Below are 72,089 nucleotides of genomic sequence, written 5' to 3' on the forward strand. Positions count from 1 at the left end.
CCCCAGGGGCTCGCCTGGAACTGGGGTTCACTGCAGTCAGAACTGGGGCTCAGTGCATTCAGGAGCCTCTGACTCCCTTCCACTAGGGAAAGCCTGTGGCAACCTCTACAGCCTTTGTGCGCACTGGCGCGTGCGCGCTTTCAGTCCTCCGCCTTCCCCGGCTCCCGAGTCTCCGCCCGAGAGTCCAGACTCCCCCCGTAAGAGCGTGGGTCCCCAGGGGCTCGCCTGGAACTGGGGTTCAGTGCAGTCAGAACTGGGGTTCAGTGCGGTCGGGGGCTTCCTTCCCCCTTCCGCCAGAGAAAGTCAGCCAGGCTCTCAGCCGCCCTTCCTCTCTGCGCCACAAAGACCCTTTGCCGTACCTCCAATTCTCTGTGAGCTTTTCTCTTTCCTTCTAGTTGTAGAATTTTCACTCAGCCAGCTTTCCTGTGGTTCTGGATGGTGTCCGTTCTGTCTTTTAGTTGTAGTTTTGAAATTGTTGTGCGAGGCAGCAGTTTAGGTGCTTACCTATGCCGCCATCTTGGTTTCTCCGAATATGCACTATCTTTTTTTTTTTTAATATGCACTATCTTTAAAGCTACCACTAATGTTGGGTTTTTCATAATTTCAGATTTTTTATTTTATCTATTCTTTATGTTTTTTGGGAGAATTTGCAAAGGTATTTTTTTCCAACGCTTAACAATGAAAAATCAATAAAATAAATTTAACTAACTGCTCTATTATCCCACACCAATTGTGGGCACCATAGTTACTTAAAGCTGGTGAAAACAGTTCCTGGGCCAGAGAAACACTCTATTTCAAATATTTCTTCCTGCCCTCACGATTTCAAAATACCATGTTGCAGGTCTATAATGTCTACCATTCTGTTAAGTAATCTGTTGCCATGTTTTCATATCTGTTGGAGGCAAGGTGGAAGGATGGGGAAGTCTTCCAAACTTCTAAACAAGAGCTCAGAACGGATAAAATGTTAGCCTCCATACTTTGTTTCAGCTCCAGCCAACATTAAAATGGTCTGAAAAGGATCATTTGATCCAAGCACCTTTCACATAAGCTGTATCATTGTCAAGGGTTTAAGAGTTGCCTAGGTCATTAAAGACAGACTTCTTAGGCATGGTTTTTCCACATCACAGTGACATGCCATGATTTCATGACAGAATTGTTTAATAACATTTCTGCTAACAGACGAAATTAAGGCTCTGGTGGGAAGCAGACTTATATTCTCTTCCTTCTAACCTCCCCTTCTGACCTTCTCCCCCAGTTAAAACATATTTTCTCTCTCCATTCAGATAGTGGTGGTGCCTCCGACCCCTATTCCTATAATTTCAAGCCCATTCACCCATCCAAATAAAGAAAATTTGCAGAAAGCATAGTTATTTTTATTGTTCTGTAGCCACAGTGTTTACTGGGTGCACCCAGCTTCAAGTCAAAGTGTTCCCTTCCATCAGATGGCTGCTGGAGAAATTAAGAATGAAGGGGTGGGTGGATGAGAAAATCATGAAAGAGGGAGGATCAGGGTTCCTTACCAGCCTCCCTGAAGCCTTATTTCAGGTGACAAGGAGGAAGACAGTTGCTTCAAATTCCTGCATTGTGCCCACACCCACAGATTCAACCCATGTCGCAGAGCTGATACTGAAGAGATTGGAGGAATTTCAATGACCTTTTTGGAGGTGGTGACCTTAGCTGATTGCTTCATCTATTCATTGGAAAACAGACCTGTTGGTCTTGGAGCTTTTAAGCATAGTAGTCTATTAGACAGCTCATTATGGGCAAGAGAAGTTAGAAGATTTTAGACCCTGTGGCCCACTTAGTGGTTCTTTTTAAGCCCTGATTCGTTTCAATAAAATGAAATAATAACGGTTACAATAAGCTTTGATGTAACCATTTTAATATATTTTTAATGTGATCCTTCATTGTAAATTGAATCTCAGGGCCCACATCAGCACTTATTCCCTGCTAAAAGAGTTCTTAACAAAACTCCTCTTTACATTTTAACACGGCCCTCTGTGCTCCAGTTATCCCCCACTGTTCAGGAATATTAATGTCACACGCATATGTTGCCTCATGATTGCTGGAGGGCTCTGAATCACAGCTTGGAGATAATGAAGCACCAATGTAATGAATTAATCTATCTTAGAGCATCTCTTGTTTGAAGGTCATGTGGGTTCTTTAGCGTTTGCTTGAGTAATAGATTGTGTTATTTTTTTATTGCTTATAGGAAGAGACAAGTATGCAGTGTCAAGTAAAAACCTTTCATGGCTGGAAGCTTTTCTGAAAGAAAGGGATTATTGAGCCAAATGCTAGCCAGTAAAGGACCAGGTCCTGGGACATGCAATCAGAATCACCAAAGCAGAGGGCTAGAGGGAAGAGACAAACAGGTCCGCTGTCCTGGAGCTGACAGGTTCTTTTAGATGTGAAGTTTGGGGAAGAAAGATGTAAGCTGTTTTGAAAGAATTTACATGGATTGGCTGCCTCCTGCACACCCACAACCCATGCATGTACCCTGACTGGGAATCAAACCATTGACCTTTTAACCTTTCGGTGAATGGGACAATGCCCAACCAACTGAGCCATACCCACCAAGGCCTCTGTGGACCCATTTAATTTAATTTAATTTTAATTTAATTTAATTTAATTTCTTTAAAAAAGTATTTTTATTGATTTCAGCGAGGAAGGAAGAGAGAGACAGAGAGAGAGAGAGAGAGAGAGAGAGAGAGAGAGAGAGAGAGATATCAATGATGAGAAAGAATCATCCATAGGCTGCTTCCTACAAGCCTCCTATTTTGGACCGAGCCTGTAACCCAGGCATATGCCCTGACCAGGTATCACACCATGGCCTCCTGGTTCATAGGTTGACACTCAACCACTGAGCCACACTGGCCAGGCGTGTAGGCTAATTTTAGAATTCTGACCTCTAAAACTCAAAGACAACAAGTTCATGTTGTTTTAAGCAAGTAAATCTGTGGTACAGCAGCAATAGAAAAATAAAATAGGGAAAATATAAGCTATAAATAAAGATGCTTTGGTGAGCAAGAGCCTGCCTTGCTGGGAAAACTCTGACAGAGGTATTTGCTTGGAGCTAGTAGTAACAAGGACAAGGAGAGGGGAGGAATGGAAATAGATAGAAAGGGTCAAAGAACACAGAAATTGGCAGATCCCCAGGATTTGAAGAGAATGGGTATATTAGTCAGCTAGGCTGCCAGAACAAGATTCCATAGACTAGGTCAGTTAAAAAACACAAGTTATTTTCTCACAGTTCTGGAGGCTAGAAGTCCAATGTCCAGGTCTCAGCTGGGTTGGTTTCTTCTGAGGCCTTTCTCCCTGGCTTGCAGACTTCCTTCTTCTCACTGTGTCCTCACATGATCTTTCCTCTGTGTGTGCTCTGCCTGGGTGTCTCTGTGTGTCCAAATTTCCTTTTATAAAGAGATTAGTCAGAGTGGATTAGGGCCCAGCCTAAGGGTCTCATTTTTATTTTTAAATATATTTTATTGATTTTTTTACAGAGAGGAAAGGAGAGGGATAGAGAGTCAGAAACATCAATGAGAGAGAAATATCGATCAGCTGCCTCCTGCACACTTCCCACTGGGTATGTGCCTGCAACCAAGGTACATGCCCTTGACCGGAATCGAACCTGGGTCCCTTGAGTCTGCAGGCTGATGCTCTATCCACTGAGCCAAACTGGTCAGGGCAAGGGTCTCATATTTAACACAATCGCCTCTTTAAAGGCCCCATCCCCAAAGAGTCACCTGGGGGCTAAGACTGTAACATATGGATTTTTTTGGGGGGAGGGACACACAATTCAGCTCATAACAATGGGATTGGCAAATGGAGGAACAGTCTACAAAATAACTGGTGAGTGCCTAGATTGGAGAGTAAGGCAATATATGGCTATTCAGTGCAATGAAAAGTGATTCAGGATTGGATGCCAGATGGGCAAAAGGATATTAGTGGAACAATTGGCAACACTTTGAATAAGGAACATAGTTTAGGTAATAGTATTAGGTCAGTGCTTATTTCCTTGTTTGATAATTGTGCTATGGTTATGTAAGATATCAGTATTGGGAAAGACTGAGTGAAGAGTATATGGGAACTCTGTACTGTGGGGGGTTCAGAAAGAGTTACCCCAAGATGTGCCCCTGTGGTATGGGGATTGTTTTGAGCTAAAGACAACTTTTTCTTCTCTCTTGACTACCTAGAAGAACTTGAATTAGGGGCATTGCCTACAGTAAGAGATTATGAGCTAACCTTTTTGACCTACCTGTTTGGCAGGACAAACCACTCCTTACTGAATATCTGTTCTCCCTGTAATGTCCTTCTAAAGCCCCAAGGTGCATTACCTCATCTCTAGTTCATGATGTCTTATATACCTCAATCCCCCTTTCTATCACTGAACCTCTCCTGCATGTGGGGTCTCTGACTCTCTCATGTATGAGGGGTACCCACACATAGTACGTAGTAAATTTGGTTTTCTCTTGCCAATCTGTCTCATGTCTATTTGACTATTAGACCAGAGTACGAAAATGGTGCCCTGCCCCCACAATGGTTATGTAAGATGGGAACTCTGTACTATGGCAACTCTGTACTATTTTTGCAACTTTTTTTCTGTCTATAATTCCTTATTTCAAAATGAAAAGTTAAAAATTTAAAAAGTAAGTAATATAGGGTTAACAAAGAGGAGAGACAGAGAGGGAGGGAGGGAGGGAGGGGGGGAGAGGATGGGATTGGAAGTTACAGTAAAGGAAGAAATACCGGGGCCGGGGGGGGGGGGGGGGGAGAGAACCAAGGAGAAACTGAGTTCCATGAGATCAGAGATTATATCTGCTGTTTGGGTCCCCCATGACCCCTGCTTCTGGGACAGTGCCTTGGGAGGCAATATTCATTGAATCACAAACTCTGAAGAGGAAAAGGCAGTAGGCCCATTGAACTCTACTTCACATTCATGAAAAAGCCTCAAAGTTTAAAATGTGAATTTGTATCCAAATTTAGATCGTGCATTGTGTGTGTTGAAACTGAATTCCTTGCATGTAAACATTTAAGATACACTGCCCTCTTGGTAACTGAGTTTTGGTATCCATTCTTGTCCACCCCCCCTTCCTTTTAAACTTTTTTGGGAGCGGGGATATAATTCACATACGATAAAATTCACCTTTTAAAAGTGTATTTAATGCTTTTCTGTGCAACCAACCCCATCCCCAATTAGCAGTCACCTAGCACCCTCCCACTTCAACCCCCACCCTATCGCCCAGTCCCTGGCAACCTCTAGTCTACTTTCTGCCTCCATGGCTTTTTCTCTTCCGGACATTTCTTGTAAATAAATCTTGCATTCCGGAGACCAGCCGCTTTTCGAATGTTCAGCCCGCACAATGAATGGCTAGTGGCCGCGGGATTGGACAGCACAGATTGCGCGGGGCACCCAATCGCTTTGGAGCATCTGGAGGAGGCAGGTGCAGGTGGCGGGAGGAGGCGCCGCGAACGCACGGTGGCCAAAGGCGGGCGCTGCCCCGGGAGCCCGTGGCCGGCGCCAGCGAGTGCAGGTGGGAGCCCTGCGCGGGGAATGGCGGGCTGGTGGCGGGCGCTGCGGAGCGCGGCCCGGCGCTACCCGTGGCCCACGAACGTGCTGCTCTACGGCGCTCTCTGCTCTGCGGGTGACGCGCTGCAGCAGCGACTGAGCGGCGGCCCGGCCGACTGGCGGCAGACGCGGTGCGTGGCCACCGTGGCCGTGACCTTCCACGCCAACTTCAATTACGTGTGGCAGCGCCTGCTGGAGCGCGCGCTGCCGGGCCGCACGCCGCGCGCCATCCTGGCCAAGGTGCTGTGCGACCAGGCTATCGCCGCGCCCGTGGCCGTCACGGCCTTCTACACTGGTGAGATGCCTGGGCGGGGTTCAGGGGGCTGGAGCTGGGGGTGGGGGTGGGGGTGGGCAGGGGCCAGGATTGGGGGTGTGGGGGCAGGGGCCCGGACCGAGGGGTGTAATCCTTGGTGGGAGGGTCGGAGTTCAGGGTCGGGGAGGGGGCTGGAGGTGAAGGTGCAAGGACCCAGAAATTTGGGGACCCGGGATTAAGGGGGCCGAGGAGAAGTTGGGCAATGGCTAGAGAGGCCAGGGATTAGGGAACCAACGTCCAGTGTGGGTCAGGGATCAAGGGGGCCAGGAGCGCAGTTGGGATTCGGGGACTGTGCATAGTCCGAGGCTGGAGATTTCAGGAGGCACGGGGCGTAGGTTGGAATGGGGAGGCAGGGCTGGGGGCCATTTCCCCCTGAAAAAGGTCCACGGAGTGTCGAGGAGACCCTAGCTGGTGGTCATAAAAGCTGCAACCCCGCTGACCTAGTTGTGGGTCAGCCAGCCTGCTCCTGGGAAAATCCATGGGGCCTCCTTTCCACTAACGGACATTTCTTTCCAATACACCAACTAAACGTGAGGGTACTCAGCACCATGGTGGGTGGAACCTGAAATTGGGCCAGGTTTCCCAGAAAATTCAGGCTCGGGCACTAGCCTTGCTTTGGTAAGATTTTCCTGTGGAAAAAGGTGTGTGTGTGTGTGTGTGTGTGTGTGTGTGTGTGTGTATGTGTGTCCCATCCCAACATCAAAAGCTACTGAAAATGTGAGGGGACCCCTGCCAAAGAGGACTCTATACCTGTGAGGGTGCTGGGAGCTCCCTCCTCAGAAAACCTGTTGTCTGAGGGCCGGGCTTTGGGAACCTTGCTCAGGTCCCCAAATACCAAAAACAATGGAAGGCTCTGTGGCTTCCATCGTCTTCAGTTTCCACAGCCTGGAAAGGAGTGGGCAGGGGAGAGTCCTGGGCCTGGCCTTGCATTAGGGATCACACATCACTCCAAGAGGGTCTTCTTGTCAGTGCTATGGATGCCTTTTAAACTGGGATGAGCCTGGCCAGCGTGGCTCAGTGGTTGAGCGTGGACCTATGAACCAGGAGGTCACTGTTCCATTTCTGGTCAGAGCACATGCCTGGGGTTGCAGGCTCGATCCCCAGTAGGGGGCAATTGATGATTTTCTGTCATCATTGATGTTTCTATCTCCCTCTCCCTTTTCTCTGAAATATATTCTATATAATAAAAGCCTAATATGCTATGTGTCCGGTTGTCTGGTCAGTTGTTCGACCAATCAAAGCATAATATGCAAGGCCGCTCAACTGCTTGCTCTGACGTGCGCTGACCACCGGGGGCAGACGCTCTGACCAGTAGGTTAGCTTGCTGCTGGGGTCTGGCCAATCAGGACTGAGTGAGACAGGATGGACATGCCCTGGAGTCCTCCCGCAGTCTCACCCTGGCTGGCCAACCTCCTGCGTCCCTCCCTGATCCCAATCGTGCACTGGTGGGGTCCCTCGGCCTGGCCTGCACTCTCTTGCAATCTGGGACTCCTTGGGGATGTCAGAGAGCCAGTTTCGGTGCCATCCCGCAGGCCAGGCCAAGGGACCCCACTGGTGCATGAATTCATGCACTGGGCCTCTAGTATATATATAACAGTTTAAACTGGCTTGGGGTGGTCAAGTCACCATCTTGAAGAAACCTATACTGCCCCATAGATCTTATTTGGGGGGAGGGCAGATTCTGTTCCTTTCCTCACAAGCCCTACAGAAAACTCAAAGGACAGGGCTGCTTGATGCAGTCTCAGCTAACCACATGGCTCAGGGGGTCAGTGAGGTCAGGGAAGTCACAGTAATGGAGAACCGGAGAGCAGGGACCTCCTGGATTATCAGATATGTGTCTTCTCCCAGGGCATGACTTCCTGGCCGGATTTGCAAACTGGTTCATCATACCAGTTACTAGTGACTTTGTATAGGGGTGAAGGGGTTGGGAACCAGGGGCTGTGAGTTTGGGAATCAGATTCCCATTTAATGCTCAAACAACCCTGTGAGGCAGGTAGTCTTATTATAATGTAGTCCCATGTTACAGATTAGGAAATCAAGGCCCAAAAGGTTTAAGTGACTTGCCCCAAGACAACACAATTCCTGCTGTTCTCAGTCTCGGTGACTGTTGTCAGTATGCCTGACAATTAAATAACAGTGCTTGGGGAAGCCTATGGTTCAGGCCTGAGGCCCCTGAAACAGAACCCTGCCCAGGTGCTTATTTTGCTTTCAGATTTCTGGCCCACTGTTCCTCACTTCCTGTTAAAATGCAGATGGAAGGTGGGACCCCTTGGGTTGGATGTTTGCTCCAGGCACTTCCGACTTAGAAATTGCTTGTATCAAATGATCCTTTGTGCCTTGGGGAGCTTGAGTAGTGATTAAGAGTTCTGGCTTGGACCAAACCGGTTTGGCTCAGTGGATAGAGCGTCGGCCTGCAGACTGAAAGGTCCCAGGTTCGATTCCGGTCAAGGGCACGTAACTTGGTTGCGGGCACATCCCCAGTAGGAGGTGTGCATGAGGCAGCTGATTGATGTTTCTCTCTCATTGATGTTTCTAACTCTCTATCCCTCTTCCTTCCTTTCTGTAAAAAATCAATAAAATATATATATTTTTTAAAAAAAGAGTTCTGGCTTGGAATCTACACCTGGGTTGGTCTTGGACCACCTTTTTTTTTTTTTAATAAATCTTTATTCAGATTATTACAATTATTTCTCCTTTTTCCCCCATAGCTCCCCTCCACCCAGTTCCCACCCCACCTTCTGCCCTTACCTCCCGCCCACTGTCATCCATAGGTGTATGATTTTTGTCCAGTCTCTTCATGAACCCCCCCATACCCCTTTCCCCCTGAGAATTATCAGTCCACTCCCTTTCTATGCCCCTGATTCTATTATATTCACCAGATTATTCTGTTCCTCAGGTTTTTAATTCACTTGATTTTTAGGTTCACTTCTTGAGAGATATGTATTTGTTGTTCATAATTTTTCTCTTTACTTTTTTCTTCTTCCTCTTCTTTAAGAATACCTTTCAGCATTTCATATAATACTGGTTTGGTGGTGATGAACTCCTTCAGCTTTTTCTTATCTGTGAAGCTCTTTATCTGCCCTTCAATTCTGAATGATAGCTTTGCTGGGTAGAGTAATCTTGGTTGTAGGTTCTTGCTATTCATCACATTGAAAATTTCTTGCCACTCCCGTCTGGCCTGCATAGTTTCTGTTGAGAAGTCAGCTGACAGTCGTATGGGTGCTCCCTTGTAGGTAACTAACTGTTTTTCTCTTGCTGCTTTTAAGATTCTCTCTTTGTCTTTTGCTCTTGGCATTTTAATTATGATGTGTCTTGGTGTGGTCCTCTTTGGATTCCTTTTGTTTGGGGTTCTGTGCGCTTCCTGGACTTGTAAGTCTATTTCTTTCACCAGGTGGGGGAAGTTTTCTGTCATTATTTCTTCAAATAGGTTTTCAGTATTTTGCTCTCTCTCTTCTTCTGGCACCCCCATAATTCTGATGTTGGTACGCTTGAAGTTGTCCCAGAGACTTCTTACATTATCTTCAACTTTTTGGATTTTTTTTTTTGCTTTTTGCTTTTTTGGTTGAGTTTTTTTTGCTTCTTTGTATTTCAATTCTTTGACTTGATTTTTGTGTTCCTCTTGTCTGTTTTGGGTCTCTGTATAATATTTTTTATTTCAGTCAGTGTATGTTTAATTTCTAGTTGGTCCTTTTTCATATCTTCGAGGGTCTCGTTATATTTATCGGCCTTTTCTAGGATATTCTTAAAAAGCCTTATAACCGTAGTTTTGAATTCTATATCCAGTCGTTTGTTTTCCTCCATTTCTTTCGTTTGTGATCTGATTCTTTGACGCCGCATTTTCACTGATTCCCTGAGTTGGTAAGGTAGATTTGTGTGCTAGGTTTCCAATATGGCCCAGTGGGTCTGCCTCCCCAGTTAACCTTAGGTGGACACTCTTGGTGCACCCCTTTGTGGACTGTGTGTACAGCCTTGTTGTAATTAAGTCTTGATTGTTGTTGGTATCACTGGGAAGAATTGACCTCCAGGCCAGTTGGCTGTAAGGATCAGCTGTGTCTATGCTGGGAGAAGTTCGGTGCTGGAGACAGCCTTATTGGATTAGACTTGCCAAATTGCAATAGCCTCTGTGCTCAGCTTGGATGGGGTGGAATCTCAGTCTTGGCTTCCCGTCAGCCTTGCCCTTGCGCGCACATGCGCGCCTTCAGACTTCTGCCTTCCCGGCTCCCGAGTCTCCGCCTGAGAGTCCAGACTCCCCCCACAAGAGCGTGGGTCCCCAGGGGCTCTCCTGGAACTGAGGTTCACTGCAGTCAGAACTGGGGCTCAGTGTAGTCAGGAGCCTCTGACTCCCATCCACTAGGGAAAGCCTGTGGCAACCTCCGCAGCCTTTGTGTGCACTGGCACGCGCGCGCTTTCAGTCCTCCGCCTTCCCTGGCTCCCGAGTCTCCGCCCGAGAGTCCAGACTCCCCCCGTAAGAGCGTGGGTCCCCAGGGGCTCGCCCGGAACTGGGGTTCAGTGCAGTCAGAACTGGGGTTCAGTGCGGTCGGGGGCTTCCTTCCCCCTTCCGCCAGAGAAAGTCAGCCAGGCTCTCAGCCGCCCTTCCTCTCTGCGCCACAAAGACCCTTTGCCGTACCTCCAATTCTCTGTGAGCTTTTCTCTTTCCTTCTAGTTGTAGAATTTTCACTCAGCCAGCTTTCCTGTGGTTCTGGATGGTGTCCGTTCTGTCTTTTAGTTGTAGTTTTGAAATTGTTGCGCGAGGCAGCAGTTTAGGTGTTTACCTATGCCGCCATCTTGGTTTCTCCTGGACCACCTTTTTTTTAAAATCCTCACCCAAAGGTATTTTTTCCACTGATATTTAGAGAGAGTGGAAGGAAGGGAGATGGAGGGCTGGGGAGAGAAGAGAGAAAGAGAGAGACATCATGTGAGAGAGACACATCATTAGGGGCCAGGGATTGAACCTGCAACCCAGATACGTGTCCTTGATAAGGAATTGAACCCGTGACCCTTTGGTGCATAGGCCAACGCTTTAACCACTGAGCCTACAGGCCAGGGTAGTCTTGGCCCCCTATTAACCTTCCTGAAGCTCTTTTCCTTCTCTGAAACTGTGATACTCCCCTGGTAGTTAGGACAGTGGTCGGCAAACTCATTAGTCAACAGAGCGGCAAACTGTGGCTCGCGAGCCGCAGTTTGCTGACCACTGGCGTTAGGAGGATCAAATGAAATAGTGTACACAAAGTGTTTAGCACTTAATTAGTGCTGGTTAAGTGGAATGAGGTTTACCAATATACCACTGGGTTTTCTGATGAGTTCTGTTCTAAGAATCCCCTGTAAAGTGACTACAAATATTTTATTTCCCCTTCCTCCTTATGCAATTTGGGGGAGAATTTTTAAAGCACTCATTTTTACACCCTTCCTAAAGTAGGAGGGTTTCATCCTTGTTCCCAGAATTTCTTTTCAGAGTTGTCAACATCAAAGTTTTCAAAATAGCCGAAACCGGTTTGGCTCAGTGGATAGAGCGTCGGCCTGCGGACTGAAGGGTCCTGGGTTCGATTCCGGTCAAGGGCATGTACCTTGGTTGCGGGCACATCCCCAGTGGGTGGTGTGCAGGAGGCAGCTGATCGATGTTTCTCTCTCATCGATGTTTCTAGCTCTCTATCCCTCTCCCTTCCTCTCTGTAAAATATCAATAAAATATATTTAAAAAAACAAAACAAAACAAAAAACAACAACAAAGTTTTCAAAATGTTTTTAGGAAAGCTGAATTGGAGTTCTGCTTTTCAATTCTGATTTAAAAGCCTCTTTCTTTGGTTGGAAACTTGTAGTTGCCAGAATACACAGGATCCATTAGCCTTTTTTTTTTTTTTTTTTAAAGGTAATTAAGTTTTAAAAATTTTAAGCATTTTACAAAAACTTTGAAAGGGAGAGAAAAAAGTCACCAATGGTCTCACTATCCTAACACTGCTGTTTTTATAAATTTTCTTAGTTTTTTTAAAAAAATCATTCCTCTATTCCTGGCTGGCATGGCTCAGCAGTTGAGCATCAACCTATAGACCAGGAAGTCACAATTAGATTTCCGGTCAGGGCATATGCCTGAGTTTCGGGGCTTGATCCCCAGTGCGGGGTATGCAGGAGGTAGTCGATCAATGATTCTTTCTCATCATTAATGTTTCTATCTCTTTCTCCCTCTCCCTTCCTCTCTGAAATCAATTTTTTAAACATTAAAAAATAATAAAAAATAATTCCCCTATAACTTTTATACCCTACTAATCTCACTTCATATTTATCATTCCTTTAAAAATTTATCTAGTTTCAGAGTGGAGATTATATTCTCTTTTCTATGTTGAGTCAGAAAGGACATATTGAGTGAGTGGTAGTGGTGGTTACTTTACATATTGAAATAGGAAACTTGAACTCTTTTACAGTATTCTTCCTACTTAATCTTTTAAAATTCTTTTTTAAAAAATTTCTTTATTGATTAAGGTGTTACATATGTGTCCTTCTTCCCCCATTATCCGCCCATCCCCCCCCATCATGCCCTCACCCCCCTGTTGTCTGTATCCATTGGTTAGGCGGCATATGTATGCATTCCATTCCTTTGGTTGATCTCTCCCCCTTACCCCCACCCTCCCCTACCTTCTCTCTGAGGTTTGATGGTCTGATTGATGTTTCTCTGTCTCTGGAACTGTTTTTGTTCATCAGTTTATGTTGTTCATTATATTCCACAAATGAGTGAGATCATGTGATACTTATCTTTCTCTGACTGGCTTATTTCACTTAGCATATTTTTTTTAAAATATATTTTATTGATTTTTTACAGAGAGGAAGGAAGAGGGATAGATAGTCAGAAACATCGATGAGAGAGAAACATCGATCAGTTGCCTCTTGCACACCTCCTACTGGGGATGTGCCCGCAACCAAGTTACATGCCCCTGACCGGAATCGAACCTGGGACCTTTCAGTCCGCAGGCTGACGCTCTATCCACTGAGCCAAACCGGTTTTGGCTTCACTTAGCATATTGCTCTCCAGTTCCATCCATGCTGTTGCAAATGGTAAGAACTCCTTTTTTAGCACAGTGTAGTATTCCATTGTGTAGATGTACCACAGTTTTTTAATCCACTCATCTGCTGATGGGCACTTAGGCTGTTTCCAAATCTTAGCTATGGTGAATTGTGCTGCTAGAACATAGGGCTGCATATATCTTTTCTGATTGATGTTTCTAGCTTCTTGGGATATTAAAATTATTTTGATTTGTGTTTTTGCAAATAGGCATGAGTATTCTCCAGGGAAAGGATGACATATTTTTGGACCTGAAACAGAAATTCTGGAATACATATAAGGTAAGACAGACTTTTGAAAATGCAACCAAAATGTTTTTGTACATTTTTAACATTAAATACATTTTAATAAAAATATTATTAAATTAGGGCTACAGTTGGTTAGCACAAGGATACAATATTTTAACAGATGAATCGAATGAAAAGAAGCTTTAAGAGTGCCCATATGAGTGTCTCTGAATTGTATTCAGTGTTCATAATAATTCCTGATGTTCTTATATTTACTCTTACTATTGATTATAATTTAGTGAATCTCAGAATCAAAGAGTTTATTGCAAAAAGGATAGAATGTGAATGGAATCATTCCCACATTCAGAGTTGAGGTTTCCAAATGTGCATTCTGCTGAGTCTCTGTGAAGGGAACCTTCTTAACATTACAAAGTATTTACAGAGAAAGATGGTACTCCCCAGGGTCATGTCTAGGCTTGAAGCAAGTCACTTGTACTGTTTGCTCAATACAATATACACAATCCAGTCTGACAAATATTTATTAATTAATTCAGTGAAGATCTGTGGTTTTCTTCTGTTTTATTTTGGAAAAAGGAACAAGTTTTCCCATGATGCCATAGATCCTATGGAAATACGTACATCAAAGCTTTATAAAAAGAGTGAGCAAGCAGAATTGTGAAAGAAAGGGGCTTTAGGCAGGGATTTGTAGGTGTTTCAGATTGTCCTCCCTTAATGAAGACATACAGGTTATCTTTTTTGCATGTTGAATGCCATGCTAAGGATCCTGAACTCCAGTAGTAGTAGTGGCAAGAGAAACTAAACACGGGGGCTGTTGTAACCAAGTTCACATGAGAAATAATGAAGGAGTAGGAATAGGAGTGATTTGAGAAATATTTAGGAGGCAAAATTGGTAAGTCTGGGTGATTGGAAATTGGGGTTATGGGCAAGGACCCATCTAGGATGACTCACAGGTTGTGACTTAAGTAACTTGAGATAGGACATAGAGGACAAGTGATCCAATTTGAGAAACAAGATAGTTGAGTTCAGTGTGGGAAATATTGAATTCCAGATGCTTTTAGGATATTCAGAGGGAGATGTCCAGATGCACAGAGGAGAACTCAGAGCTAGAGATAATAGATATGGAAGAAATTGGGATAAAAATAGACTTTTGATAGAAGCTTGACCAATGAAAGTAAGAGCACAGAAGAAAATAAGCACCCAAAAGGAATCTGTCACAAAAGACTCTAATAGCCCAAGGGATGTGTGAGAGCAGAACTGGTTCTTTGTTGCTAAGGAATTATCCCCCTGTCCAATCCATGTTCTTCTGATGAAGGTGGGAAGGACATTTCTAGTTTATTTGTTGTTTACATGTAAGTAGTACTTGAGCTTTTTTTTTGTGTGTGTGTTTTCTTTTCTTTTTTTTTTGCACAGATGGCATGCAATTTCTGTCTCCTTTCACCACCTGCAACATGGCAGTTCAGATATATTATCTCTTAAGAAATATATTGGATAACACATTCTTCTCTCTTATATAGTTTTAAAAAGCTTTAATATGGAAATAATTTTAAGCTTACAGAAAAGTAATAAGAACAGTTCAAATAACACCCATATGGGTGGCCTAAATGGTGGGCCAAGTCACATCTGGGGGACTCAGTCTCCTTGAAGAGGGAGGTGCCCAGTTCCAGTCACTGGAGTCTCTGGTCCTCCTTTGACAGCTTATCCCAGAAGTTCTACCAATGGCACCAACAGACATGTGGAGTCTACAGTGCACCTTGTCCAGACCTGGACTCCTTGGGCTTTGGCTGGCCCTTTTCCTGGCTCCTCTCTGGAATCTCGTATGAGTCTGAAAGCAGCTACTGTGTGCTGACACCAACACCATGCCAAAGCTGAGGATTTGGAAATGAACTTGAACTCCTGCCTAGCAGAAGTTCACCATCTGGAGGAAGAGACCTGCCTATAAAAAGAGAACTTGCCCCTCAAATATTTGGTGGGAAGTTAACACCACCTTTGTTTGCTCTGACACTGTGCCAAACACTCAAAACTGGCGTGAGAGGCCAACCCAGGGGTCCAGGAACTTGCCCTCTGAGAGGTGGTTCTGTCCAGCCACGGGCTCCTGGCCCAGCCTCATCTCATGCCTCCCTCTCTCCACTCTGTACCTCAACCATTGAATTTTTTCAGTTCCTGGAACATGGAAGCCTCTTCCCACCCCAGCCTTTCCCAGACTCACATCTCCCCTTCCTTTGGACCTCAGCTTACACATCGTTTCCTAAGGAAGCCTTTTCTGACTACTTATGCCCATTATAAAGTCTCCTAACCCTTGGAATTATCTTGTTGAACTTCTCACAGTTGTAATAAATCACTTATTAATGTGGAAAAAATATCCATATGCCCTTTACCCAAATTCGCCTATTAACGTTTTGCCCCATTTATTATTTGCTTGCTCTATCTATCCATCTGTCTATCTTTCTATCTAATATGTTTTTCTGAATCATTTGAGTTCGTTACACACAGAATTACCATTTACCCCTAAATACTCAAGTATCTATTTTCTAAGAATAAAGATATTCTCATATAACCATAGCATAGTTATCAACTTCAATAAATTTAACAATGACAATAATCTTTTTCTATCTTCTACCATCCATATTCCATTTTTGTCCATTGATCATCTAATGGCCTGTATAGCATTTCTTTTCCTTCCAATACAGGATCTAGTCTAGGATCAGGTAATGCAGTTAGTTCCTATGTCTTTTCAGTCCCCATTAATTTGGAACATTTTCTTAGTCCTTTTAAAATCTATTGCAACACTGATATCTTTGAAGAATATAGTCCTCTTTTTAAAATACACACACAGCGCATTTGCTTTTGTGGGCGGGGGGTTGTCTGTTGTTTCCTCATGATTAGATGAAGGTGATACATTCCTGGCTAGAGCACTCCACCTGTGGTGATGTGTCCTCCTCAAGGTTATCACACCAGAAGGTGCACGATGTCCTTCTGTCTCTGGTTAGAGATGTCAAGGTGTCTGATTTTTCCACTGTCTACTCACTATTTTTCCCCTTGAAGTTAATAAGCAATCTGTAGGGAGGCACTTTAAGACCATTCAAATAAATAACCTGCTCCCCATCAGAATATTCCACCCCACCCCCAGATTTGGCACCCCAATTCTGCCTGAACTAGTTTTTGCCATTGTGATGGTTGCCAAATGATGAGTTTCCAACTCCAGCACTGGTTCCACATTTACCAGGTGGTGCTCAGTGATCTGTAAACAAATGCCTGCTCTTGTATTCCAGTTATTTATTCTTTTCTCTATTATCAGCATGGACTCAGGGATTCTCATTTTTTCAATGGCTTACAATACATTACTGTGTGTAGTTATCTTTGGTGCTTGAGTGTCCGGGATTTGGCCAGTGAGAGTCCCTTCAAGCTGGCTTCTATGTTCTAGGGACATCCATTGTTTGCTTTTTTAATCCTCACCTGAGGATATGTTTGTTTTTTAAAATTAATGTTTGTTTTTGAAAATTAATTTTAGAGCGAGGAAGCGGGGGGAAGAGAGAGAGAGAGAGAGAGAAATATCGATGTGAGAGAAACATTGCTTGGTTATCTCCTGGACATGTCCCGACTGGGGATCAAACCGAAAACCTAGGTATGTGCCCTGATTGGGAATCAAATCCTCAACCTTTTGATGTTTGGGACTATGCTCCAACCAACTGAGCCACCTGGCCAGGGTCTCCCATCCTATCTTATAAAAGAGTAATATGCAAACTGACCATCACTCCAACACACAAGATGGCTGCCCCCATGTGGTCAAAGATGGCTGCCCCCGTGTGGACACAAGATGGCCACCACAAGATGGCCAGCAGGGGAGGGCAGTTGGGAGGGACCAGGCCTGCAGGGGAGGGCAGTTAGGGGTGACCAGGCCTGTAGGGGAGGGCAGTTAGGGGTGACACGGCCGGCAAAGGAGGGAAGTTGGGGACAACCGGGCCTGCAGGGAAGGGCAGTTGGGGGGGACCAGGCCTGCAGGGGAGGGCAGTTAGGGGTGACCAGGCCTGCAGGGGAGGGCAATTAGGGGCAAACAGGCTGGCAGGGGAGCAGTTAGGCATCAATCAGGCTGGCAGGGGAGTGGTTAGGGGGTGATCAGGCTGGCAGGCAGAAGCGGTTAGGGGCAATCAGGAAGGCAGGCAGGCGAGCAGTTGGGAGCCAGCAGTCCTGGATTGTGAGAGGGATTTCCAACTGCCCATTTAGGCCCGATCCTACTGGGATCGGCCCTAAGCAGGCAGTCGGACATCCCTTGAGGGGTCCCAGATTGGAGAGGGTGCAGACTGGGCTGAGGGACACCCCCCCCCCCCCCCGTGCACAAATTTTGGGCACTGGGCCTCTAGTTTTTTAAATAAAAAAAATCACTTCCTTAGTTTCATAAAAAGATATCCCTGGCTTATCTTATATCTGTACTTGCCCTCCCCCAGCCCTGGAACCAGCCATTTCTTTGCCGAGTCCTTTACCCTTTTAGTGGGGAATGGGAGACCAGGATCTGTGCAATGCAATATACTAGGTGATGTTATGTTCTGAAAGACAAATATTGCCATAAGAAGTAAAGCCATGTTTGTATGAGTTTACTCTTCTTATCCTTTTTGCTAAAATAGTAAATTCTTAAGTGAGTATATCTTTTAGACAGCTTTTATTGAAATGGTTTATTGTAGAAACTTTAGGAAATACTAGTAAAAGTTAGTAAAATAAAAAAAAGTAATACCACCTTTATATTACTAGTATAATACTACTTTTAAGAACTGTTTTTTAAAACCTCTTTTTATTTAGATATAATTTACATACCAAGACTTGTAGCTTTGAAAAAAATTCATAATGATGACCATTTTTGTCAGAATGTACAGGTTAAAATAAACCTATCTTAAAATATTTTGTAAAAAACAATGTCAGCTAAACTTATTCTATAGCATGAAATAGTAAAATATGTTATTAGCAAATCATTCTATAAAGAATGGATTTGGTATACTTTCAAAAATTTATTGATGATCCTTTTATAAATATGTTTCTTTATCATTTGCTTGGGCTAACAGGGAAATTGCAATATATAAATATGTGCTGTTATTTTTTTTTTTAAATATATTTTATTGATTTTTTACAGAGAGGAAGGAAGAGGGATAGAGAGTTAGAAACATCGATGAGAGAGAAACATCGATCAGCTGCCTCCTGCACACCTCCCACTGGGGATGTGCCCGCAACCAAGTTACGTGCCCTTGACCGGAATCGAACCTGGGACCCTTCAGTCCGCAGGCCGACGCTCTATCCACTGAGCCAAACCGGTTTTGGCTATGTGCTGTTATTTTGAAAGCAGTTGTCTAACAGAATTGATAGTGATTCTGGTAGACTTTTCATTCTGGATCTGTGAATATAACTAGTATAAATGTCTTGTACCCAACAGTTTTTTCCACAACTTCCCACCCTCTTATATGCAAGGGACCTTAAGTAGCCCAATTTAATCGGCTTAGTCTGAAATAAAATACCACCTCCGAATACTATCTGCCTGGTATTTCTTAATCTTTTATGGAACGAACTGTGATTAAAAGGCATTCTAATTTATATATTTTTAATTCCAGAGTGGTCTGATGTACTGGCCTTTTGTACAGGTGAGTTTTTTTATTTCTTTGAATTCTTACAAGAGTTTATTTAAACCAAACTGATGACATATGCCTGGGAGCAAGATCTCAAATGTTCCCTCTACAGGTGAGTTTTAAACCACTCAGAATTCTAACTCCTGGCTTTGGTTTATACAGTCCTAACATCCTCTTTCTGTTACAGCTTTCCAACTTCAGCCTGGTTCCTATTCAGTGGAGAACAGCTTACATTGGACTCTATGGTTTTCTGTGGGTCACCTTCCTTTGCTATTCACAACAGAGTGGCGATGGCACATTGACGTCAGTTTTCACATTCCTTCATCGAAAGAAGGCCAAGGAATTTGAAAAGCCCCCAGAGAAATGAGGAGTCAAGGATTCCTTGAAAGTGACAGTATTTTTCTTTAAATGCAGTGAGTTACCTACTGATAAAATACTCTACTTACCTGCGGTATGTGCTCCATTTGGAAGAATTACTATTCCTAGACCCACTTGTTTCCTAATTACCAATGAGCACTTTAAATTTTATCCAAACCTTTTTTTCCTCATTCTAGCCTGAAAGTATTACTTCTCTAATATTTTCACTTCTTCAATACTTTGGTAAATACCAATATCAGTGGCAAAATGGCATTTAATCATAGTTACTATTTCTATTTTAATATTTTAATGCCATTTAATTATATTTAATTATTAATGCCATTTAAGGAGCCTGTTTTGATTGTATACATCTCTTTTCTAACATCTCAGGTTATTCCTAAACACTTTTGGATCTTATTACCTTTTATACCAAAAGTAGTTCTTAATAGTAAATTTCTATTTACATGGAACTCAATCAAAGTCAAGATTGAATAACCAGATTTCCTCCCACCCCAATACTATCTAATCATTTTTTTTGCTGATACTAAAGTTCTATAAGTATATTTTAAATCATAAAAAAATAGTGTATGATTGGTGTGTCCTGTATAGAATATAGTTCATTGGCATTTTCTATTTTTGTAATTTCTAAGTAGAGTACTTTTTAGCTAATGTTTTTTAGTTTTGAGCATATTCAGTACCCCATATGAAATTTGACTTCTTTAAGAGAAATATACTGAGTGAAGTTTCTGGGGGAAAAAGAAAAAGAATAACTTTTCATTCTTTGTAAGGAAGAACTCTATTTCATAGATTTCTAGGAAAAAGTTACCCCAAATTTCATGCTGTTATATTTTTAAAAATCGATGTTTTAAACTAAATTTTTAAAGGTAATCTCTAAGGTATATAAGAGAAGCTTGATTCAGTCTTTCAGATTTACTGTTTGCCTCACCTCAAAACAAGTGGGTTTAAAATTACATAAAAATCTCAAGGAGTTTCAGCAAATTTCACCCAAGAACTGAACCACAATTCTGTTGCTTCCAATGGAGTATTGCACAAATTTAAGATGTGAAGCACTAAAATGTTAATAAATTTATCTTGAGAATTTATATTTAAGATTAATTTAATGATATATACTTAAAATGTTGAGCATATCATTTGTAATATAAATTTATGTCATAACTTTTAAGTATATTATTAATTTTATTTTACATTATTGGGAGAACGGTAGAAAATTTCTAGATAGTGTAATTAAAATAACATGGATGGATCTTGAGAATATTATGCTAAGTGAATAAGTCAGTCAGAAAAAGCTAAGAACCATATTATCTCATTCATATGTGGGATATAAAACTGAAACTCATTGAAACAAACAACGGTATGATGGTTATCAGAGGGAAGGGGGTGGGGAGCAGTAAAGGGTAAAGGTGAGCAAACATATGGTGATGGAAGATGATTTAACTTTGGGTGGTGGGCACACAGTGCAATATCCTAGTACAGATCATGTATCATAGAAATGTACACTTGAGACCTATATGATCTTCTTAACCAATGTCACCCCAATAAATTTAATAAAAAATAAAATAATTTATTATTTGCCTTGTTTTAAAAGTAGCTAATACCACAGAAAAGTTATTTCACAATATATAAGACAAATTTTGTCATTAAAAAAGTATATGTAGAGTAACTATCGCAAGTACTACCTATAATCTTTTAGCTGAGCTTCAGCATTATTTTATGATGGAAAAATAGCGTTTGCATTTTGTACAAAAGCAATTGGGAAAACAGACCTTGTTTATACTGTTAAGGAGAAACAAGTTTTTTATTCATAAAAGTATGATAATCTGTACTCAATAATGTGTTACCCTGTAATATAGAAAATATATAGCATGGCTTCTCTACATTTTTGCAGATAATATACTTTTAGTTTTTTAAAAATATATTTTTTATTTATTTCAGAGAGGATGGGAGAGGGAGAGAGAGATAGAAACATCAATGATGAGAGAGAATCACTGATTGGCTGCCTCCTGCACGCCGCACACTGGGGATTGAGCCTGCAACCTATGCATGTGCCCTGACCGGGAATCGAACCCTGACCTCCTGGTTCATAGGTCGACACTCAATCACTGAGCCACTGCAGCTGGGCCACTTTCAGTTTTTAATGCAAATAATACAATGTTTGTCTGTTTTAAAATGCTGCCAATCTTGGTAAAACACACTCTAGACCTTCTAGTGTTTAGAACCAGGCAGGTGGCCCCCCTCTTCCTCCAGATTACCCTGTTCCATAAGGTTTCTTTAACTGTGTGTTGCCCTACCATGTTTTGGCTCTATGTTTGCTCAGGCAAAGGCAAAACCTATAATTCCTTTCCCTTAATGGAGCTGAGGTAGACTGGATTTTCAAAGCAACTTTACCTCCTGTGTGTAGAAAACAAAAGGGAAAGTTGGAGGATGTCAAAAGAATTTCTTTAAAAAAGCTTACAGACACCATACACAAAAATAAACTCAAAATGGATACAGGACTTAAATATAAGACGGGAAACCATAAAAATGCTAGAGGAGTCCACAGGCAGCAAAATCTCAGACATATGCCAAAAGAACTTTTTCACTGATACTGCCCCTAGGGCAATGGAAGCCAAAGAGAAAATAAACAAATGGGACTACATCAAAATAAAAAGCTTTTGCACAGCAAAAGAAACCATCAACAAAACAACAAGAAACCCCACTGTATGGGAGAACATATTTGCAAATGTTATCACTGATAAAGGTTTAATCTCCAACATCTACAGGCAGCTTATACAACTTAATAAAAGGAAGATAAATGATCCAATAAAAAAATGGGCAACGGACCTAAATAGAATCTTTTCGAAAGAAGACAGAAGGAAGGCCAAGAGACACATGAAAACATGCTCAAAGTCACTAATTATCCGAGAGATGCAAATCAAAACAACAATGCGATACCATCTCACACCTGTCAGAATGGCTATCATCAACAAATCAACGAACGACAAGTGTTGGCGAGGATGCGGAGAAAAAGGAACCCTCGTGCACTGCTGGTGGGAATGCAGACTGGTGCAGCCACTGTGGAGAACAGTATGGAGTTTCCTCAAAAAACTGAAAATGGAACTCCCATTTGACCCAGTAATCCCACTCCTAGGAATATATCCTAAGAAACTAGAAACACCAATCAGAAAGGATATATGCACCCCTATGTTCATAGCAGCACAATTTACAATAGCTAAGATTTGGAAACAGCCTAGGTGCCCATCAGCAGATGACTGGATCAGAAAACTATGGTACATCTACACGATGGAATACTATGCTGCCATAAAAAAGAAGGAATTACTACCATTTGTAGGCACCTGGATGGAATTAGAGAACATTATGCTAAGTGAAATAAGCCAGTCAATGAAAGAAAAATACCACATGATCTCACTCATTTGGGGATAATGAAAAACATTATAAACTGATGAACAAAAAGATAGATACAGAAGCAGTAAAGCATCAAACAGACTGTCAAATTACAGCGGTAAGGTTAGGGAGAGGTGGGGGAAATAAGAGATCAACTGAAGGACTTATATGCATGCATATAAGAGTAACCAACGGATGCAAAACATTGGGGGGTGAGGGCATGTATGAGAGTGGGGTGGGAGGGGCAATGGTAAGATATGTACACATATAATACCTTAATAAAAAATAAAATAAAATAAAATAAAGAACTTCAAAATAAAAATAAAAAAGCTTACAGAATATGGATTTCTGATCCTCCCATAGTTAGCTTGAACTCAGAGATCACAAATCCTGTCCTAGGTCCAGGCATTTGGCGTATTTGTCCTGTAGCTCTAGTGGCTCCTTCCTGGTATTCTTTTCTGACTCCCTGGTGGTCACTGTATGATAATACAATTGGTCCTGCTGCTACCAAAATCAAGAGTGCCCAAGTCTCATCCTGTTGGACTGCTGGTTTTCATTTCTAGTCTCCGAGATAGGCCTCTTACAAAAGTAGTTGAAAATGATTTCTCATTTCAGGGGAGAGCTTTTCTTATACACAAATGGATGCAACCACCCTTATAACAAATGTTACTAAATGGGATAAACAACAGAATGATAACTGTGTTAAAAGAAGTTCATGATTTAATTGGGAGTAGAAGTAAAAAAAAAAAAAAAAAAAAAAAAAAAAGATAATCTGGTTCTCAGGACGTCTAATCCAATTCATCACTAGTTTCCTCAGCAGCATCTGTAACAAGTGGTCAATAGAAAGCTTGACTATTACTCAACTATTGCCACCCAGCCATAGATTAGCGGCAGAAGCAGTAGGTACTTTGAAGTCATGGTGCCCTGGATAATCTGGGAAGGCTTCATGGAGGTGATGTCTGAGCTGGGTCTTAAAGGATGGAAAGTCACAAGAGTCTCAAGGTCTGTGAAGTGGAGGGTGATGGTAGGATCAAATGAGAAGTTCTTGAAAAGAGAGCAAAGAGAAAGAAAAGGCAGCCCAGCCAGTGTAGCTCAGTGGTTGAGCATCGACCTATGAACCAGTAGGTCAGGTTTCGATTCTCGATCAGGGCCCATGCCTGGGTTGCGGGATCAGTCCCTGTGTGGGGCGTGCAGTAGGCAGCCGATCAATGACTCTCTCTCATAATTGATGTTCCTATCTCTCTCTCCCTCTCCATTCCTCTCTGAGATCAACAAAAATATATTAAAAAAAAAGAAAGAAAAGTCATTTAAGCTCTAACACCGAAGGACATTTCCATTACCCGCTCCTCAACTTTGAATAATGTAGATGCTTCTATCCAGTGTACTTGTAATTAATAAAAGCTAATGTCCTTTTATCTATATCATAGTTGGTTTGGTGAGAGAGAATTAGGCAATGTGAAAGTCTGCATGTTTAAAATGCTCTAATACCAACTTGGAGTGGCATGTGAAAATATTTCTCACAAAATCTGTTCAGTAAGGTGATTCAGTTTACAGAATAATGGATTATTTGCGCACTATACAGTCAGCGAAATTTGGCATTTAGGGGTTCCTATAAATGAAGGGTGCTTTGGGAAAACTTTATCTTATAATACTCTTTGGGCCACAATAGGAAAGCTAATGAATGAAAGGGATTACAGCTACTAAACGATAGTTTTACATTCTAGTACTTCATTAATAATTATAATTTTAGTTTTCAATACTTTTAAAAATATATTTTTATTTATTTCAGAGTGTAAGGGCGAGGGAGAGAGAGATAGAAACATCAATGATGAGAATCATTGATCAGCTGCCTCCTGCACGCCCCCCACTGGGGATCGAGCCCGCAACCCGGGCATGTGCCCTTGACCAGAATGGAACCTAGGAAAATTTTGTTTTATTTTTTCACAATAAAACCTATAAAGAGATTTAGTTTTGGTATTTCAGGTTGTACCTACATAGGCCTCAAGATAAACTGTTAATCAAATTAAATGTAGATAGTCTCTTTAGTTGAGACAAATTACCCAGAACTACAATTTCTAACTCATCCATCATTGCCATATACTTTCTTTACTGTTTCTCTTCCAAGCATCGTCAGCCTTTAGGATTCATCTGAAGCTGTCCAAAAATATTTTTTGCTCCGTGGGCAATTTAAATTTAGTTCAGTGGAATTTTCTACAGAGTGTTTGCCAAAACAAATTGTATCCTGATAGGCTTAACAATATTTTCTGGAGGCAGCTTTCATTTGAAATTACCCTAGTAGGTTCATCTTCTGAAAGTATAGAAAGTTAATGGATTTTTATGCATGAAGCTTTTAACCTTGCATTGGCTACATTTAATCTAGTTTTGTCCATAATGTTTAGAATCTAAAAGAACCAAATAACAGAAAATGCAATTAAAAAGTGATTGAATTTTTTTCTTTTAATACTTGCAAAGGCCGGTAATTGAAAGGAAAAATCTGGAGTTTAAAGATAAAGAACAGATAAAGATTTGTGAATAGTGACCAACCAAGTGAATAGAAGAGAATAATAACTGAGTAACATTTTGGCATATATTACAATCTTTCTTTTCCTAGTTCTTTTTTCCTTTGTAAGCCTGTCTTCCTTAAATTAATATTTATTCACCCATATTTTCCTCCTTTTTTTTGGCAAATGGCCATATCAAACCGTCTTCTGTTTTTAATCCCCGCCCACCCCCACCCAACCATGACCACACAAACACTTCAGGAAAGCAGGATAATTGTGGAGAGGGTAGGGACCAGAGCATATAAGTGACATGATTGCTATGCTTTGGAGAGATGGTGGCAGAGACCCCTCATTGGGTCTCTTCTTTCCTCGGGGAAAGAAAAGGTAAAAGGATCAGGCCTAGCCCTAACCGGTTTGACTCGGTGGCTAGAGCGTCGTCCTGTGGACTGAAGGGTCCCAGGTTCGATTCCAGTCAAGGGCATGTACCTTGGTTTTGGGCACAGCCCCAGTAGGGGGTGTGCAGGAGGCAGCTGATCTATGTTTCTAACTCTCTTTCCCTCTCCCTTCCTCTCTGTAAAAAAATCAATAATATATATATATTTTTTAAAAAGGATCAGGCCTAGGGAGAATTTTGAGGCAAGTAAACATTCTGGAGGCAGCTTCCATTTGAAATTAGGTTCATCTGAAAAGAAATTAATGGATTTCTTATACCTAAACATTTTGGGTTTGCACTTCCCTTTCTTCTTTTTGCTGTTGGTTAATCCTTACCTGAGGATATTTTTTTCCATTTATTTTTAGAGAGAGTGGAAGGGAGAGAGGGAGGGGTGTTACAGAAAACCGGAGAAGAACCAAGCAATACTCAGAGAGATGGAGTTACATTTATTACGCCCGGGTCCAGAGGAAAATGTCTCTCAAATTCTGGGCCCCAACATAGAGGAATTTTCCCTATTTATATGTTTTTACCTTCTTTGTCTCCCAAATATGGGGTGTTTCTGGCCCCCTTTGCAAGTTCTTAAAGAGCCCCTATGTGCTAGGGCCTTAGACCTCAACCAAAGGCTTGGCCTGGTGCCAGCACTGATAATTTCATCTGGGGAAGGTTTAATGGCCTCTCTGAAGTGGGAGCAGTCTTGTTTTCCTTATTATTTAAGCAAGCAAGCATTTACAGAAGCCAAATAGCAGGGTTAAAATTTCAAACAACAGTTTTTATATAAGATGGATACTTCATGGGGAGAGAGAGAGATACCAAACATCCTTGGCTGCCTCCTGAATGCTCCCCAACAGGGGACAGGGATCGAACCTGCCTTGACTGGGAATAGAACCCCTGATCCCTCTGTGCTTTGGCCAACGCTCTAACCACTGAGTAACACAGGCCAGGGCTGCATTTTCCCTTTCTTTTCAGAAGTCCTCTCCTTCCTCTAGGTCCCCTTTCCCTGCATTCTTTCTGGCTATAGTGCTCTATCTTCCAAAAACTCCTGTTCTCTTCATGTGGGTGATTTCAGCTAGATGTAGATAAGTAGGTTTAGGATGGCAGTGTTTCTAGCTGAGTTTTTTGTTGTTGTTGTTGTTTGTTTGTTTTTTAATTAACACAAACAAATCCAGATAGAATTTCAGGAATTATTGCTGGGTGGGAGCGGGTGGAGAGAAGAGGGTGTATTTTCAGCACTTTACATTGTGATACACTTTACATTGTGCCATACACTTCCCATTGGATTAAACCAGCCTGGCAAAGATCATTACCACATGTTGTGAGCTTCCCAAAATGGGTGATCGTTATCTATTTGCATATTGTATTTCCTACCAGACTGTGAGCTTCTGGAGGGAAGAATGTATTTCATATTCATATCTGTATCTGAAATGTCCAGCCCGGTGTCCAGCACATAGCAGAAACTCCAACAGGGTTGAATGAATTGCAGTTTATGGATTGCTTATTTGTTGCTTTTTGCCTCTTGACTGGTGCTGAGAAATCTGGACTGATCACCCTTCCATTTTCATCCCCATATGCAGGCAGCTGTCCTGTCAAGATTGGCACAGCCCAGACCTTCCCCTAGTGTGGCCCCAGGCTCAGAAAATTGTGTTTTCTTGGGGGATGGTTATGACTTGTGGGCTTTGGTTCTCTTTGCCCAGCTGGCACATGTCCCTCAGAAAACCATCTCTTCACATCTTAACTTCAAACTTGAACTGAAACATTGGCTTTTCCTGGGTCTTAAGCCTTTTGGCCTTCAGGTAGGAATTACAACATCAGTTCTCCTGGTTCTCAGGCCTTCAGACACAGACTAGAAAGAAACCATTGGTTTTCCTGGGTCCCCAGTCTGTGATTCACCTTGCAGATCGTGGGACTTGCCTCCATATTCACATGATCCAGTTCCTTGAAATAAATCTATATATACATCCTATTGTTTCTGTTTGTCTGAAGAACAAATATACCCTTGTTTATGTATATTAATATTTTGTAGTATGTGGCTCATGCAGTGTGGTTGTCTGTGGGTGATGACCACCAGCTCACAGTTGTAACAGAATTACACTGAACATTACTTTCTGGGACCCCTGAAATCATAATATATAGGCTGTCACCCATTCCTACTCCACAGCCTCTCTATAGGACCCCAAATCTCTCTGATTTGAAAATAGGAATTCAGCCAGGTAGCTAGATAATTGCCAAATAACAAAACTGACTACATTTTCACTTTAGGTTGACAGTGGATGAAATATGTATGTTGTGAATTCTGTGAATGTTGGGAGCTGAGAATTGATTCCAGTTAGACTGCAAGCCCTTTCGTTGCTGAGATATTGCAATGCTTCATGATGCTTCTTAGTGAAGAACTTGGAATGCAGTTGATATTGTAGCTCTGTATAACAAGGTCAACTAGTTGATCAAACACCTGCATGTTGAATATTGCCTCTTTAGTATTCATGATGAAAGCTGTATTGGTTCATTGTCTAACACTTGTGTGAGAGTCATCTTCCCCTGAGTCATGGAGCCAGAACACTCTTTTCATATTTTGTGTGGTAAGGGGTTAGTTGCTTCATTTTTAAGTTTAAATTTTATGTGTAAAATGTATATATTAAATTTTTGGTATAGTACAATTTAGTATATATGAAAAATGAGTTTTAGTTAAGTACAGCACATGACTAGCATTTTTGTGTTATTGGTGATACAAATATTCTGTGAAATATGTAAAGGAAATGAGATTTACATCTTGTAATGTTTCCTAATCATCTTTATTGCAAATGCAAGATTTATGCCTTTACTTTGGATTGAGATACAAGTTGTCCGGATCAGTTTATGTGTTCTTTGTTACTTACTGAATTCTTCCAGATTTCCTATGTATGTATGTATTCATAGTGCTGAAAACTTAGAGTCAAAATCATTCCCAAGTGACTTCTCAAAAACCATTATTTCTGAGCATAAGTAGGAAAAAGATGCAGTATTAAGAGTCTCTTATTAATACTGAGGAGGCAAACTTGAGCTTCATCTTCAATTACTGAAGCTGCTTTTCCCACTCTCTAGTGCTCACATGGCTCCTTTAGTCTGGAGTCCACTAGTTTCTTCTTTTGTGATTTAAATTCTTCCTATTGACTGAAGATTTCCCAAAATTATTCAATGAAGAAACTGAGGATATGTGTTTGATAAGTGTGTTGAATTGTTATGGAGTTGAGTTTAACAAACATTTATACACTTATTCTGTTTATGTATATATACATTGCCTCACGGTCATATTAGGTCTTTCTATGATGATCCTTTCTCTAATTTATAGCATCTTCATTCTAGGTCCCTTTTTGTTGTTTCAGTATTATCATCAAACTATTACGAATATAATGGTAATAGTAGGTAACTATCAGGAAGTTAATTTGGAGTGTGGAAGATGGAATTCCCTGTCTTGTACACAACACTTAGCTTTTAGTTCTATAATTTGACAGGGATAGGACGAATGAATTAAATTATATGTAGAGCTCAGGTTTCAGGTGTGTTAAATTTTCATGCATCATTGTATCTGAGTGTCTTCTGTGAAGGGTTATAAATTAGAAAATTGAAATAAAAACTACTAAACCAAACTGAAAATATTCCCTGTTCACTTGATTTCTTCAATAGTGGACCTCTAAGTTGAAGATTAAGAGAATGCTCTTTGGTGGGGTGGGGTGGTTGTATGTCAGTAAAGATTCTTGTACATTTTGCCTATTTTATTTTACTGCTACTAAAAGAAAGTGGGAAAAATTATGGGTTGAATGCCAGTGCAAATGCTTAATAACATTTAGAGGATTTAATGAAGGGACACAAGGTATTAAATCAAAATACTGAACTGTAAGATATAATCCTACCAGGTAGAAATTATAATCTGTCAAATTTTTGCAGACTGTGATGATCCTTTCTCAACATAATCTTTATGTTCCTTAGTGATAAATAATACTAAAGTGAACTATGATTTCCAGGCTTGTGGCCAATAATGAATTACCTGTAGGAGATGTGTGAAATTTTTGAATAGCACTAATAGTGATTTGCAAAGCAGCTTACTTTATCCTCTGGGAGGAATTATAAGAGCAATATACTGTATACGTCTTGAGTAATTTCTCAACAGTTTGGAACAATTATGCTTTTACCTGAAGTAATGAAAAACTTTTCGCAATTGTCACTTGTAAAGTGAAGGCTAGAGAAGGCAATTTTTAAATGTGAATGTGTAGAAAGAATGATGAAAAGTACAGACAAATGTTAAAAGTAAAATCAGCAATTTCTGTGCTTCCTCTGGCATAGACGACTTTTTTTGTGGTCCCCTCAGGACATCTGGCATTTGCTTCTGTGTCCCCTTCTAGGATGCTGTGTCCTTGCCTCTTTTTTATTCAAATTTTACTTCTTTTCTAAAAAATATTTTTTAATTGATTTCAGAGAAGAAGGGAGAGGGAGAGAGAGATAGAAACATCAATGATGAGAGAGAATCATTGATCGGCTGCCTCCAGCATGCCCCACATGGGATTGAGCCCACAACCTGGGCATGTGCCCCAACTGGGAATCAGACCATGACCTCCTGGTTCATAGGTCGAAGCCCAATCACTGAGCCATACCTGCTGGGCCAAATTTTACTTCTTAATCAAACATTTTTGGGGAGGGAGCTACATTAGTATTTCATCCTTGTGCTGGCTCCCGTCTATACGGTCTGTGAAGGCTTTCCCTTCTGTCCCTTCGGTCCTAGCCCAGGGGTTAAGGAAAATAGGATTTATCCACACAGTGCAATTGAGAAGTCTGGGCCACGTCTGAGCCACAGATGTGTCTGTCTTGCTGAAAGTGAACATGCAGGCAATGAGAACTGTCAGCCATGGACAAAAGCTGCTTTGGCTTAGGCAGTGACTTGGGCATCTGTGAGCCTTGACCCAGCTCTCTCCGTTGTGGATGAGGTCCAGTGTTCACTCCAGAGAAACTAGGATGGGGCTGGAGGGGCTCTCAGCGCCGACTCACCATCTCTCCAAGCAGTCTCTCCAGACCTGATCCCTTCCTTTCTAGCCCCAGGGACCTTTCTCCTTGGTACCTCTGTTTCCATCTCATCTCCTTCAGTTAAGAAATCTGTGTGGGGTTTTTTTCAGTCAAGTGATGCAATGGGAGTGGAGAAGGAACAAAGAAATCTGTAACTGGCTGTGACCGATTAATTGCAGACAGACTGCACTCGGACAAGCTAACTCTTCATTTATTCTTCACAAATCTATTAATCATTGCAGAAACTTAATGCCCTGAACCCTTTGGGACTTGACTTTTGATGCTTGCTCAGAGGGATTCAATAAATGCTTGGTTAATTTCTCTCCAAGTTAGTACTGACATTGGCATGAATTGCATTCATGCATAGAAACTTCCTGAAACTGAAGAGTATAGATTTCTTTGACTTTACCAGCTAGTGAAATATGCCATTAAACTTTAAGTGCATGGAGAAGGAAGGAGAGGAAAGGTGGGGAATGGGAATTAAGATCAAGGGCAGTAGTTCTCGGTTGGAGATGATTTTGCCCTCTAGGTAGGGTTGCCGGATTTAGCAAATAAAAATACAGGTAAATTTGAATTTCAGATAAACAACAAGTAATTTCTTAATATAAGTCCATTCCAAGTACTGCATTTTGGACATAGAAATAAAAGTTATTTGTTATTTATCTGAAATTCCATTTTAACTGCAAGTTCTATACTTTTATCTGGCAACCCTCCACGCAGGGAATATTTGGCAGTGTCGAGACATTTTTGGTTGTTAAACCATGGTGGCGGGGGGTCAGGGGAGATGCTACTGGCATCTAGTGCGCAGCGGGCATGGACACAGCTAAACACCCTATAGTGCATAGGTCAGCCCCCACAACAGAGGATGATCTGACCCCAAATATCAATCATACAAAGTTGAGAAAGTCTGTTCTGTAGGATATACTAGTAAAGAGCCTATATCTTCTTCACTGCTGCTCACAGTGCTTCTTACGGATTTATAAAACCATTTGAAACTTGAAATGTGTACACACACACACGGTATGGCTTCAAAATAAAAATCTTAGGAAATCAAATTAATAAGTTGAAATGTCTTTAAAACAGAATTTAGTGCTGACCAGTCGTCTATAGTTCAATTCATGTAATTATATCATATACATTTTAATATGTTTTATATTATGTAGCACAGTCCTTTAAAAGAATGAGTGACTGGGTTTCATGACGGTTTAAAATAGCCCGGCTGAAGTCAGGCAGCATCCAAAATATTATTTCTGGATTGGTCCATGGAGGGAAAAGGAAAGCTTTTGAGATATGAAGGACACTAGACTATAAGATCCACTCATGCCCTAGCTGGTTTGGCTCAATGGATAGAGCATCAGCCTGAAGACTGAAGGGTCCCAGGTTCGATTCCAGATAAGGGCACATGCCTGGGTTGCGGGCTCGGTCCCCAATAGGGGGTGTGCAGGAGGCAGCCAGTCAATGATTGTCTCTCATCATTGATGTTTCTCTCTCTCTCTCCCTCTTCTTTCTTCTCTAAAATCAATAAAATATATTTAAAAAAAGATCCACTCAAAGATCATAGTTGAAATATCCAAAGAAGACTTGGGTGGAAACACAAGCCTAATGGGATAATGAAGGACAGAAATTAGAGGCACAGGAGAAAAAAAAAACAGAAAAAGCTTTTCTGAATCATCATGAATACAAAATAATTATGAAGTGCTTAAATCCATAAGTCATGTCATGTCACTCCTCTGAGAATGAACCCTTGCAATGACTCTCTATCTCACTCCAAGGGAAAGCCAAGATTCTTAATGGTGGTCTGGAGGTCCTACTATACCTCACTACCTTGACCCTCGGTCCTCAATTCCTACCACTTTTCTCTCTCCCTCACATTGTCCAGGCACACTCTTGCTTTAGGGTCTGTATTAGTTATCTATTGTTTTGTTACAAATTACCCAAACGGGCAATTAAAACAATAGACATTTATTATCTCACGGAGTTTCTATGGGTCAGGGATCCAGGAGTCCTTAGCTGGGTGGTTCTGGCTCAGGGTCTCTCAAAAGGTTAGAGTTAAAATATCAGCCAGGGCTGCAGTCCATGAAGAAGACTTGGCTGGCTAGAGGATCTGCTTCCAAACTCCTGGCTGTTGGGCCGAGATCTCAGTTTTTCACCAGATGAACCTCTCCATAAGGCTGTTCCCAATATGGCTTTTCCCAGAGTGAAATGCAAGAGAAAGAGCACTGGAGAGCACACCAACACATGCCCTCCCTGACTTAGTCTAAGTCACACATGCTCACTTCTCCCACATTTTATTCTATTCTCTTCTAAATCCAGCCCTCAAGGGCATGACTACCAGGAGGCAGGGATCATTGGGGGTATCTTGGAGGCTGGGTACCACAGGGTCTTGGCACTGGCTCTTCCCTGTGATACTCTCATGGCCAACTCCCTCAGTATTTATCTTCTTCAATTCTTTGCTCAAATGAATCTTCTCAGTTCACCCCTACCATTCTGGTTAAAATTGTCATCAGCCCCCGTTCCCTCTATATTCTTCAATCCTCCTTATGCTGCTCTGTTTTATTTTTCTATAGCACATGAGGCCTTGTACTATATCATATAGCTTACTTATTTGTTATGTCAATTACTTACTGTATGTCCCACCAGTCCCTTTCTCTAAGTCCCTTGCTCGCCCAGGAAACTTATCTTTTTTTTCAATTTTGAATGATAACCTTTCTTTTGCTCACTGATTGTGTCCCAAACTCCCAGAAAACACCTGGCATATAATGGGTACTCAATAGATATTGTTGATTGAATGAATGAAGACCATAATGCAGGAATAGTTTATTTAAAAATTGATTTAAAATTTCTGATGTCTCAAATAGGCAACTATAGCATGTATCAGAGACTCTTATCTCAAAAGGAAAATGAACTATCTTCTCACCTTTCACAGGATATAAGAAGATAAAAAGAAATCACAGATAAGCTAGAAGTCTTTAATAGATGCATGTGGGTAAGAGTGTGATGAGACTAATACACTGCAGATGGGAGAATAAATCGTATCACCCCCTTTTGGAAAGTAGTACATGTCACCAGGTATAAAGTGGACTTAGTTTCTAGCACAGTAATCAATCTCTGGGGCATTTATCCCAAAGAAATAATTCAAAAGAAAAAAAAAGACACAGAGAAGTTTATTACAATATCATGACAATGAAAATATGAAGATAACATGTTCAAATCTAGGTGAATGCTACATTAACCCAATGAAATATCATGTTACCTCAGAAAATGACAAATAGGAAGGATTAAAGAACTTCCGGAGGGAAAGTCTATGTGGCCACTATTGCCAACCAAACTCCTATTGCCTAGGAATGAGAATAAAGATTTTTCCTTTTCTGTCCCCAACTACAGTTCAGTGTCTCATGCACATTTCTTCTCCAGCAGGAATGACTTTGGCAGGCAAGAGAGGTGGGGTAGGAGACCAGAACCCAGAAAATGGAGTTGTTGGGTAGTAGAAAGGGATGTGTTCATTTCTCATTATAGTAGTTTTTGATTTGGATATCTTTGACTTTTTCTCTAGTTTCATGCCATTGTGGTTGGAAAAGATGATTTCAATCTTCTTGAATTTATTGAAGATTGTTTTATGGATGATGTTCCATGTTAGTTGAAAAAAAATTGTACTCTGAAGTTTTAGATGAAATATTCTTAAATGTCTAGTTGACATTTAAGGCCATTATTTATGTATTACTTTTCTGTCTAGATGATCTAGCTATTCATTGATGTGAGTGGGGTATTAAAAATCTTCTACTATTATTGTATTACTGTAGATTTCTCCCTTTATGTCTATTAATGATTGCTTTATTTATTTTGGTACTCCTATGTTGGGTGCTTGGTAGCTTTTAAAATGTCTGATTTGCTGAATTTATTGAATTTTTGGCTTTACCTGTGAGGATTATCCTTTTCTGCTTAACTAAGAGTCTTTAACATTTCTTAAAAAGCTACATTAATGGTGATAAACTCCTTTAGTTTTTGCTCGCCCAGGAAACTTACCTTTTTTCAATTTTGAATGATAACCTTGCTGGGTAAATTAGTCTAGGTTCCTTTCTTTCAGCACTTTAAAGGTGTCCTGCTATGCCTGTCTGGCCTGTAAACTTGTGGCTGAGAAATCAGCTGGCTGCCTTATGGGGTTCGCTTTGCATATAACTCTTGTGGGTCTCATTGAGTTCATCTTGTTGGAAATTCTCTGAACTTCCTGTATCTGAATGTCTGTTTTCTTTCCAGCTTAGGAAAGTTTTCAGCCATTATTTCTTTTTAAAAAAACTTTTATTTTTATTTTTTGATTTTAGAGAGATAGAGGAAGAAGGGAGAGAGAGAAAAAGAAAGTGAGAGAGAGATACTGACTTGTTGTTCCACTTATTTATTGTTTAAAAATATATTTTTATTAATTTCAGAGAAGAAGGGAGAGGGAGAGAGAGGTAGAAACATCAATGATGAGAGAGAATCATTGATTGGCTGCCTCCTGCATGCCCCCTACTGGGGATAGAGCCAGCAACTCAGGCATGTGCCCCTGACCAGAATCAAACCCGTGACCCTTCAGTCCGCAGGCAGACACTCTATCCACTAAGCCAAACCAGCTAGGGCTCTGACTTTTTCTAAAAGTAGGACTCTAAAATATCACAGCATAAAGTGAGACAGATATTTTTGTCATTGTCTAGTTAAACTGATTAAGGTAGACAACACATCTGGGAAATTCCAGTTGTAAAGTAAAATTTTGTGATGTTTATTTTTTCATTATAGGTTGTGTTGTCAGGTTAGCCTTTCAGAACCTGTTTAGTTTCTTCTAGATTCTATATCTTCCATAGTTGGGTAGTCACACTGGCAAATTTTGCCAGAAGTATAAACAACAGAGAATGTGGTGAGTAGGAGTGAGAACAGAGTTAAACGTCTGTGAGAAGTGAGAGTGGCTTAGACTAAATATTAGTTGAATAGGTAAATAAAAAAACAGGCATTCTGAAATTTGCATTGAAGAAGTGAATGAGTGAAGTTTCCAGGCCTTCCTAAGGTTTTTAGAAAATAGTCATGCTGACCTGATGGAAAAAAAAAAGAGAGAGAGAGATACAGAGGCAGTAAAGCACCGAACAGACTGTCAAATTACAGCGGGAAGGCTGGGGAGTGTTGGGGAGGGAGGGAAATAGATCAACCGAAGGACTTGTATGCATGCATATAAGCAAAACCAATGGACACAAGACACTGGGGGGGGGGGGGGGGATGAGGGCATGCGACAGGGGGTAGGAGAGGCTGGGGGAAGGTCAATGGGGGAAAAAAAGGAGATATATGTACTACTATATGTAATACTTTAAACAATAAAAAAAAAAGAAAAAGAAAAAAGAAAATAGTCATGCTAGGTCTGCCATGTTTTCAGCATTTCCTAGTAAACATTTATCTATAAGATGACCGTGTAAGCTTTCAGCTGGATCTGTAGATACTCAGCTAGTAATCCTCATCTTAGTTTGATTAAAAGTAAATGTTACTTAACATTTGCAGTTTGGAAGATAAGTCTTTCAATACAGGCCTTTTATTGGGGGAAAAGGGCAAAAGTAGTCCAAACAGTAGGGACTGCTTGGCAAAGTAGATTAACTTGACATTTTTCAAGACTTCAATTTTATTTTCTTCCATATAGATTCAAGGAGCAGGTGCTACTTAAAAAGTGTTTTTTTCTCTGTTATGCTACGTGTGAGGCTATGAGCAGTGTGAGGATAAGCACTTTAATAAAGCTCAGTGTCGTTCTGGATATAATTTTGGATGCTAGTGAGAATGAAGATCTCAGTATCCAGAAGAAGTCAACAATTGCTTATTCAACAATAAATTAGGTGTGGGTGCTCTGTTTTTTTTTCATATCACATCTGCCCCCACACTGGCTAAAATAAAATTCCTTTGACGTTCTGGATTGGCAGTTGCAAACTAATGGACAAATCTGTCCATAGAGTGCTTTTGATGGCATCCATAAGGTTTACAGGCTTAGAAATTTTCATATTGAAAATCTGGGTTTAACCACTATGCTGTACACCCGAAACTAATACAAAAAGATATTGAATGTAAACTGTAATTGAAAAAAATTTTTTTAAAAATTTAAATCTGGGTTTCTAGCATCTCTTGAAACAATGGATGATCTGGTCACATGGTTGTTATGGTTCTCCACTAAGCAATGAGCTGTAGTATCTGCCTTCATTAGGTGGTTCACTATAGATTTCACTCCATATTGTCTTACAAACTGCCTAATGTACTCATTTCCATTAACTGCCTGGCCCCTGTAGGAATTTGAGTTTGCAACCCCTGTTTTCAATGGTATACTATGCTGGTGACATTGACCAGATGATCACATCTACACTAATAAAAGAGAAAGATGCAAAATGACCATACCTCCGCGATGCCCACCAGCCAATCAGGAGTAAGTATGCAAATTAACCCAACAAAATGGCAGGTTAATTTGCATACACAGGCATGGAGTGAAGACTGAAGGCTCCATCCTAGCAAAGACTGAAGACTGAAGACTGAAGACTGAAGGCTCTGCTGAAGGCTGAAGGCTTGGCTCCACTGCAGCCAGAACCAAGCCTGAGGGCTGAGGGCTTGGCTTCACTGTGGCCTGGGTCCCAGGTGCTGGAGGAAAACCGGTGCCGGCAGCCAGGGGAAGGAAGGTTTATTGCACGAATTTTCATGCAATGGGCTTCTGGTGTTAACTATAAGTCTAGTTGATGATGAGCTTAATACAGTGAAGTGGCATAGTACTGTAAAAATAATTCTTACATTTGCCTGTTGATGTAATGATGAACCTGTTGGTCAGAGATGGTCTAATTCCATCTTGCTCACTATTTAGCACATTATATTAATAGTGTTAACATTTGATGTGGTACAGTATGATTCAGCTTTTCTATTCCCCTCCTCATGGCAACAACAAATGTTTTCCTTCTGAGTCAGCATTACCTAGATGCTACTGCTGACCAAAATTAGACCATGCATTTTCAACCACATAACTGTGAACAGTTAAAATTTTTCTTAATATTGATTGCATATGTAGGTCATGTAATTAGCTTATGTTTTTAGTTCTGTGATCTATGTATGGCTGCTACAGAGCCAGAGGGGGAAACACAACAGCATGTTCTCTGTTATGCAAGAATCATTACATTGTAATGAATAGGTAATATTAAATCGGGCTGATGAGTCATATTACAGTAATCCAATATTTCCCTTGTAAAGTCTCTGAGGTTTATGTAAGGAAACCTTTTCTATTAACAAGAAGAATGATTCTGAGGCATGTGCCTCTCAGCACCTCACGTTTTATTAACTAGTTGTGTGATCCTGGGAGAGGAGCTTACTTAACCTTTCACAAACTCAATTTATTCAGGATTAAATGAGATCACATATATGAGAGCTTGACAGTGTTAGCTGGCACAATCAATGTTAGCATTTTTTTAATGGAGGTCGATTCTTTATTTTTTTTAAAGATGTTTAGGGAGATGGGAAGGGAGAGGGAGAGAGAAACATTGATGTGAGAAACATAGATCAACTACCTCCTGCACGCCCCCTACTGGGGATGGATCCCACAACTCTGGCATGTGCCCTGAGGGTGAATTGAACCTGCAACCTTAAGGTGCATTGGTAGATGCCCAACCAACTGAGTCACACCAGCCAGGAAGGAAGTTGATTCTTAAGATACACAAATGGACTAGATCGACCTTTCTCTTGACATGTATTTTCCCATGTAATATGGGATCACATATTGTATACATAGGAGATACATCTTGAATAGATTTAAGGGGGGGCGGGAAGCAAAAGATTGATCATCTTCCCTTCTGCTCTGAGGCCAAGCAAAGCAGACCATGACACTTTATATAGCATTTATTTTCTGAATTGACCAAAAATTATAGCAAATCCCTAAAGTCTGTCCTGGAATACATCCCAGTTTTAATCCCAGTCTATAATTCAGCTATTTCCAGCTTGTTTATCTTATTAATACTGTGAACTAGCAACATCTTGTTTTCATATTCCCTGATGTCATGCAACCCTTTTTTTCCTTGTTGAACTAATTTCTATGACTTTATCAATTTGTATTTTTCATTCTAATCATTAACATTAAGTCAACAAATATTTAAGCTGTCTATGTTTCAGGCACTATCCTAGGCATGAGGGATGGCCAAGGTGGGTAAGAGAAGGACCCTGCTCTCAGTGTGCTTATGGTCTAGTAGACAAACTAATAGATTTTCAAGCAAATTACAACTACTACTCATTGTGTTGTCCACAAACTGCAGACAAGACTCTGTGCTATACCCTTTACATAATATACTAATGGGCATGGTGTAGTGAATAGTTGTTGGTTGCCTCTCTAGCATCCATTCCACCCTTCTTCCCTACAGCTCTCCGTTTCTGTTTCAGGATACTGTCGGAGCAAGGGGTGGAGCACATAACCGAATTTAAGCCAATCAGTGCATTTCCTGCCCCATACAGATATGACCATGTGACCTGCAGTAGTCCAATTAGAGTGAATCTCCTAAGTTTTTGCTGGGAAAACCAGGACAAAGGCATTCTTTCATTTTCAGTTAGGTGTGTTAACGCAGATATGAGACCTAGAACTACTTTAACCATTTTATTAGCTTGAAGGCACAGGAAGACTTGGAGGTATCACTGAAAGAATCTCAGAGAAACCCTGATGATTTCATACCCTCTGGACAAGCCTGGGTATCTATCTATTTCCCCAGGGATATCCTGTTTTGCTAGATTCTGTCTATAAAATAAGCCACATTTGTTAATACATGATTTCCCCACTTTGTTCATCAAATTTGCATGTAACTCATGCCTTACCACTGGGCTTTTCTGTTGCTGTAGCTGGTAGGTTCTCTTTATTGTTTAAACCACTGTGAATTTGGTTTCTTGTTACTTGAAGGAAAGCATCTTAAAGGTTACACATGACCTCACCATAGCTATCACTCCCATTTTTATAGTTGAGGAAACAAAAGGTATTTATTGCCCTTTATCATCAAGCCAATACATGGCAGAGCTATGATTTGAACCAAAGTTTGATTGACTCCAAAACCTACACTCTTCTATGATTGTGCTTCCCACTCTTCCAGTGCAGTAAGAGACATGAAAGATACATTAATGACACAAAGGAAGGAGTGTGTGTGTGTGTGTGTGTGTGTGTGTGTGTGTGTGTGTGTGGTGTGGGAATGGAGGTATTTCAGAAGAAGGAATAAGATGTACAGAGGCATGGAGTGGCACACTAATGGTATATGTCAAATGTTTCCTATTTCATGTTACTTTATGCTTCTGAAAAATTTACATTGCCACGGAATCGTTTCTAGAGGGTCTCAATAACTCTCTGGGTCCTGGAATATAGGGGACTAAGAGTTACTTTCAAAAAGCTGTAATTCTTTTTTTATTCTGCTCGATTCCAACAGTTGTTTGCTTTGCCTTTCTTTTTTTTAAAATTGAGGTATAATTGACATATAACATTATACAAGTTTTGATACCGGACACAACAGGTCCATTACTGCCTGTCTCTACTAAGCCAATACACAGAGACAATGTTGAATTTTTAATGAGTGTTTATTTGAATTGCTGGCAATAGGAGAGAGCAGCCGGTATGGCACCTTGAAAAATGCTCTAACATCTCCTGTCGGTTGGCTGATTAAATAAGGATAGGGAAGAAAAGCTATGCAGTGGGGTGGGGGGTTGGGGGTGGGGGTGGATGTAATAACAGGATAAGGCCTTCGGGGTATGTGGTCAGTGTGTCCGCTCCCAGGATCTTGAAGTCTGATAACAAGGTAGTTAATCTTTTTAGAACATCAAACAGCTTAGCCCTTCCGGGAATTGGAAAATGGACAGCATTCCTGGGGCAAACTCCCAGAGGGTGTCAGCATCCAGACACAGCAACCAGGTCAGAGTGTACCTTCTTTGATCAAGGCAGAACAGACATGATTTATAGTATCTATGAACATTGCTAGTGCCCCACTGTTCCCTCCCTACCCCTATCAGTTTCCGGTGTGCAACATAGTAATTTGATATTTGCATATATTGTGAAATGATCACCACAGTAAGTCTTATTAACATCCCTCACCACTCATAGTTATAACTTTTTTTTATTGTGTTGAGTACTTTTAAGATATACTCTCAGCAACTTTTAAATACGCAATACAGTATTATTAAGTATAGTCATCATTACATCACCAGCACTTATTTATTTTATAACCAGAAGTTTGTACCCATTTCCTCATCCCCCATCCCCTGCATTTGCCAGCCACCAATCTGTTCTCTGTAACTATGAGAAAAAGCTGTCACTCTAAAGCATAGTTGCACAGATTAATTCAAACTTTCCATCTTTACCATTCACAGGAGCTATGTGGACTCAGCATAGCCATATTATGCTGCATGGCCCAAAATCCTATTTCTTAATATCTCTTTAGTCTGTCTCCTCCTTTTGATTCCACTGCCATCACTTGTTTCAAGTCCTCGTTTCTCAGGTCAAAGCCTTGCTACTCAAAGTGTGGCCCATGGACCAGCAGCGTTGACATCACTTGGGAACATCTAAGAATCTCAGACACCCTCCCCTCATCCCCATCATTGGGATCAGAATGTCCATCTTAACACATTAAACTTTAAGAAACACTTGTGCATTTTACCACTAGAGTTTCCCAACTTATGTTCCTGCCTCTAGTTTTATATCTATCACTTCCACCCCTTCATCTCATTTTCTCCCGTCCATCACATGTTCTTTCGGAAGTACGGACTATATATTTACCCTGCTTCAAATCAATGATTTAAGTCAATGGTCCCTTTAATAGTTCCCTGTGGTCTTTAGATAATGTCCAAGTTTCTTTGACCTAAAAGGCAACTGAGGGTCTTTCCTGCCTGGCCCAGCCCTTGACTTGCACCTATGTTACTGTTTAATTGCAGGATAGCTCAGTGGCGAGCACATAGGCCTTAGTCTCCTGTAGACTTGAGAGTTCAATATATAGCACCAGTGTGACTTTAGGAATCTAACTTAAGCTCACTGAGGCTTTTATCTTTATCTGTTTTTATTTTTTTAAGGTTCATGTGTGGGAAGGTAGATAATAGAAGCTGTCTCATAGGCTTCTAATGAGCTCTTAACACAGAGACTAGCAGAGAGCAAGCTCTCAGTGTAATAGCTGGGTTTTTTTGTTTGTTTGTTTTTTTGTTTTTTGTGGGTTTTTTTTTTGGAATTCCCCCAAATCATTAGATTCACACATTTGTGCCTCTGCACCTGCTGTTCCAGGTGCCTGGAGGTCTTTTGGCCTTCACCCAATTAACTACTATTCATCCCCCAAAACAGCTCAGATGTCACCTCTTCCAGGAAGCCCTGTTTGTCACCCTCTTCAACTAAATCAGTGCTACTCAGCATTTGTTGCTTTCCTCTATCACAGCACTCTTCACAGATGTTGAGTTACATGCAAATTTGATGAACTAAGTGGGGAAATCATATATTAACAAATGTGGCTTGTTTTATAGACAGAATCTAGCAAAACAGGATATCCCTGGGGAAATAAACAGAACAAGTCCTTGGTTAAAAGCTTTATATTCTTCTCATGAGAATTTTCCTGTATGTACTTTGTGAGATATATATATTTTAAATATATTTTTATTGACTTCAGAGAGAAAGGGAGAGGGAGAGAGAGATTAAAAAAAAATCAATGGTGAGAAAGAATCATTGATCTGCTGCCTCCTTCACACCCCCTACTGGAGATCGAGCCCAAAACCCTGGCATGTGCCTTGACTGGGAATAGAACTGTGACCTCCTGGTTCATAGGTCGATGCTCACCACTTAGCCGCATGGGCAGGATGGGGTATGGTTTTGAGAACCTAGTAGCTGTTATCTGACAAGAAGATTCTTTGTTCAAAGATGTGGGAAACAGAGTTACACAAAACTGAGTGGTTCTCGAAGCTTTTTTTTTTTTTTTAATATATTTTTATTGATTTCAGACAGGAAGGGAGAGGGAGAGAGAGATAGAGATAGAAACATCAATGATGAGAGAGAATCATCGATCGGCTGCCTCTTGCACATCCCCCACTGGGGATGGAGCCCACAACCCTGGCATGCACCCTTGACCGTAATCCAACCTGGGACCTCTCAGTCTGCAGGCCAACGCTCTATCCACTGAGCCAAACCAGCTAGGGCTCAGAGCTTTTAAGATGCTAATATTCAAAATGAATTTCCAAGAGGGTAATATATTATGCCATGGCCATCTGCCACACTTTCTGCCAGCTAATGAACATGCTTCTTCATGGCTGAACGCTGGCATCTAGCACAGATAACCCATATTTACCTGGTGCAGCCCAAGTGTTAAGATTTGTTGAAAGCATAAATGTTAAATAAGTATTGCATTGTCCAGGGGAGAGATCATTTGAGCCCTAACTAGTTCAAGTGTAGAAGAAATAAAGAGAAAGGGATAGACTATAGGTTAGTAATTTTAGATTTACCTCGGTAATATCAGCAAGATTAGTAAGTCAAAGTGCAAATTTTCTGTCTTGAATAGCTGGCTGAAATAAAAGTGTCCCAAGCTAGCTGTGGCAGGGAATGCAGAAGGTAGGTTTTAGAGGGCGGATATTGAATTTGAAGTACTTCTGTATTTGTTCTAATGGAGCTGTCCAACAGAGTTACATATTCACATCTGGAAATATAGACTTGCAAACATTCAGTACCTCTTTGCTTATTTTGCTATTTAATTTATGTCAACCCTCTTTCAGAGAGGACCTGACCTGTATAGATGATGATGGAAAATTGAAGAGTCTAAGATTGGGTCTGTATGTACATACTAAACATGAATGCAAGGGTTTTGCTTCCTGGATGGAACAGAAATGTCAGCCTTGTGTGCAATGGATACTATTAAATCAATTCCACATGAAACAGTCAGATGATATAGACATAGCATATAACAATTATGTGATTATTTAAGCTAGACACAAATTAAGGAGCACTTAATGGACTTTTCTTCTGTTTACTCAGTTCATTCATTCATTCAACAAACATTTGCTGAGTTTCTACCACGTGCCACTCGATATTCAAGCTCTGATGATTCAAAAGTGAATGGAACACATTTCTACTCCATGGGTATACTAATGACAACATGTAGCAGAAAGCCAGTGGAGGGTTTTTAATTTTTGGCATTCTAATTATGACGTGTCTGGGTGTGGACCTGTTTAGGTTCTTTTTGCTTGGGGTTCTCTGTGCCTCCTGAACTCGTGTGACTTTTTCCTTTACCAGGTTAGGGAAGTTTTCTGCCATTATTTCTTCAAACATGTTCTCTATCCCTTTCTCCCTTTCTGCTTCTTCTGGCATACCTGCTATTCTAATATTGTTACGTTTCACGTCATCCCACTGCTCCCTTAAGTGGTCATCCTGTTTTTAAATTGTTCTTTCTTTTTGGTTCTCTGATTGAGTGATTTTTTTCAAGCCTGTCTTCTGATTCACTGATCTGATCCTCAGCTTCTTCTAATCTGCTGTGTATGCCTTCCAATGTGTTCTTTATTTGTGCTGTGTCATTCCTTATTTCTATTTTTATAGTAAACATATCTTTTCTCATGCTGTTGAACATCTTTACCATCATTACTCTGAGAACTCTGTTTCAGATAAATTTCTTATCTCTGCTTCATTTATCTCTTCTTTTGGAGAATTCTCTTGTTCTTTCATTTGGGGATTGTTTCTTTGTCTCCTCATTTTGGCTGCTTGTTTGGATCTGTGACTATGTATTAGCTAGATCCTCTATCCCAGTGGTCGGCAAACTGCGGCTCTTTGGCCCCTTGAGTGTGGCTCTTCCACAAAATACCACGGCCTGGGCGAGTCTATTTTGAAGAAGTGGTGTTAGAAGAAATTTAAGTTTAAAAAATTAGGCTCTCAAAAGAAATTTCAATTGTTGTACTGTTGTATTTGGCTCTGTTGACTAATGAGTTTGCCAACCACTGCTCCATCCCTCTCAATCTCTAGTGCAGGACAATGTCAAACTGTTTCTAACTAATTAGATCAGGCAAAGCCTCCAGAGACCATCTCTGCCTACAGACTGATGGGATTCTAACTTGAATTGCCCCCAGGCAATTATCCTCAGGTGTGGTGAGAGTTGTTTTTTTGTGTGTTTTTTTTAAAACAGGGTGGGGTGGTTGCTTCTGCCTGGAGGCTAATAGTTATTTTTAGTCTCTTAAGTGGCCTCCCAGCAAGGTGTTTTTCCTTAGGGTGGGTCAACTGTCTCCCCCCAGGTAAGGCAAATGTCTGTGTGGAAAAGATGTCCTCCACTGCATGAGGGAATGACTCAGCACAGGAAACTGTGGGTGGGGTGTGGGGTGTCTGCCTTCTGAGCTCTAACCCCTGAATCCCCAATCCTGCTTGTGCTCACACAGCTACAGTCCACTCTGCCCTCCCTCTGCTGGAGCACAAGGCGAGTGGCTTCACAGGGAGTTTTGTGCATTGGCCCTTTAAGAGGGTTCCTGAATTTCCAGCCGTAGCTCTCTGGCTAGCAGCAACCCCCCTGCTTTTCACAGCCAGATGTTATGTGGGTACCCTTCTTAGTTTGGCGCTCTCTGCTGGGGGCCCAGCTTCGAGATTAGATCCCAGAGTTCTCAGTGGCACCCCCCACAGCTCAGATATCTCTCCGGAACTTCAGTTGCTGTCTGTGGGCACCCAGCCAGCCCTTTTGCGCCTCCGTGCCTCCTACCAGTCTGTGGTCTCCACTTTCGGTCCTCAGGTATCAGGGTTCTCTCCAGCGAGTCTTCCATGGATTGTTCAGGAAGTTTTTCTGTATTTCAGTTGTAATTCCAGTTGGTTCCTGGGATTATGTCTGTGCAGCATCCACTTACTCTGCCGCCATTTTTAATCTCACTGGAGGGTTTTTGTTTTGTTTTGTTTTTACACAAGAGTGGCAATAGATGTGTGTGTATATATTCAAAAGGTAATTTCAGAAGCAGTGTGGAGAATGGTCTCTATTAGAGGAAAAAAAACAGAAAAGAAGGTTTTTGCAATCATCTGGGACAAAGATAATGCAGAAATGAGCTAGAGCAGAGAGTGGGAATGGAGAAGACAATTGAATTTGGGAGAGCTCTTCAAGGTAGAATCAATAGGATTTGTTGACTGACCGTAAGTGGGGGAAGAGTGTGAAATATTGGAGAGTCAGGAAGTGAGGATAAATCTGATATTTTGAATTTAGGAGATGGAGGTTTGGTGGGAATATGAGTGTGATTTTGAACATGTTGAGGCTGGGGTTACAAATTCTTCTCCTGGCTGTCGCCAAGGTGATCCCTTGAGAACAAAAGAAAGTTTTGAGAGGAGATGTCTTTGAGGGGAGATGTGGAATGTGGTTAAGTGTTTGAGCTCAGATACCAGCTGTTGAGACTGAATACAAGTTCTGCCACTTAGGAGCAAGCAGTTTACTCAACCACTCTGAGCTACAATTCCTGATCTCATAGGATATTCTTTAGAGTATAGTGGTAAGCTGGGTAAGTCTTGCAAAGTGCTTGGTACATAGTTACCACTCAATGCATGTGAGTTTAGCCTTAGCCGGTTTGGCACAGTGGATAGAGCGTCTGCCCAGGACCTGGACTGAAGGGTCCCAGGTTTGATTCTGGTCAAGGGCACATGTCCAGGTTGTGGGCTCAATTCCCAGTAGGGGGCGTGCAGGAGGCAGCTGATCAATGATTCTCTCTCATCATTGATGTTTCTATCTCTCTCTTCCTCTCCCTTCCTCTTTGAAATCAATAAAAATATATTTTAAAAATACATCTAAGTTTAAAAAAAAGAAAAAAAGAAAAGAAAAGAAAGTGCCATAATAGAGGGAAAGTCCCACATGCCCTGGGTTTTTTTTCTCAGACTCTCTCCCCACCCTATACAGGCATGTAGCCTTGGCTTTACTCCTAATAACTTCTTCTCTAGCACAGCCAAAACACCTGATCCCGCTGACTGAGCACTTCGTGCACAAGTAACAGCTTCCTGCTCTCTTGCAGATGCAGGATTTTAGGTCCTAAAGCTTAAACATATTTTCTGAGCTTATTTTCTCTCACCTAAGCCTTCTTTAAGAGCAATACACAGCGTGCTTTCTGGAACTCTCTTTAACTTTGTTTTCTCTTCCAAATCCTCTTCCTCTTTTGTCAATTTTCCCAAGGCTGGGTATTTCCAAGAGGTAGGCATTTGCACAGGAGAGGGACTGGGGCTGAAGATGGCTCTTGCAAGCCATTGGTGTTGAGACCATAACAAAAGACAGGTTTAACTAGGAAATGGTGAAGAATGGAAAGATGAAAGGGAATAAGCACTGGAGAACCATAACTGAAGTGGGTGAGCGATGGAGAAAGAGCTTGGGAAGCAGACGGAGAAGGGAGGGCTGGAACAGTAAGAGTAGAAACCAGGAGACCCAGGAGAGATGACTGTCTTGGAAACCAGGTGAGCTGGAAGTGTAGAGTAGGGTCTGGCCCACAGTGCCACATTTTTGGGGGAGAGATTAAGCAGGATGACAACTGAAAAGAAACTAGAGGATAAATGGGCCATCAGGAATCTGAGAGCAGTTTTGGTAGAATAAAGGGGGAGTGACATGCCCAAGGTCATGCAACTAGTAAGTGGTGGAGGTAGAGTCCATGTTCTCTATCACTCTGCTCTATAGGTAATGTTTTTTAGTATGCCCACTAAAGTGTTAGTAGCATGTCTTGTATGTTTGTGTGTTGGAAACTAACGATATGTTATTTTCATTGTTATAGAAACGAAACACTGAAACCCAACCCAAGCTCATACTTCCATGCTGAATTCCATGTTCTCTTTCCCCTAAGCCAGGAGAGGAGGTTTATTGACACATTGGATCTATTGTACCCATCTAGATGCCTAAGAAACACATCCATATTTGTTTTATGAAGACTATGCCCTCCTAAGACATTGATCACAAGCTTTACAAACAGCACAAACCAACAGAATACCCCAGTTTTGATGAGAGAAGAGAGCTGTGGTAACCCCACCTCTGCATATTGAGCGCATGGTTCTGCTTTGGTGTCTGCCTGGCATGTGTAAAGATCAGCTGCCTCGCAGAACAGAGGACGTGGTGTAGGCTCCTGGACAGTGCCCGAGACATGCAAGCTGGTCCAATACTTGAGCTTCCTAGTCCTTTGTGAGTGTCTTTCACTGCTTCCTGAGACTCCCCATCTATAAAACGACAAGGTATCTGCTAACCATCAGTCTGGGCATGTGGGGACAATACAGCTCTCCATGGAAGGAGTCTATAAGATTAGGAATATTGTTATGACAAATGCCATGATAACACCGAGCTAAATATTCTAGGATTTATGTAAGGATGATCTTGATATTTTGATGATTACAGCATGACACTTAAGCCAACTTTAAACTTCCACTCATGGTAATAAGGACATTATTACTACTAATAAGTGACATTTATTGAATATTCTGTGCAGTGTGCTAAGTATGTCACATAGATAACCCCATTATTTGGGCGGGAAACTGCTCCTGGGAGAGCTTCAGTAGTTGATTCAAGGTGGTATAGCTAACAAGCATGGAGTCAGGATCTTCACTGAGGCAGCCTGGCTTCAGAGCTCTGGGCTTACCCTCTACAACTCTCTCTTCTAAATCTGAAAATTAACATTTCTTCTCATGAAAATCATGATTTCTAGAATTCTCACTTTCTAGCAGCAACACTTCTTATATTTCTTTGAGTCATTGGAAGACTCCTCCACTCCCCCCTCTGCATTAGGCTTTTCATCGAAACACAGATAAATTCCTCTCTGGTTGCTCTGCTGTTTCTGTAATCACTGTGCATGACTGACAGGCTGTGATTCAGCCAGAACACAAGGCATAGCACCACACGGATTATGGGGGGCAGTCCATTTAAATGGCTAGCGACTTCTTTCCTTCAAATATTTCTCAGTTTCTAAATGTTCCCCAGGAATCAAAGAGAGACAAAACTGATAAATGATATGCTTTTATAAAAGAATGCTCTAGCCCTAACTGGTCTTGCTCAGTGGATAGAGCACCAGCCTGCAAACTGAAGGGTTCCAGGTTTGAGTCCGGTTAAGGACACATGCTGGAGTGCGGGCTCGATCCCCAGTATGGGGGGTGCAGGAGGCAGCTAATCAATGATTCTCATCATTGATGTTTCTATCTCTCTCTCCCTCTCTGAAATCAATCAATCAATCAATAAAAAAGAACGATCTATTTTGAGAAATTGGGGCTGTTAGGGAAGGAGCCCATTTTTTTTGTTGTTGTTTTATCCTTACCTGAGGATATTTTCTTTTTTATTGATTTTTAGAGAGAGTGGAAAGGAGGGGGAGAGACAGAGAAACATCGATGTGAGAGAGACACATTGACTGGTTGCCTCCTGAACCTGAAACCCAGGTATGTGCCCTTGACTGGGAATCCAACCCGATATCAGTGCTCTAACCACTGAATTAATCCGGCCAGGGCAAAGGAGCCTATTTTGTGAGGCTAAGAAAGAGTTAGAACCATATAAATGCATATCCACACCCACTTTCCCTCCCTTTCTCCATGATTTCAAACAGAACAAAGAACACATCAGCCTGTCATGGTTCAGTGGTTGAGCCTCAACCTATGAACCAAGAGGTCATGGTTCAATTCCCAGTTAAGGCATATCCCCAGTGTGGGTTGTGCAGGAGGCAGCCGATCAATGATTCTCTCATCATTGATGTTTCTATCTCTCTTCCTTCCTTTTTGAAAATAAAACAACACAATACAAAACGACACAAAAGGACACATAATGGGAACAGAAAATGGTCTTTCTAATGTTTTTTTCTCTCATGAACATATTTGTACAATTTAAACTTTTACGATCACTGCCAGATAAAGAAGTATAAATATAGTCTTGCTAACAGATAGCCTATTTGCTAGGTGCAAGATGGCTAATTCAGGAAAACCCCATGAAAATGCTGGACCAAGTACACATTCAGTGGGAGACAGAAGGGTAGGCAGGGTGGGATAATGGATGGGAGGTGTTTTCCTAGCCTAAATTTTTTTCTGAATTGGGCCAATGCAATGGAGCAGCTAATGAGGGGATTCCTGGAATCACTGTCACAGTTGTGCAAATTCCAGTCAGCCACGGGACTTCACGTGATCCCCATAAACACACAAGTTGGGATGGACAATCACTGTCAGGTGATGCCGGACCCCAGCCAAGACCAGGACAGGTTTGGATCGTGTGGCCAGACCCCTGCAATTCCCCACGGGCTGCTGCTCAGGCTGGCAGGCATTTCCTTAACCTTATGGTTATGCATTGTGATTTAAATGATTAAACGTCACTTATTGTCATTTTTTTTGGTCTCAGCTTTATTGAAATATAATTCACATACCATAAAAATCACCCGTTAATGGGTACATTTCAATGGTTTTTAGTATATCCCTAGAGTTATTGAACTAGCATTGCAATCAATTTTAGAACAGTTTACCACTCCCCAAAGAAACCTTGTGTCCTTTAGCTGTGCCCCCTTCCCCCTACTTTCCCTCATCCCCAGCCATAGGCAACCACTAACCTTTCTTTCTCAATTGATTTGCTATAGATATGCTTTCTCTATAGATACAGTTCTAGATATTTCATATAAATGGAATCATACAGTATATCATCTATTATGACAGGCACCTTTCACTTATAGTGTTTTCAAGATTATCCATGTTGTAGTATGTATCAGTACTACATTCACTTTTATCTACACTAATAAAAGAGAAACATGCAAATCAACCATCACTACACTACACCAAGCCATGCCCACCAGCCAATCAGGAGTGAGTATGCAAATTAACCCAACCAAGATGGCGGCCGGCCATGGAGCTGGAGCCAGCAGGAGGCTTGGGTTGTCCCCGGTGATGGAGGAAGCCAAGCTTCCTGGCCGGCCCTGGCCTCCGCTCAAGGCTACAAAGTTTCAATTATAGAAGATAAATCCCAACAAAAATGGCAGCGACCACAGAGCTGGAGCAAGCAGGAGGCTTGAGTTGCCCTGGTGATGGAGGAAGCCAAGCTTCCCACCCACCCTGGCCGACCCTGGCCTCCACTCAAGGCTACAAAGTTTCAATTATAGAAGATAAATAAATCCTAGATACTTGCTTCCAGCCAGCCCAGGCCTCCGCTCAAGTAGGCACTGAAAAAAAAAAAAAGGAGGGGCTGGGACCTTGGGTTGCTGGGGGGTGATGAGGCCAGGATGGGACGGCAGGGGCCGTTGGGGGTAAGCAGACCAGTAGGGGGGCCATTTGGGGGTGAGCAGGCCATCAGTGGGGGTCAGTTGGAGGTGATCAGGACCATGGGGGGGCAGTTTGGAATGAGCAGGTGAACAGGGCGGGCAGTTGGGGGCGAGCAGGCCCGAAGCGGGGGCAGTTGGGGGTGATCAGGCTGGCAGGGGCATTTGGGGGCGAACAGGCCGGCTGTGAGGGGCAGTTGGGGGTGAGCAGGCCGGCAGGCAGAGTGGTTAGGGGCAATCAGGCAGGCAGGCAGGCAGGTGAGCGGCTGGAGCCAGCAGTCCTGGATTGTGAGAGGGATGTCTGACAGCCGGTTTAGGCCCAATCCCTGTAAACCGGCAGTAGGACATCCTTCGAGGGGTCCCAGATTGGAGAGGGTGCAGGCCGGGTTGAGGAACACCCCCCCAACCCCCGGCACAAATTTTGTGCACCGGGCCACTAGTTATCAAATAATATTCCATTGTTAGGATTGCCACATGTCATTCATTCATCAGTTAATGGACAGTTGAGTTGTTTCCACCTTTTTGGCTATTGTGAATAATGCTGCTACAAACATTCATGCACAAATTTTTGTGTGGATGCAATTTTCATTTCTCTTGGGTATATTCTCACGAGTGGAACTGCTGGATCACATGGTAACTATGTTACCCTCTTGAGAATCTGCCAGACTGTCTTCCAAAGTGGCTGCACCATTATAAGCTTCTATCAGCAATGCATGATGGGCCCAATGGGTCCAATTTCTACTTAATGTCATTTCAATAGGTTTCTGTTTTTGGTTTGGAGACTTCAATTGGTATATTCCCAAAAAGTCAGAACTCAAAACATTAGCCAGTACCATGTAATAGTAATAATGGTAATATCTTGTAGACTTGTATTGAGGCCTTTTATGTGCCATGGGGCATTATCTCATTTAATCATCATGACAGTCCTCTTTTTTAGGTAGTGCTATTTGAATTTAAAGATGAAGAAAGTAAGGCTGACAGAGATGGTAACATGTCACTCAGGGTCACACAGCTGGCAGGTGGCAGAGTCAGGGCTCGAACTCAGATCCACCAGATTTCAAAGCCTGTATTTTTTAAAACGATGCTATTCTGACAAGCTCAGTGTCATGTACATTTGAAATTGTCAACATGCTGGATAAAGTATCAAATTACCAAGGTGATATTGCATTATTTTCCCTTTCCATCAACTGAAAATGACAGTTATAAACATATCTTTCCACTGGCCCCTGCTGCCCTGGCCCTTTATAATCATCCAGCATCCCTCTGAGTCGCTGGCATTCCCAGCAGAGTGAGGCACTGAGCCAGGATGAGGAGCTAGGGCTGAGAGAGCCACTTAATAATTCCATGCAGACGGTTACTTCAGCCAGTTATTGCACTTGAAGCATTATCACCCTCAACTAATGCAAGCCGGCAGTGTTCTGGGCACTGTAGTGGCAGGGATGGCTTTGTCATCTAGGATTACAGTTTTGTATTACTCACACATTCTTGGAAACAATATTCATTTTTGAATGATAAAGCAACCTGTGCCCAGGATAGATGTTGGAAAATTAAAAAAGAAAAAACTAAAAAGGAAAAGATTTCCCCCAAATCTCAATTCTTAGAAACAATCACTGTTAATTTTTTGTGTATTTACTCCTCGTCTTTTTATTTTCCATGCATGAAAAAATAATTTATTTTTTCCTGATTATAAAAGTAATACATATACCTTGTAGAAACATTGGAAAATTCAAATAAAACATTTGTTATCGCAACCTTCATAAGTAAGTCACTATCAAGTTTGGTGTATGTCATGTCAGTGTTTCTTTTATTGAATATGTATGCATATGTAAACATATAACAAGTTTGGGATCACAGCATTTTTATTATTGTTGTTAATCCTCATCTGAGGATGTTTTTTTCCATTGATTTTTAGAGACAGTGGGAGGGAGGAAGAGAGACAGAGAGAGAGAAACATCGATGTGAGAGAGACACATTGATTGGTTGCCTCCCCCATGCACCCCGATCAGGCCGAGTCTGCAACTGAGGTACATGACCTTGACCGGAATTGAACCCAGGACCCTTCAGTTCTCAGGTCTATGCTCTATCCACTGAGCCAAACCACCTAGGGTGGGATCACAGCATTTTTATTTAATTTCTACCATTGTTCTATGAAGTAATTAATATGACTGAGGTTACAGTGTACACTTGATCTTAACCAAAAATGCTGACCAGACCACTTGGAAAGTGTGGGACTCTGGGCAAATAACTTAATCTTTTTGCACCTCAGTTTCATCCTTTGTAATACAAGGCCAACCACACAGTATCTGTTTCACAGAGTTATTGGGAAATGCTACTAATTTTTATTAATCAAGCTTCTGGTTTTACTTAGTACCTTTAATGCTGCCATGCTTTGTTAGTAAGACAAACCCCTGGGTTTCTGGGCAGTAAGACCTATGTTTCAAGCACCTTTTAACACTTGTGTACCAAATATTTTTATGGTTCTCTCAAGTTCATGCAAACACATACCAAATAGACACAGGTACCTGCACATGAGACTGTCCCATTTCATATTCAAACTATACACACAGATGCAAAAGGCAGAGATTCTCACACACACACAAAACGCACTCAGCCAAGCACAGAACCCACAGATCCAGGTCCACAATCAGCTTCTGCACACTCCCCACAAAGATGGATCCATCACCTACAGATAGAGACGCGCTCACAAATCCCACTCAAAACCTAGCAGCCCGCTGACATATCAGAAGCTACTCGCAGTGCCAGCCCCATGCAAAACATTGCCATGGGCTCCAGTATGGGCAGGGGCCTTGTTCTGGGTTGGTTCTATTTTAGTTGTTTTTGTTGTTCTCCTTAGAGTTATCATCTCCCCCTTTTCTCTCTACCCAGCCTCCCAGGCCTCCATTGCGCATGCGCCCTACATCCCTTTCCCTTCCCCTCCTGGGTACCAGTCAGCGCTCCCAGGCCCTCGCGGCGGAAGAGATGGATCAGCGTCACGAGCGCCCGGCCGCTTAAAACGCTGCTGGCTGGAGCCGCCTCCCTCCCAGCAGCCCGCGGCAGGAATGGAGTAAGGGGAGACCCATCGACCTGCCCACAGGGATAAGCGATGGAACTAAAGCAATCTTTATCTATCCATCTGGAAGCTGAGAAGCCTCTGAGGCGCTATGGAGCGGTGGAGGAGACGGCGTGGAAAGCGGAGGGACTGGGGAGAAGTGAGTACTTCCGAGGAAGGAGGGTGCATTTGGGGATCCGTGCCCTGTAGCCAGTGGTCTTGGACGCGGGCACCGTAGGGAACGGACCTGGAGAAGCGCCCCCGCAGCGGGGCTTTCAGCGCAGGGAGGGATGCGCCGCTCTGCTACGCGCTCTCCCAGGAACAAAAGGGGACTCTCTGGGCTGGGCTGCACCTGGAGGCTCGAGAAATCGCCAGGCAGCTAGCGGAGAGCCTGGGGTAGACTCGGGAGTCCCGGATCTGTAAGCTCTCAGCTAGTCCTAGAAAGTAGGGTCTTTCCCACGGCTGAGAGTGGAGAGTCCGTTCTCCGCCCGGGATGCGCTAGGTCCTAGCGGCTAGGACGCTGGGGCCATTGGACCATCCTGGAAAGCGCCCACGTCCCTAGAGAGGGGGGAGTGTCCTCTGGTCTTGTGGCAACCAAGACTTGTAGGTAATTTGTGCCTTTCTCCCCGCACGAGGTTCAGGGCACCCTTGAAATGCCCAGCGTTCCTTCCCCGCCTTCTCCTGGGTTGCGGGTGGGAAGAAAGGGGCTAGGAAGGCTAACCCTGTGCACACGCTCTCCTTTCTTCCTCGGCTCAAAGTCTTTGCTTTGGGTACAATCCTAGAAGGTAGCTCAGAAACCGACTTACTGTGTTTGCTCGGTCTCTCCACAATATTGAGGGGTCCACAACATTTGCAAATAAAACAAAGGATTTTTGCTTTTAATTAATAGGACCCAATAGTTGAATGAAACTCCTGCCCTCAGAGTATAGAGGCAGCTGCGGGGACCCCGGGGTCACCAGCCCTCCCTGCAAACCCAGGGCGCTTTCTAGTGCCCCTGCCCTTGCATTGCTTGCTCTAGACCGCGCCTCCTGCTGGGCGGGGAAAGGCCCTCTCCTCTTCCTCAAGGACCCTCAGCTTCCTGCCTTCCCAGTGAGTGACCCTGCTCAGCACCAATCTCAGAGCTATGTTGGACCAAACTATTGTGAATGTGCTCTTGCCCTGCCTTAACCTGGTAAACGTGTGTGTGTGTGTGTATGTGTGTGTGCGCGCGTGTGCTTTCTTCATGCCTGTAATGACAAATTCAGAAAATCTTCCTAAATGGCTCAGTTGTATTCTGGTTCTCATGGGTTCAAGTTGAAATAACAATCAATTGTCTTAGTTTTGCACCTGGAATACACAGCGCTCCCAACCTCCTTTTAAAATATTGGTCTTTCCTCCTGTTTCATTCTTTCAAATGCCTTTGGCTTTGGTACTTTGGCATAACAGCAGGGCTGAGGGTCTCTGCTTCCTACAAGTTTAAAATAATACCCACAGTAGTGTCTTTTACTGGTAGATTGCCATGCTCCTGTGTAAGAACTTTAAATGCACCATCTCAGTCTATCTCCACAACAACCTCCCGAGGTGACTCCCTTATTTACATGGGAAAACTAGAGCTCACTAGGTGATGTGACTTAAGTGGCAGAGCCAGGATTTGAACCCCAGTTTGGACCCCATGGCCCCTTTCTGCTTTTTTTAAAAAATATATTTTATTGATTTTTTACAGAGAGGAATGGAGAGAGATAGAGAGTTAGAAACATCGATGAGAGAGAAACATTGATCAACTGCCTCCTGCACACCTCCTACTGGGGATGTGCCCACAACCAAGGTACATGCCCTTGACTGGAATCGAACCTGGGACCTTTCAGTTCGCAGGCTGACGCTCTATCCACTGAGCCAAACCGATTAGGGCCCTTTCTGCTTTTAACATGAAGGTTTAGTACTTTCATGTTTTCAGGAAGCTTTCTAAATCTGTTGAGAGTCCCAGAACACATTCAAGTCATGTTATAAGTATGTGGCAGCCCTGTTGGTCTCTGGAGTTCACAGTGGCCTTGAAAGAATGTGCAGCCTGGCTGGTGTGGCTCAGTGGTTGAGCATCCACCTATGAACCGGTTCGATTCCCAGTCAAGGCACATGCCAGAGTTGTGGGCTCAATCCCCAATAGGGGGCATGCAGGAGGCAGCCAATCAATGATTCTCATCTCTCTCCCTCTCCCTCCTCTCTGAAATCAATAATAGTAATAAAAAAGAATCTGCAGAATAGGAGCTACATTTAAATAAGCCCTGAGTTTGAATGCTGGCTCTGTCCCTTGCTGGCTATGTGATGTTTTGGCACATTTCTAAGCCTCACTCTGCCTCCATTCTCTGAAATGGAGATAATAAGTTACCTACTTTATAACTTAATTGTGACTATTCAATAAAATAATGTATGCAGAACTCAAGGTAAGTGCTCAGTACATATTGGCTGCTTCGATTATTTTATTACTTCATCTGTAGAAGGAACCTGCTTTTATCCTTTTGCAAGGAATTACATAAAGCAACACCCTGGACCAAAACTCCAACGCTGGTCAGTTTCCTAATAGTTCCCTAATAAATCCCTCTTTTATATTCTCACCATTATATTAGGAAAATTTTCAAGCATATAGAAAAATTGCTGTGAATATCCAATGTATAGCATTTGAGCTCCTGAAATTTTTGTACTTCCATGTCTTAGGCTGCCAACTGTTAAAAAGCCTGGCAGAAAGGCTTTCTTATCTTCTCAGTTCCAAACCATGGAATACCCTGACTCTTGTTTTCTATTCAAATACAAGTCCACAGTGTCTGATCTACTTTTGCTGGATCCCCAAATCTGCTTTTTTTCTAGTTGTCTATTCAAACTTGAAATCTTCTTAAAGCTCTGACCTAGAGTCCCACTTTTAAATTTTAAGTCTGGGATTATTACCTTGAGCATGTTTTGATTCCTAAACTCTTGTCTACAGCTTGCCATTGTTTGATTAAAGTGGCTTTATTGGAATTCCCTCTCAATTCCCAGGGGATCTATGGATCCATCCCATAACTTCTGAGGCCTCCATTTATTTATTAATGATGTGTGAAAATTAGTACTATTGACTTTCTGGCATAACAATTGTCAAATCAACATTGCAATGCATGAAATGCTGGAGAAAAAAGAGAGGCCCATTAAAAAGAAGACAGGCTCAATTTAACTTCTACCCATATTTAATTATTTTATGTTGAACACTGAGTTTGTGTTACTTAAAAATAATTGAAAAGCGTGAAAATAGTCTAGAACTGGTAATTTTTAGTTAAGGTTATTTAACTGCTATCTTTAATGTTAACTATAGTTTTTAGAATAGAAAAAATGTATGTTAGAGTGGCAAAGAATGGATGTTTTGAAATCAGGCAAAATGGCTTCAAATCAGTTCTAACACTTTGTTGCCTTGTCATCCTGGGAAAATTGCTGAACCTCTCTGTGCATCAGTTACCTCCTCTGTGAAATGGAAATATGTTGGTTCGAAACCTTGGGAGCTTTTTGGGTGAAATCTGAAACTGGCCCCAGCATATGAGGGCAAGGAGAGGCTGAAGACAAAAGTAGACCACTCCAGATTGGTAGGTGCCAGGGATAATAAGCCAGACAAATTACCTGCAAGTCTTGGTTGCCACAAGACTAGTAGATCTTTGTTCCCCAAACCAGAATCTTAAAGTTTATATAGAAGCCATAATAGGGTTCAGTCACATATGTTGTCCAAATGGTCCCAACAAAATCTTACTCTTTCAAGGCTACATTCTTGGAATAGCTTCCACTATAGGAATAATGAGCAGAGTACACATTCCAAGGACAGGGGAGGGCATGAGGAGCCCCTATCCAGCTCAAGGGTATATAGGCAGTGACCTCTCAATGAGGTCAATAGGATACTAATAATAATGATCACTTTGGGCTATTGGGAGGAGTAAATAAGATCTATAATAATAAAAGCATATGCTAATTAGACCGGACATCCTTCCAGATATCCTTCCAGATGAAGCTGGGGCTGCAAGGGAAGCCTGGCTCCCGGGTGCCAGAGGGGAGCCGGTGCCAGCAGCCGGGGGAAGGAAGGCCTACTCTTGCACGAATTTCGTGCATCAGGCCTCTAGTAATGTATATAATGCATTTAGCACAGTGCCTGGCACACTGTAAGCACTCAATCAATGCTGACCGGTTGTTATAACAGGACATAAATGGATGGTGCCCAATAACATTGGAAGAAATTATTTCAAGCTTGCTAGTCAGTTTTCCTTGCATTCATTTTTTCGTAAAATCCAGGTAATGATTGTGTATATGCCATCTTCCTCTTCATGGGAATGTGTGGGAAATGGCTTTTGAACCCTTGAAAACCACCTGGTATTTTCTCATTTGAGAAAGAATCTAAGCAATTGCTCCATCTGCCTTTGACCAAAGTTTCCCGCTAGCAGTGATTTTTTTTTTTTTTACTCAGTTGGAAAATGTATAGTGACATTCAGTGTAGTTATATATATAAAAATATTGCTTTCAACCAACTGTAATTGACTGAGGAAGACACAAAGACAGGATGCCTTTTGACAAAGCACAGAGCTTTTTAGAAGCACAGTTGGTTGGTGGTGGCCATTTCTTGATAGATTTAAATGTGCCTTAAAGGATGATCAAGATTTTGGACAGGAGAAGTTGGGGAGGACATTCCATGAGAGGTCACAGCATTGGCAAAAGCAGAAAGGTAAAAATAAATGCACTGGGTGTAGGAGATTGGAATAAAGTGGAAAGCTCAAACAGCCATCTTACTATGAACCCAGGAGAGAGAACTGTTATTTAAAAGTCCATGGTTGTGTCCTGATTTGCAAGCATATCATTAAATTGGCCAATGCTTCAGGTTTAATAAACAGAGTGGATATGAATTACTGGCAATCTATATAATAGGTTTTTGGGAAAGGTTTTGTGTTGCTTTCATCTATTTTGTTAAATATGCTAATTTTATTATTTCAATTTTATTTTGTTTTGGCATTGTTTTCTTTTTTCTTATTACCCAAGTAGTACATGCAGTTTATAGAAAAATTCACATTCATCTGAAATCCTATCTAATAAAGAGGGAATATGCTAATTAACCATCACTCTGTCACAAAGATGGCTGCACCCACAGCTGAGGCCAAGTTCCCATAAGGAGCCTTAACAAGCAATCAGCAGGGACCTGAGGCTACGCCCTCCCCCGCCCCTGTGGGGCTTGATAGGGGACCTCAGGCTGCCTTCCACACCCAGCAGGGCTTGACAGGAGACCTCAAGGTGTGCTTCCTGTCCTGCTGCTGGGCTAGGGGACCTCAGGCTGCTCCCCCCGCCCCAGCGCCAGGCCGGGGGACCTCAGGCCGCACCCCCCACCTGGCAGGGCTTGACAGGGGACCTCAGGCCATGCCCCCACCCAGCGGGGTTTGACGGGGGACCTCTAGGCTGCTCCCCCGGCGCCAGTGCCAGGCTGGGGGACCTCAGGCCACGCCCCCTGTCCTGGTGCCATGCCAGGGGACCTGAGGCTATGTTCCCTGCCCAGCGGGGCTTGACAAGAGTGGGACTAGCCAGGTCTGGATCTATCCAAATGGGGGGGGGGGGGGGGAGGCACCGCCGGGTCTGGGTCTCATGCGATTTTGAGGCGCATGTGGGTGGGCGGGGACTTGACTCTGGGTCCTGTGGTGTGCCCCAGACTCTGACAGGAGGAAGGTTTTCATATACATTTTACTAATTTTCTTTCATCTCTGACACTTCTATTATAGAGAAAGGGCAAATAGCAATATTAAATTATTTCCTCTAATTAATCCCCTTTTAATGTGCACGAATTTCATGCACTGGGCCACTAGTATAAAATAAAAACTGAAAATGACTGTAATCTGCTCCCCAATCCCCATTTATTCATCTGGTAAATGGTACTGAGTGCCAGGCAGTGTTCTAGGGGCTGAAGATACAGTGTGGAGCAAGATAGACAAGGTTCCTGTCCCCAGGGAGCTTCTTCCATTCAGGGGAAAGTAGGACCTGGACTGGGAGTGAAGGTGTCAGATAATCCATAAGCAAACAAATAATGTAGTTTAGCTAATAAGTGTTACATAGAAATTAATAAGGGATGGGCATTACCTATCCAGTGGTCAGGAAATGCTTCTTTAAGGAGGTGACATTTTGCCAAGTAAATGTCAGGGATCCAGGCAGCAAATACAAAGGCCCTTGATGTGTTACAGGAAGAGACAAGTGGCCAGGGTGGCTAGAACTAGGGGAGAGAGTGGAGATGAATCAAAGAAGAGCCATACAAGGTAGGGCCTTGTAGGTTATGGTTTTAAAAAAGTATGCCTTTTGCCCAGCCAGCGTGGCTCAGTGGTTGAGCATCAAACTATAAACCAGGAGGTCACGGTTTGATTCCCGGTCGGGGCACATGCCTGGGTTGTAGGCTCGATCCCCAGTATGGGCGTGTAGGAAGCAGCTGATCAGTGATTCACTCTCATCATTGAGGTTTCTATCTCTCTCTCCCTCTGCCTTCCTCTCTGAAATAAATAAAAAAATATATTTTTTAAAACTATTCATTTTAGCCCTAGCCGGTTTGGCTCAGTAGATTGAGCGTTGGCCTGTGGACCAAAGGGTCCCGGGTTCGATTTGGTCAAGGGCGCAGTACCTTGGTTGCAGGCTCCTCCCGGGCCCCGGCCCTGCTCAGGGCTCATGCAGGAGGCAACCAATCGATGTGTTCCTCTCACATCAATGTTTCTCTCTGTCTTTCCCTCTCTCTTCCACTCTCCCTAAAAATCAATGGGAAAATATCCTCCGGTGAGGATTAACAATAAAAAAGCATGCATTTTATTCTAATTGCAGGAGAAGCTGTTGCCGTTGGTTAAGCTCGAGACTCACATGAGCTGTTTTTGCTTTTAAAAGGTCACGTGGGCTACTGGATGGAGAATAAACCATAGGGAGCAAGTGGTGATCAATATACTTACCTTTCTCTGCAGTCCCTGGTTCCTTTTTTTTTTTTTTTTTTTTTTTTTTTTAAATATATTTTATTGATATTTTACAGAGAGGAAGGGAGAGGGATAGAGAGCTAGAAACATCGATGAGAGAGAAACATCGATCAGCTGCCTCCTGCACACCCCCCACTGGGGGTGTGCCCGCAACCCCGTACATGCCCTTGACCGGAATCGAACCCGGGACCCTCCAGTCCGCAGGCCGACGCTCTATCCACTGAGCCAAACTGGCTTCAGCCCTGGTTCCTTTTTAACCAACCCCATTTTGGATAAGTCATAGGCATTTCCTTGAGTGTGAAAGGTGTGATAACGGGTAAAGGCAGCATGGGCTGTCTTCTGGGAAACTGAGCATTGGGTTAAGATTTAAGAGATATAGTCTCTGTACTGGGCCTAGGTGGACAATTGACTGTGTAACATTGCAGAAACTATAACAGCAGGAATGTGAAGAGTATGAATATGACAGTGTCTAGTATATAGTTTGAACAAACCCTATTATTTTCTCCGTGTTTGTTCACAACTTTAAGTTTCATTTTTGCAAGCATTTCCTTCTTATGTGTTAATTTGAAGGAAAAGTCCATTGTGCCTCCTCTTGGTCTCTGATTAATTATTAAACACTTATTAATAATAATAGAAGTTAATGAGTTTTATGTATGAGCTTAAGCTTATTAAATTCTCATAACAAGTCTATTAGGTCAACGGAATTCTTATTCATTTTACATTTGGGGAAACTGAGGCCTAGAGAGGTTTAGAAACTTGCCAAAAGTCACAAAGGTCGTAAGTGACAGAGCTGGAGCCTGATCCTAGCCCTCTCTGACTCTAAATGTTCCTCCCCATGGTCCGTTATTCCTGGCACAGTGCTAAGATGCCACAGAGATTAGAGATGAAATAAGACACAGCCCCCACTCTTAAGGAGCTCCCATATTTGGGGAGTGTGGGGACACAGATGTAATGAACACCACAATTTACAATACCAGTAATATGGAACAAACACTAAATGAAGGTACAAGTGGGAAATGAGAAAAAGAGATTGGCTCTCTTTGGGGGGGCTCCAATGTGTCAGCAAAGAAGAGTGTTTGCATTGGTCCTGTGGGCTAAGCAGGGTTTCAATAGGTGAGGAGAGGAGAGGAGGGCATTCCGGCCCCAGGTTGGAAGGTGGAGATCCTGAAGGCCAGGTCCACATACTAGCTTTTTGTTCCTGTTTATGTCTTCTTGACTCTTCATCAGGAAACTAAGGGTCTATCTGGTTCACTACTGTGAACCACCTATTACCTGGGTGAACCTGCAGTTTTAGTGTTGCCTTTCAGAACATCACTCAGAAAGCTCCCCCATGGATGCTTACCCTGTAGTCCATTCCTTCCTTCAATATTCACTCATCCAACATGCTTGAGCCCCTACTATGTGCTAGCCTCAGAAGTACAGAGATAAAGAAGACCCATACCCCACCCTTAAGGAGTCTCTGTACCAATCCTCTTTCTGCTGCTTCCTAGCCAGTTTCCTAACATTCCTAGATCTCAGTTTCCGCATCTTAAAAATAGATGAACTGTACACTTAGCAATGGCTAAGATGACAAACTTTATGTTACATGTATTTTACCACAATAAAAAATGTTATTGGATTATATTTTAAAAGTGGAATAAAGAAGAAATATTTAACATACAGGTATAATTCATATAATAACACAAACCTATATTAGGTCCAGGTGGTAACAACTGAGGGATGGTTCTGGGGTCTGGGAGAGGAAGTGACCCTTGATGTAGCCTGAAAAGATGGAACATATTTCATCACCGATTGGGGGAACAGCATTCCAGGCAGAGGGAACAGCGCCTGTGAAGACAGATATGAAACAGTACATTTGACCTGGGAACTGTAAATGAATCAGAAATGCTTGCTAGGTTCTAAAAAAGTTAGGGAGATGATGTTACTGGACAGGAGATATGGCCCTGAGCAGGTCTGCCTAAAGCCAGCCGGTAGTTTGTGGGTTCTTGGCTTTATGCAGAAAAGATTTCACAACACAAGTCCAGGTCACGTTGAGGGTATGTTTATTAAAGCTGGGGGCAGTGAATCAAGGAAGAGCTTAGCATGGAAGAAGCAACAGGAGAGCCTAGCTGGGCAGCTTTGGCTCACTGGGAAGTTAGAGAAAAGGGGGCCTTGGAGACAGGTTCAGGGGTTAGACTGGGACGAGCTGCTGCTGCCCATTGCTCCCCTGGTTACAAGTCTCATGGGGTCCCTTAGAGTTTAGGAGATTTGTGCCTGTGGGGGAAGAAGTGACAGAAGAAGAGGGTGAAGGGAATGGCACAGGAGTGCTCCCCAGAGGGAGAGCCTGAGCTGGGTCGTTGGTCCTGAGGGTTTTATCTTGCTTGCAGGCAGGAATCCTAGGGGAGGTCTCAGGGGAAGGTTTCAGCAGAATATTCGTCAGTTTCCCAGGTGTTCTCTTTCAGGGTGGTGGTCTCTACTGATTGGTCAGCACCAGGGCAGGAGGTAATTTATTAGTCATTGCAGCTGGTCCTGGCATGGTCCCCCTCACCCTGCTTTTGCTGCTTTTCTGGGCCTGCAGCTGAAATATAACTGAGGCCTAGTTATTATCTCTAGGGAGGTGACCTTCTGTATCTGGATATAAATTGCTCATCCAGTTTGTTCAGCTATCTCAGTTTCCCCATTCTACTTGCCAATGAATTTTCCTAGCTTCTTACTATCCTACCTCAACAACACCAAAGCAGGAGGTGAGTGCATTTCAGAGCCCAGGGTAAGTTCATAGGAGGCTGGATAAAAGAAGGCTCAACTCCCCATTTCCTGCAGGGACCAGATTCCTAGAATAGAGTCAGACTTGTTAATACTTATTTTTTAGTTAAATATCTCTATAGATAGGGACCACTAAAGTAGCAAAAACAACAATTCTAAAGGCAGTAGAAGAGAATGATTATAAGAAATAACATGCAGTGAGCACTGCCTGAGCGCCTGATCTGTGCTTGTATCACATATGTGTCCTCGAATTTACTCCTTATAAAACACCCTATGATGTAAGGTGAAATGGAGTCATTTATGGCTCTGTTTTGCAGATGAGGGAACTGAGGCTCAGAGGGGGTAAGTCAATGTTACACTGCAAATAAGTGGCAGGGCCAGAACTTGAACCCAGCATGAATGACTTAATCTTTTCTTTTAAAAAAATTTTTTTTAAATTTTAATCCCCACCAGAGGCTATTTTTCCATTGATTTTTAGAGAGAGTGGAAGAGAAAGGGAAATATCGATGTGAGAGAAACACATCGATTGGTTGCCTCCTGCATGCGCCCTGACGAGGGCCCAGGCCAGGGAGGAGCCTGCAACTGAGGGTACATGTCCTTGACCAGAATCAAACCCAGGACCCTTCGGGTCCGCAGGCCGATGCTCTATCCACTGAGCCAAACCGGATAGGGCAATCCTTTCTTATTTTCTGGGATTCATTGAGGCTGCCATTGATAATCATTTATTGCCTTTTTTGTTACAAACACGTCCCTTGTAAACTTGAGGACTACATCTCACAACTTCAAAGCACCTTCAGGGTGACACTGGAGTGGGAGCTTGAAGACATTCACAGAAATGCAGTGGGAAGACCCTTTCTGTTTTGAAGAACACTTGTAGCTTCACAGGGAAAGGCCTCCGTTGGGTGATCAAGAAAGACTTCGTGGACAATAGAGGGGCAGAATAGTTTTTCCAAATGGGGCTGTACCTGCCTTTAAATCCTGGCTTTACCATAATTAGCTGTGTTACCTTGGCTGGTTACTTAACCTCTCTGAATTCCATCCTTCTTATCTATAAAGTGGAGATAATAACAAGACCTGCCTCACAGGGTAATGAAGAAGATTCAATGAGCTATTGTGTGAAAGCCCTTGCACAGAGCCTGGTGCTCTCAGTAAATGGTGGTGATAGTGTTGATGGTGATGTTGATAGAGCAGAACATAAAGCGGGTAGTATTGGAACAACTGTAGAAAAGGAAAAGATGAAAGTTCAAATGGGTGAACCAGCCTCAGGAAAAACATGGAGGTGACAATGCATGTGTGTAGGTTGCCGGAGGCATGCATGAACTTGGCTGCATTGGAGGAGTGTGAGAAGTATAAGATTGGTTGAGCAGGGTCACTGGACTTGGCAGATTAAAAAGGACAGGCTATATGGAGCCATTGCAGGATAAGGGGAGAGAATAGCATTTTTAGGACGACTTATCTGACAGGGTTTGCAGGCTGGGTGGAAAGGCAGGGGCCCAGGGGGTAAGACCAACCAGGAGGGTTTTGAAATCATCTGATCATGAGTTCACATGGGCTGGAGTCTAAATCAGTGGCCGTGGTTTGGAAGAAACAGCTAATCAGATATCTGGAAGGGATAAAACGTGTTTTATTACAGATAGGAAAGCCAGAGGGTCTTCTAAGTGCAGGCAATGTGCTGGGTGAGAAATAACAGGGTTGTTAGCCTGGGGTCTTAGGAATTTAAATACATCAACATCAGTACTGCCTACTATTGCTTTCAATAGGATTTAAAGAGATACATGGAGGCCCTGGCCAAATAGCTCAGTTGGTTAGAGCATTGTCTCCCAATTCGCCTTGGTTTCGGGTTTGATCCCTGGTCAGGGCACATACATAACAATGCATAAATGAGTGGAATGACAAATCTATGTTTCTCTCTCTCTTTCTCTCTCCCTTCCTCTCTCTCTCTCTAAAATAAATCAATAAAAAAAGAGGTGCAGGGATTATGGATTTGGGAGAAGTAATAGTAATGACTTCATGTTTGTATAGCACTCTCCACTTTATACTCCTATGTTTTATAATTTACTCTTTACAAGAAAGGGCAAACAGCAGGAGTTGTCATGCTCCTTTGGAAGTGGGAAAACAGGTTAAGGGCTCACCCCAGGGTAGGGGTAGAGCTGGTAAGGACTGAGCAAGGACACAACAGTCCAGGATGCACCAGACTAGGGCTGCCAGGGGTGTGTTTATATAAATAACACACAAACAACAAGATGGTAACAGGTATGTCTGGATTCCCTAAAATCCAAATTAGAAAATGACCACCATGCATGACACTAATTATTGTGTTCCTTTTAAATTCACAAAGGGGTAAATCATTCATTCATCTACTCATCCATCCATCTATTCATTCACTCATCCATTCAACACATATTTACTGATGGGTCCAGGTATTGTGCTTAGCTCTTGAGAGTACAGTAGCACTTTGAGTACATGCTTTCAGATGATTTAAGGTCTACTGGTAAAAATAGAATTACCATATGATCCAGCAATCCCACTTCTGGGTATACATGCAAAGGAAATGAGGAGACATCTGCACTCCTATGCTCATTGCAGCATTATTCACAATAGCCAGGATACAGAAACAACCTAAGTGTCCAGAAACAACCTAAGTGTCCACCAACAAATGAGTGGATAAAGATGTGGTTTGTATCTACAAGGGAATATTATCAGCCATGAGAAAGATTTGCTATTTGTCATTTGCAACAACATAGATGGACGTTGAGGGCATTATGCTAAGTGAGATAAGTCAGACAGAGAAAGACACACACTGCATGGTTATCACTTTTGTGTGCAACTCTCCCTCAAAATGTCAAACTCATAGAAACAGAGAGTAGAAAAGTGGTTGCCAGGGTCTGGAGGATGAGGGAAATAGGGAGAGGTTGGTAAAAAAAAAAAAAAAAAAAAAAAAAAAGGCACAAACTTTACCCTTACAAGATGAATAAGGTCTGAGGCTCTTATATAAAATGTGGGGACTATATAGTTGATAATGCTGCATTGTGTAATTGAAATTTGCTAAGAGGATAGAACTTAAATGTTCTCTCACACACAAAAAGGTAAATATATGAGGTGATGGATGTGTTAATTAACTAGAGAGGGGTAAACTTTTCACAGTACATATGTCGAATCACCACTGGGTGCACTTTAAATATCTTACAATTTTATTTGTCAACTAGTGGCCCGGTGCATGAAATTTGTGCACATTAAAAGGGGATTAATTAGAGGAAATAATTTAATATTGCTATTTGCCCTTTCTCTATAATAGAAGTGTCAGAGATGAAAGAAAATTAGTAAAATGTATATGAAAACCTTCCTCCTCTCAGAGTCTGGGGCACACCACAGGACCCAGAGTCAAGTCCCCACCCACCCACATGCGCCTCAAAATCGTGTGAGACCCAAACCCGGCTGGCCCCCTGCCTCATTGGGATAGATCCAGACCTGGCTAGTCCCACCCTTGTCAAGCCCTGCCAGGCAGGGGGTGTAGCCTCAGGTCCCCTGGCCTGGTGCCAGGATGGGGGGCATGCCTTGAGGTCCCCGGTCAAGCCCCGCCAGGTGTGGGACATCGCCTGAGATCCCCTGTCAAGCCCCGCTGGGTGGGGGCATGGCCTGAGGTCCCCCGTCAAGCCCCATCGGCAGGGGGGTGCAGCCTCAGGTCCCCCCTGGGCGGAGGGCGCGGGCTGAGTTCCCCCGACCCAGCACTGGAGGTGCACCTTGAGGTCCCCTGTCAAGCCCCACCAGTCAGGGGGGCGCAGCCTCAGGTCCCCTGGCTCGGTGCTGGGGTGGGGGGTGCAGCCTGAGGTCCCCCAGCTTGGTGCCAGGGTGGGGGGCGTGGCCTGAAGTCCCCTGTCAAGCCCCACCTAGTGGGGGGCATGGCCTGAGGTCCCCCAGCCTGGCACTGGGGCACGGGGAGCAGCCTGAGGTCCCCTAGCCCAGCACCAGACCGGGAAGTGCACCTTGAGGTCCCCTGTCAAGCCCCGCTGGGTGGGGGGCGTGGCCTGAGGTCCCCCGTCAAGTCCTGCTGGTTGGGGGGTGCAGCCTGAGGTCCCCCAGCCTGGCACTGGGGCACGGGGAGCAGCCTGAGGTCCCCTAGCCCAGCACCAGACCGGGAAGTGCACCTTGAGGTCCCCTGTCAAGCCCCGCTGGGTGGGGGGCATGGCCTGAGGTCCCCTGTCAAGTCCTGCTGGTTGGGGGGTGCAGCCTGAGGTCCCCCAGCCTGGCACTGGGGCACAGGGAGCAGCCTGAGGTCCCCTAGCCCAGCACCAGTACGGGAAGCGCACCTTGAGGTCCCCTGTCAAGCCCTGCTGGGTATGGAAGGCAGCTTGAGGTCCTCTGTCAAGCCCCACGGGGGCTGGGGAGAGCGTAGCCTCAGGTCCCTGCTGATTGCTTGTTAAGGCTCCTTGGTCTCAGCTGTGGGTGCAGCCATCTTTGTGACGGAGTGATGGTTAATTAGCATATTCCCTCTTTATTAGATAGGATTACACCACAATAAAGCTGGGAGGAAAGGTCTACTGGGAATAGTCCCTATTTCCAATTATGTAAAACCAAAGAAGAGGGGATGCCTGTTCCTCCCAGTCCTTCCGAAACAGAATGCAGTCAGTTTGCTGACCCTAATGCCCTCTTAGCTAAATGTTGTCCAGAGATTAATTCGTTTGTTTTGTTATAGGCATGTTTTTGCAGGCCCTTGAGAAGATGAGTCCTAATAGGGTCAAACCAAGTGTTATGGGCTAACCCCAGGGCAATTATTTGATCCTGTCTTCCTGCGAGAGCCATAACCGCAGAAACCCTGTGTCATATTCACTGCTAAATGCTGGATGCACGGTGTCTACCACACTGCCCAGCTCTTAGAAGCCTCTCATTCAATAAATCATTGCAGAATGGGGCGGCCGTTAATACACAACGACGGAGGTGCAAATGATTTAATTGTGTTTTGTAAACCTTTGAAATCATCTAATTGAAAACTAAATGTAGTTAGTTGGAGTCTTGGTCTCAGTAGCCTGCCCATCTCCTGGTTTAGATGGTTTGTTCCAGATGCTTAGCATTTGCATTCTTGCTTTCCTGCTTTGTGGGAAGGGCTTGAGAATTTCAGGTCAGATACAAAGCAAGGTGAACAGGTGCCCTTATTGCAAACTGGTGGTGCTCTGAGAATGCTGTGCAGGCTGGGCGAGGTGCTTTCCCTGTACCATATCTCTTTGATTCTTAGATGTCAGCAAAGGTGGGGCACACCATTCACAGTCAGTCACACCTTTCTGGGACAACAGAAACAAAACAACAGCATGGCCACATTAAATGTACAGGTCCATTAAAAGGCCTTTTAATTTCATGCAGAGAACAGAGTCATCTTAGATGCTGCTGGTGGAACTGTTGATTGTTCCAGCCTTTTGGGAAAGCAATTAGATAACATCTATTAAAATTTAAAATGCTCATATGCTTTGACCCAGAAGTCTGACTCTTGGGACTATATCCAACAGAAATAAAAACACCAGCATACAAGGAAACGTGCAAAAATAAAAGAAAAATGAAAAACTGGACACAAAGTAAAGACCTATCAGTAGAAGAATGGCTGAATAAATTATTGTTCATCCACTGTGAAATGCTATGGCCCATTAAAAAGGGATAAATTAGAATAATAGCAGTTGTCTTCAAGGTATTACTGAGGGGGAAAATGAGATCCAGGAAAATGTATGTAACAGGATCTCATTTTTGTAAAACAAAATTTTCTGTCTGTCTGTCTTTAGTACATATACAATAGATGCATCTGTGTGTGTGTGTGTGTGTGTGTGTGTGTGTGTAAATCTCAGGGCAGAGAGATAAAAATCTTGTCCCATTAATAGAAAAGGGATTTGGATCTAGGACTGTCTGGTTAAAAAGTCCATTTCCTTCCCTCTGTGGTTATTTGTAAGTTTCCAACTATATTAAATTTCATTGGTATTCCATATCTTTAATTTTTTAAAATCTTCACCCGAGGATATGTTTATTGATTTTAGAGAGAGAGAAAGGAAGGGAAACATCGATGTGAGAGAAAAACATTGATCAGTTGCCTCCTGTATGCACCCTGACCAGGGACTGACCTGCAACCTAGGTATGTGCCCTGACTGGGGAATGAAACTCGCAACCGTTTTGGTGTATGGGATGCTGCTCCAACCAACTGAGCCACCTGGCCAGCGTGGTATCCCACATCTTTAAGAGGGAAAGGTCTCTGAAATAGTTCATGGGCCCTATTTTAAAGACCTGGGTGGTCACAGTGCTGCCCATTCTCATCTAGACCTTCTCTCCTTGTAGTTCCCACCTGCCAGCTCTCTCCTGGTGGTCCCCAGGGCTGAAGAATGGAACAATTCCCTCTCAATAATCCTGGCCTCAGAGATACATTTGGAAAATAGGCAACAATGAGCAAAGGAAGGGACAAACCAGTTTTTCCTTAACTCAGTGTTTTTCTTCCTGTGTTTATACCCTTTATCTTATGCTGGTTGGGTTGCTATAACAGAAGACCATAGACTGGATGGCTTATAAACAACAGGAATTTATTTCTCACAGTTCTGAGGCTGGAAATCCAGGATTAAGGTGCCAGCAGATTCAGTGTCTGGTGAAGGCTTTCTGGTTCATGGACCATCTTGAGGCTGTGCCCTCAAGCTACAAGAAGGGGTGAGGGAGCTCTCTGGGACCTTTAATAAGGGCACTAATCCCATTTATGAGGGCTCCACCCACCTGACCTAATCACCTCCCACAGGCCCCATCTCCTAATACCATCACATTGGGGTTAGATTTTAATGTACCAATTTGGGGACAAGGATCATAAACATTTAGTCTATAGCACCCTCCTCAGTCCAGGAAGGAATTAAGAGAGCTGAAAGCTGGAGATTTGCCCAGTCCCTATGCCAGGGGTGAAATGCTTTTAAGCAGGTGGCTCTTAAAAGTGGCTATCATTTTGATAAGGAACCAAAGTGCTTAAATTGTTTCCATCTTGATTCCATTTGGTTCTTCCACACCCGGCAAGCCAGGTGAGACCATTTCACCCACCCCCTGTTTGCTGTGCTGTGTTAATGTCGGAGACTCGCTACCCACCCCTCCAGGATCCATCCATCTTCATCTTGTCCAAACAGACAAGGGAGGGTGTCCCCAGAGTACATCTTGGTGATTACAACCAGTGCAAATGACATCCGACATCCAGAATAGCAGCCGGTAGGGGCCCAGTGTCATGGCTGGGTTCCAGAAGCTGAAAGGTCCGCTTTCCTAGGGATCAGTTCTGCCTTACAGCAGCGCTTTATTTCTCATACTAGAGGCCTGATGCACGAAATTCGTACAAGAGTAGGCCTTTGCAGCCCCAGCTGCCTCGGCCCTCGCAGCCCCGGCTTCGTCTGGAAGGTCCTCCTGATGGTCGTTCCGCTGTTGGGTCAATTTGCATATCACGCTTTTATTATTATAGATTATTATTATAGATGCTTATCCAAAGCCAGGATGAGGTTAGCTTTATATGTTTTTCTTCTCTACTGAGTTGTTTTTTTTAGGTAAAATTCATGACCATAAAATTAACCCCTAACCATTTTAATGTGTGCAATTCAGTGGCATTTAGTACCTTCACAGTGTGCAACCATCACCTCTACCTAATTCCGAGATATTTCTTCATCCCAAAAGGAAACCACATACCCATTAAGTAGTCCCTCCGCATGTACTCCTTCCCCAGACCCTGGCAGCTACTGCTTTTGTCTCTATGGATTTACCCATTCTAGATGTTTCATATAAATGAAATGATATAATATATGACCTTCTGTGTCTGGCTGCTTTCACTTAGCCTAATATTTTGTGGTTCACCTATGTTGTAGCATGTATCAGTACTTCATCCCTTTTTTTTAAAAAAAAAATTTTTTAAATTAATTTCAGAGAGGAAGGGAGAGGAAGAGAGAGATAGAAACATCAATGATGAGAGATCAATCTTTGATCGGCTGCCTCCTGCACGCTCCCTACTGGTGATCAAGCCTGCAACCCAGGCACATGCCCCTGATCAGACTAGAATCCAGGACCCTTCAGGCCACAGGGCGACATTTTATCCACTGAGCCAAACTGGCTAGAGCCGTACTTCATTCCTTTTAATGGCTGAGTAATATTCCATTGATGAATATACCACATTTTGTTTTATTCATTTATCAGGTAATGGACATTTGAGTTGTTTCTACCTTTTGGCTATGATGAATAGTGCTGCTATAAACATTGGCAAACACATACTTGTTTGAGTGCCCGCTGTTAATTCTTTTGGGTTTATACCTAGGAGTGGAATTTCTGGGCCATGTGGTAATTTTATGTTTGACTTTTTGAGGACAATACAGAGAATTTTGACTTTCACAATCTCTGGCAATGTCACTCAGCTCTAATTCTTTTCTTTATTCTGTCTTCCCCTGGAAGTTTATAATTTCAGGTAGCTAGACAGTTTCCGAAGGTGGTATTTTGTGGTAATTGAATACATGAATTCTTAACGAGGGGTCGGCTGCTTGGGTTCAAAGCTCCCCTCTCCCACTAACTAACTGGTTGATTTTAGGCTAGTTATGTGATCTCTCTGGGCCTTCATTTACTCTTCTGTAGGGCATATTGAGGAATAAGTGCTATAAGGTATATAT

The 72,089-nt window shown here is 42.6% G+C and overlaps 2 protein-coding genes across 5 annotated transcripts in view; both read left to right on the top strand.

Moving 5' to 3' along the window:
* The first annotated feature begins 5,433 nt into the window (after positions 1–5,433).
* MPV17L (MPV17 mitochondrial inner membrane protein like) lies at positions 5,434–29,090 on the top strand. Of its 4 annotated transcripts, none has more exons than XM_080679976.1 (5): positions 5,458–5,858; positions 13,137–13,207; positions 18,766–18,795; positions 18,968–19,193; positions 21,918–29,090. In XM_080679976.1, exons 1-4 carry the CDS (start codon positions 5,549–5,551, stop codon positions 19,145–19,147), a joined length of 591 nt encoding a protein of 196 aa, XP_080536102.1. In that variant the 5' UTR covers positions 5,458–5,548; the 3' UTR covers positions 19,148–19,193; positions 21,918–29,090. The 4 variants fall into 4 exon arrangements, with proteins under 4 accessions (XP_080536101.1, XP_080536102.1, XP_080536103.1 ...); XM_080679977.1 differs by lacking the exon at positions 21,918–29,090 and adding an exon at positions 21,091–21,774; XM_080679975.1 differs by lacking the exon at positions 21,918–29,090 and having other exon boundaries at positions 5,434–5,858; positions 18,968–21,055.
* A 24,536-nt stretch (positions 29,091–53,626) lies between these two features.
* Positions 53,627–72,089, top strand: part of BMERB1 (bMERB domain containing 1) — a 110,842-nt gene continuing 92,379 nt past the window's right edge. Inside the window, exon 1 of the mRNA XM_080679974.1 lies at positions 53,627–53,909. Within this exon, the coding sequence (XP_080536100.1) occupies positions 53,804–53,909 (106 nt within the window). The 5' untranslated portion in view covers positions 53,627–53,803. The remainder of the gene's footprint in view (positions 53,910–72,089) is intronic.

Source organism: Plecotus auritus (assembly GCF_963455305.1).
Source record: "Plecotus auritus genome assembly, chromosome: 7".
Taxonomy (NCBI): Eukaryota; Metazoa; Chordata; class Mammalia; order Chiroptera; family Vespertilionidae; genus Plecotus; species Plecotus auritus.

Coding starts and splice junctions, on each gene's coding strand:
- MPV17L (XM_080679975.1), top strand. CDS start 5,549: ATGGCGGGCTGGTGGCGGGCGCTGCGGAGCGCGGCCCGGCGCTACCCG. Junction 5,859..13,136: donor CGTCACGGCCTTCTACACTG/GTGAGATGCCTG, acceptor TTTTGCAAATAG/GCATGAGTATTCTCCAGGGA. Junction 13,208..18,765: donor AATTCTGGAATACATATAAG/GTAAGACAGACT, acceptor TTTTAATTCCAG/AGTGGTCTGATGTACTGGCC.